General features: G+C 39.4%; 1 protein-coding gene and 1 long non-coding RNA gene across 2 annotated transcripts; both read left to right on the top strand.

The window, feature by feature from the left end:
- The first annotated feature begins 7,385 nt into the window (after positions 1 to 7,385).
- LOC134640579 (galaxin-like) lies at positions 7,386 to 21,158 on the top strand. Its single transcript, XM_063492489.1, has 7 exons — positions 7,386 to 7,423; positions 7,523 to 7,555; positions 8,249 to 8,294; positions 11,933 to 12,087; positions 20,081 to 20,215; positions 20,430 to 20,488; positions 21,153 to 21,158. The coding sequence occupies exons 1-7, from the start codon at positions 7,396 to 7,398 to the stop codon at positions 21,156 to 21,158; spliced, it is 462 nt and encodes a 153-aa protein (XP_063348559.1). The 5' UTR covers positions 7,386 to 7,395.
- Positions 21,159 to 25,005: 3,847 nt separating this feature from the next.
- On the top strand, positions 25,006 to 27,815 carry LOC134641100 (uncharacterized). The gene is made up of 3 exons (XR_010095503.1): positions 25,006 to 25,092; positions 26,551 to 26,710; positions 27,695 to 27,815. It is a non-coding gene; the product is annotated as an uncharacterized LOC134641100 (long non-coding RNA).
- The last annotated feature ends 25,706 nt before the right edge of the window (positions 27,816 to 53,521 follow it).

Below are 53,521 nucleotides of genomic sequence, written 5' to 3'. Positions count from 1 at the left end.
GCGAGGCTGCCGGACACTGGCACCACCGGGCCCTCTGACCACCACCAGTAGGCAACAGGTGAAGTGTCTTGCCCAAGGACACAACGACTGAAACTGTCGGAGCCAGGGCTCGAACCGGCAACCTTCCAATTATAAGACGAACTGTCAACTCTTGAGTCACGATTCAGTCATCCACCCATGTGTGTGAATGACTGAATGTGTAAAGCACTTTGGAGTCCTTAGGGGACTAGTAAAGCACTATACAAATACAGGCCATTTACCATTTAAATTGAAAATTTTGTTTGAATTCTGCAATTGAAGACATGCTCAGTTATTTATGAACATGGTCTTTGTTTAAAGCAAGAAATGGATTTGTAACATGGGGGTGCATATCTCATTCTGAAAAAACTTTAACAACTAATAAGTGTTACCCAAAGCCAATCACCATCATCCAAAGCATCAGTATGGCTCTTCTTTGGAAAGACATGAATTGTTAAGCACACGGGATATTGTGTAATTGTAATTGTGTAATTTTTTTTTTTTTTTGTCTTTGAACCCTTTTATAGCCGACAGGTATTGAAGACACGTTTTCTAAGAGGATGAAAGTTGGCATTGCGATGGTGAAAGAAGAAGACATCGATGTGTTGGTTGTCCTTGAGGCAGCAGTAATCCTGTCTAATCTGAGGGATGTCTCAAGTGCCATTTCCATGCTGATGGGCCTTCTTTTTGCCCTCAACATACACTATCCAAAGGAACTTAAGGACATCTTTGAAGTCATTCAGAACATCCTAATGAACATTGGTGGAAGGCAGTGCATCTCACTAGTGCATGGTCTAAGAAACAGACTCTTGCAGAAAGCCATGCAGAACTGTAATTGTATGATCCTTAGTGTTAAGGACAGTTTTTATTTTACTGTTTGTTTTTTTATTCTTGCAAGTTCTCATTCTCACTTTTGTATGTCACTAAATGACTACACTTTACATTCCAGATTAGACAATTACTCATTTGTTCATGGTTTAAGAAACTTATGTGAACAACAATATAATGCTGGACTTTGCAGATGCTTATCTCATGCAAGTCAGTAGTTTTTCCTTTGTTTTGCAATTGAGCAGACTCAAACTAATGTTTCTGAAATATCCATATTATCAAATGTTTCAGAAGCATGCAGTCATTTTCAGAGATATTGGTTCTGTGGAATTTGTTGCAATTGTAAACGAAGACAAATACAAGAGTTTGATGTCTTAGTTGTTATAAACTGATCTTTACTGTCACTTATCAAAGGTTTTGTACTATTTTAATATTTCAAGTTTTATGCTAACAGGTGTGACTGAGCACAATGAAGTTTAAAAATTTTGTAAATGTAAAGAATAACTTTTCTAAAATAGCAAGTGTCCCGTTGATACATTACATTAATGCAGACTTTATGTTGTTACTTCACAAGAATCACTACTGCTCCTAGAGTATTGGTCAGAATTTCATCTTCACCCAAACTGGGCTCAAGACCAAGTTCAAATTTATTGTTTCACAGGGAGCAGCCTTTGAGTTTTGATGGATTGTGAGCCTGATGAGCTACGTCACTGATTTTTCTGTTTCTCAGATGACTAAGATGGCACAATAAATGGTGAATGTTGGGTGCTCATGAGTAATTGTCTTGTCATGTTCTTAAAACAAACTTTCTGTATGAAATGATCAGATAGACTTTAATGGAATCTGTGGGGTTTTATTTTTTTTCTGTAAACAACAGAAAATTAATTTAAAGGAATGTAGATATTTAAACCTGAGATCTAAGATAAACCTAACAGGTAGTTTTGCTGAAATGGATGTTAGAAAGCCAAAAAAAAACAAAACAAAACTTAAGATGTTTAATACACATTTTTCTTTACATCCAGTCAATCAACTCTGATAATTAAAATGAAACTGATTTACAAGTTCACTCAGCTACCTTAAGGAGCTCAGTTAATTAATAAACTTAAATCAACTTAGCTAACAGATTATGTTAGTTAAGCTAAAATAGATTCCTAAGTTAAAAGAACTACTAAAGTATTTGAATTAACTAAAAAACCCAAGTCAACTGAACTAGGACAAGAGTTTAAACAATAGATTATTTTAATTTAGCTGAAAGGGTTTTCCCAAGTAAAGATGACAATTAAAGGAGTTGAACTGACTAATAAATCTCAGTCAACTAAACTAAGATGAAAGTTTAGACAACGTGATTTTTCATTAAGATAACAATTGGTTGTGTTATAAGAACAAACTCTATTTCTTGACTTAACTTAAAATTTTAAGGCAGCCCTTTACCTCATATTTTTAAGTTGAAACAACAAGTTATATTTTACAGTGTATGGAGGAGTTGTCACCGCTATAGGATACTTTGCTGGAACGCAGTAAAGCTGTGGGTTGTGGGAATGACCCATAATGTTTTATCTAGGGGTCTAGATTTATGTCTGAAGTGCACTGCCATGTAAATAATTTGCATTTACTGAATATGTACTGACTGAGTACCACTGTTTAAAAGTTGAATAAAGAAACAAACCAATTTTTGCCTTTTTTTTTTTAAATTAAAACCACTTTATAGAACATCACATCAGTTACCATGTCATTTATAGTTTACAAATGACAAAATGTTTACACAAAATCATGACAGCGTTTACATGATATCACCCACTACTAACACTACTTAATTTACTGTATCTTTTGAAAAATTACCGCTATTTATACAGCAGAAGACTTAAGAATATATAACAAGAGCAAGTTTCATTTTTCCCTGGTTTTACTACCACACTGTTCACCAAAACGCAGCAAACCTTCACCATCTTATCCAGAAGGGTCACCTCTTCACCCTCACACAGAATAAGTAATCTGATTGGCATGATGGTATGTTTGAAGTAGGGATTTCGGAGTGCCCCTTGTGTAGCGCTGGAACCCAGTCACGATGTGTTTCATCCATTTCATAGGCTGGTTTGCCTGCAATAATGCCAAATAATTAGCAACTCCATAAATAGAACGTAGTTCTGCCAAATCACTCATTAGGATGTTTGTTCTAATTTGCTATGACCTCAGAGTGCATCGCAAATAAAACTAATAGGCTATAAAGAGTGATATGAACATAGAGGGCCAAAACTTTCACCGGCTTTCAGCTGGTAAAAATAGAGCTCGCTCTCTCTGAGGTTGAAGGCGTAGCCCCAAAATCCGCCGGAGCTGAGACGGAATCTCTCTTCCAAGGGGTTAACGGATGCTGGCTGAACCCTACAAAGATGCATTTGTGTGACTTGCGCTGGAGTCGCAGAACCCCTGTAGCTGGTTCAGGGGCGATTTTAGCCTGTTTTTGGGGGTGATTCAGCACCCCCAAAATGAATGAAAGCACCCCCAAACATTTTACTTTTTTTTTGACAATATTTGCTGTTTTTGTGACACACTACTAAAAATATAAAAAGCATACAGTACTTGGTTGAGACGTAACATTTCAACAACAAAAGTATAGATACCCCCCCCCCCTCCAAAATGCTTTGTTCCAGCTCGCCTCTGCCCTACTCTGGCTCTAGCACCATTGCTGCCAGAGCGATGGTGGCTGAGACGCAGCGGAGTGGAGGTGTAAGTGCCTGGCTTAAAACAGGACATATTAGCTGCATTTAACCTTCAGTTACTCTGTATATAGTTAGGTAGGAGTCAGGCCATGTTTCTTTTTAGCTGAAAAACATTACACCCAGGTAACCTGCAGTGTTGAAAACGTGTTTTCCGATCATGTTTGCTACCCTACAGTTTGTCCTGCTCTGTAGTAAAATCAGCGACATTTGACCACACTGTTGTTCCCATTGAAATGTATACAGCCTATTTAAAATCTAAAACTTAAAATTGTCCGTAGCCTACTGTTGTTACCACTGTCCTGTTTGTAATGGATACTAACTATCTAACTGACTGGATGCCCATTATCCTTATAACTCCTGTTGTGTGTGTGTGTGTGTGTGTGTGTGTGTGTGTGTGTGTGTGTACAAAGAGACAGTTCATAATGGATATAAGGAAATATTTTCAAAAAAAGGAGCCACATTCAGGTAAAAGTGTAAAATCAAATGATCAGTCAATAAAGGATAAAGTTGGATCAGTGTTTCAATATTTATATCTTTTATTAGATGTTCATGTTGTTTGGTTATTTGCCTTTTAGTTGAAAGTACACTGAGAGAGGACTTTTTGTTAGTGATCTTAATAGTATTTTTTTCATATTAAAGTAATTTTTTCATCTAATTGAATACAATCTATTTGTGTATGATTGTCAGTCCGAAGAGGGAAAGTGGAAAAGAGGGGAACGTGAGGAGAAAGGTCAGGAAGAACCAGGTAAGAAAACAGACAGGGAATAGTGACAGGCAAAACAGAAACTGTTAAACTGACAAAGAGAAAAACCTGATTTTACTCATACAATCAGGAAGTTACGTCCTCCCTATATTAAAGCTGCTATACAGAATCTGCAAAACAAACTGGGTTGAAACATTTTTGACCCTCTTTAACAACATTCCAACATAACATTATAATTGATTGGGGAGATTAAAATTAATGATATATTTTTATGTGGTTCAGCCACAACTTTACTAAAACCTCAGCCAGTAATACGGAGGCCAACTTTTGGACCGTCCAGTTGTCTGTATGACTACCGCAGTACGTGCACCACATTTGCGCACTATCAGAAAGTGCCAAACAGAGCCCTGGTGGAGTGAGGAGCTGTAAAGAGAAGCAGAGTGCTCTGTTTATATTCTAAAAATGTTTTAAGCTGGCTTGTTTCAAAATTTCTGTACAGCAGCTTTAAATGTTTTCCAAAAGCACACATACACTTATCGGTATTTCTCAAACTTTTTACAGTGTGTACCATTGGGAAAATGTCAAGCTCTCCCAAGTACCACTATGAAAGCAAGAAACTCATAAGTCTTACAACACAAAATTAGTATCTGCAGTAAAGATTTTTTCATACATTGTATGCATTCTACCAAAGGCAAAGTTGCCTCCATTTTTATATATTTTTTTATTAATATTTTGTAATAATTTATTCGTAATAACTTATTCTGTTTTGGGAGTATTTTTTTATGTATCTGTATTATATTACACATACACATTAAAAGTGAATCTCTGTCCAAAAAATGCACTCAGTTTACTTTTTACTCACTATGAGCATCATTCATTATTCTCCCCCAGTAATTAAGGTTAGGATATGAATTTTTTTATTCCAATCCATTCTTCTTTTGAAGCATTTAAATAACCTTTAACAGATTTGATGGTTTTGTTACAAGCTTTTAAAAAAGTGTTTTGCTTTTCTTTCACAAATGTGGGGATTAAATTGTTTTAAAATGTACAAAACAGTGATGTCATGTTTTGTGACGAGGACCCAGGCACAGAGAGACTTGATGAATTTAAGAATCTTATGATTTAATAAAGACATTTACAGACTTGCACAGAGATGGTAAAATTATGATGACTGATAACGGAGACGAAGACAACAGGCGATGAGGACAGGGAGGAACAGGGGTTTAAATGCACCAAGGAGACAGTCATAGACAACTCGGGACAACTGGAGACATTTTAGGATGCAGGGACTGACAGAGACAGGGAAGAAGTCTCATCGTGATGTGTAAAGTTTATCTTGCCTGGCTGGGCAGCTCTCTGGGTGCTCAGCACTCCCAAAGCTCTGATCCTAGAATCGCCCCTGAGCTGGTTACAGGGGTCTGGGCGGGCAGGATCAGGTGGGCAGGTCTGGGATCCATGTTCTTAAAGAAAAGAGAGAAAGTCTTTTTTTTTCTTTTTCTGGAAAAAGAAGAGCTAGGGTTAATAACTAATTTATCAGTTAAATTTAAGCCAAAATGTTATTTATCCTGAGTGTGAGACAGCCAGCGAGCCTATGACAGAGAAGGTAGATCGGATCAGTAGCCGATTGGCTATCTGGGGTGCCGCGGGACCCGCCCATTTGATATGTGATTGGCAGCCGGCGAAGTTAGGCACGCCTCGGAGGGGGAGTTGGTCTCGGGCGCAAAGTTTCGAAAGACGTAAGAATCATTCCGGAGCTGAAACGGGGCTAGTAAGACGGACAATTTAGGCTGTGCGCTGGATGTGAGAAGAGGGGTCCTGTGTAGAAAAGACTAAGGTTTTTTCACGGGATTTCCCTGTTATCACGTATAAGGTTTTGGGGATACAGGGGAGCCCCTATCAAGTTATCCTATCGGGGTTAGGAGTGGTGCGAGTTGGGACCAAGAGGGAGGGTTTTTTCAGGAGTTTTTTTTTTTCCTGTTAACTTATCTAACGTTTTGGGGATAGAGGGGAGACGCGGGTTTTTTTGGGGGAAGAGTTTGTGACTCGGACTTTGATTCTCAATTTCCTAGTTCGGATTAAACAAATGCAAATAAATTGAAATAAAGTTTTCCACGGGGGCATGCAGCCTGTATGTCTCGCCATACTTAACGTTACAAAAGCACAAGTTTAACTAAGTACATTAGTAAGGTTTAACAGATTTTTCACACACACATACACACAGACACATAGGCGCGTGCACGGGCGCTGGCGCGCACACGCCGTGGGCCAGAACAGATGACATGTTTTGGCCATAAAAACAAGTAAAAACTTTTTTCTTTTGCTTAAAATGAGAAAAATGCTATTGATGATAAAAATTATATATTTATAACAATCAGATAATTTTTGAAAATTAAAGAGTTATGAAATAATTTTTATTAATATGATATTGTTTATTAATATAATATTTTTATGGCTACCATATGTTTTATTACTTCCTTTATTACTTCCTTGGTCATAAATAATTTTATTGGGGTCATAAATCACTTGTTTGACATAAGGGGTTTGATATCCCTCCTTCTGTGCAGCAAGCAACAGGCGCACCTCGGAAACGGAGGGTGCCCTTACTCCCAGCAAATGAGCGATAGAAAACCATCGGTGCCTATGCCAACCCCAAAATGCGCTGGCATGATGTCAGGGCAGCATGAGTACGATCAACTTTTTTTTTTCTTTGTCGATGCCCGTGATGCTGGCCCCAGGGCGCCCATATCAAACACCGCTACTGTTAACCAGTTTTGACATTTTGTGATCCCGTTTGAAATTCTTTTGCAATTTTACCTGAGTGAAGTAGAAACATTTCATGGTTCACATTGAAAATTGTCAGCTAGAAAAAAAATGCATATTTTCCCCAATCATGCAGCACTTTCAGAAGTTTTACAAATGAATATTGCAGTGGAGGTTCTTTTTTTCCCCCTTTTCTTTTCTTTTCTTTTCATCAACCCTGACATCATGCCAGCGCATGATGACATCATGCCAGCGCATGATGTCAGGGTTATTTTTAGTCACAAGGGAGGCGTGGTCTTAAAAGTATTTAAGCAGCTATGTTTGCCTCTTCTTCTGCATCTCAGTGTCAGATAACCAAAAGGCTCCCAGATGATTCCATTTTGGACTCTCGGATTTGGTAGGCGAATTTCCCACCTTTACTGAAATAGATTTTGAATAATTTGAATAATTTATTTTTCTTAACTTTACAGTAATTCTTATCTGCCTGTTCTTTCAGTTTGTTTAATTATTGGCTTGAGCACTGCTCATGGTAAGTAGGTTTTATTTTTATTTATTTATTTAATGAGCTCAGAATAAAGGGCCACTTGTTCCAAAAAACTGATGTTTTGTTGTGAGCTTGCCTGTGTTAAAGAAAGTGGAGATAAAACAAATTATATACAGTACCATGTGTAATTTAAAAATGTAAATCATATCCTACTCATTAAATTAAAGCATTATTATTTTAAAAATAAATGCTCTTTGTTTATGTGTAAAGCCTATTTAATCTATTTGAAATATTAATTTAACTAAATCTGAGTAAGCGGTGAGTGGATGCTTAGAGGGGGCTTTTTTTCTTTTTTTATGAAAGAATTTCATGAAAGTACACAGAAAAGGTTTCCATAGCCAGGTACCAAACTATCATTATTGTTAGGTTTTTGTTTTATGTTTTTCACTTTCAGCTGTGTTTGCAAACCTTTGTCGGGAATGTGCACTGCGTGTGTTTCGTCATAAGATAATAATTTACACGAGCGGAAAAGTGAGAGGTAATTGATTTGGCAGCGAGACTTACACTGATACTGTACTCGTCTCTAAAGAAGAACTGGAGGGCGTTTTTGTTTTTCACCTTTTAAAGTTTGAACAATGCTGTATGTATTATATTCATTTAGAACACCTGCCGACATATTAACACGTTTTAGCTTGTTAATGCCATGACTCACAGCTTTGACTTTGCGCTGGTTGGCAGAGCCTGCAGTTGGAGCAAATGCAGCCTCCAAAAACCACTGTTCCCGGTAAGTCGACACTTTCTCGATTGTTTCTCAAAAATTGTGTTAAAACAAACCCCCCAAAAATGATTTATTTCGACCATTATTAGGTCAAGCACTGACCTGGAGGCTCAGGGAACCCATGATGATTATGATGGTCCTCAGAAGAACAGGATAAACAAATAAGGGGGGAGTCCAGCATCAATAAATATATAGTATTCAAGTTAAAAGTTTAACTACTAAATAGACAAACAAGTAAATTATACATTTCACATCACATTGGTGTAAAGTGACTGTTGGACCAGGACTGGTTCATAAAGTATTTCTGAAAATTTCTCTGGAGCACATTTCAGTAAACTAAAGTCATCTAAACACAAGACACTGGAAATAGGAAACTATCAGAATAATACGCTAAGTAAGAACCACAGAGAAATGGGGACCTGCAGACACAATAAAAATTATAAAATACACCATGAGAGCACTTCTAACACAGAAATTTAAATGTTTGGCAAGATATAATGTTCAATAAATATTAGCACTAAATGAGTAAGTAGCCATTGTGAAATTGTGTTTTGCTTGTGGCTCCAAGGGTTAGGGGTGCGTCTGTAGTTTGAATGCTAACTTGCATATGACAAATAAAACTGAAACTGAGTTGAAAATATGTGACTGAAGACAATATGTAAAGTGAAACAAGCTTCAGGTAAACTTTTCACTTTAAGTAGAAACTTGAGGAAGAATCTATCTAATTCTGAATAAGCATCATCAGCATATCATCATGAGTAAGAGGAGGAGGACCCAACCATCCAGTGTGTAGATACATGTATCTATATCTAATACTTTGCATTCAAAGATTATGGACACCCATGTTACTGTTCCAAATGTTTAGTGATAGTCCATCAGAGGGCGGTATAAGAATATAAGGGGGAAGTGGGAAAAGTCTTATACACATTATCCTCCCTTATTATTATTATCTTTAATACGTATAACATGCTATAATTGCTGGGGAAAAAAATCAATTATATGATCAACAGTATAGAACGCTGCTGAACACTGAGGTCTAGCAGGACAAGCACTGAGATGAGTCCATTGTCAGAAGCCATCAAACGATCATTTGTAACCTTCAATGATTGACTAAATCATCCAGGTAAGGAGTCTCAGACTCAAGTCTCAGGCTCAGACTGAAGAAGTCATTTGGATGAGTAGCGAAACGTTTCTCCCACTGAAAAATGTCACGTCCAGATGAACTGAATCAACTTTCTGGGACTTCACTAATGTGTTTCGGCACTGTGATGATTTCTGAAAGTGCCTTGATGCCGCCGTTGTTGTGATTAGGCACAGACACGGAGCCATGGTGCCGTGCTGCAAACAGGCAGAGATGTGTGTTATGAAACCCACAGGCATCACTCTCACCTGACTGAACAGAGAGCAACCTTAGTTTATTGGCCAATCTTTTACACACACACAGCAACTTCCAACATGGCAACCTATCCACCTCTCATCCAGCAGTCCACCTTTATATACTCTCAGACCACGCCTTCTCAATTCAAACTGGCCTATGACAGAATCCCTCCAGAGAGGAGGAAAGAAAAACAAAGAAGATTCGTTTTCACAAATAATCCTAAAATGATCATTTACTTGTCAAAATGAAGCAGACATGTCATATATACATACAGAAGTTAAAGGTCATTTCACATTTCAAATTATTTTAAATTTCTGCAAATGGTTGAGCAACCAAGCACCTACTCTTGCTGTCTCGCATCCTATAAAAAAGCTGACTTTTTTATAGGATTTTCGGGCTTCTTTATCGGAAAGACAAGGTAGCGGCCACAGAGGTTTGACCTGGTAACTTACACCAAACATTTGGCTTCCATCTTGGTGAATAGCGAAAGATTTAGTGCTGCCTAGCATATTGAATACTGAAATGTAAATTTTCTTTTTCAAGAAAGCAATTTTTTATTCAGTGTTTTCACAACAGCCTTATTTTTTATGCATTTACTACTAGTAGTTAGACCACACATGAGGTTTCAGGCCTGGACAAGTGTGAAACCTTTTGTCCTCCACAATGGAAAATAGCTGAAAATAAAAACAGGTATCACTTTAGTCAGCTCCTAATTTTATAAAGTCTGCACTCAGCTTTGCAGTTTCCGATATCATTGAAATGCAGCCAGACACTGCTTATTTGATCTTTTCCTCATTTTTTCAACTTTTCCTGACATGCTTGCATTTAAATCAGGCTACCCTGTCTTTCTGTGTACCTGGCCTTTTCCACTATGCTTGCTGTCCTGGAACGTCCAGGACGTTCCTTTTTTTGTGCCCATCAAATTAAAGTTCCACCCCTGCCTGCATGGATTCTTAGCTGGCCACATATACTTGTATCTGGCCCACCACTGGCTTAGAGGAAATAATTACTGAAGTTAACTCAGAAAGACCTCCATGCAGCTCTACAATCTTATCACCAATCGCCTTTGACAGATCTTTTGTCTCCATTGTGCTGAAGGTGCTGGAATAGAATTGGATGATTCTGTGGACATGTGGACTTTATAAACATAACAAGTTGACATCAGGAGTTGTAATCTGTGTATCACATGGACACATATCCAGTATATGGGAGCTAGAATTATGGGCGGGTTGTGGGGCATCAAATATTCATTTCACTTAATGTTATGTAAATCAATTTATGACATTTATGTAAAGTTTGTTTTCTGGATTTTTGGCTGATATTGACTTAATCCTTTATAGTATACATTCTGCTGGAAACATTCTTCAGAGATTTTGGTGAATAATAATAATAACGTCAAACATTTGCTGCAGATTGAAAGATATCTCTTTCAATCACATCCCAAAGGTGCTTTGTTGGAGCAACTAGTTTGATATGGTTTGAGACTCATCAGAATATTTTATCAGTCTTCTGTTTTCCAATTTTAGTGAGTCCTGAATTCTAGTTTCAGTTTCCTGTTCCTAGCTGACAGGAGGAGCAGGCGTGCTCTGCTTAAAGGTTTGACATGTTGTGTTCAGAGATGGTTTTCTGCATATCTTGGTTGTAACAAGTTGTGATTTCAGTTTCTGAAATAGTCAGAACAGACTCTCCAGCATCAACAACCATTCCATGTTCAAAGTCACTTCAGTTTCATCTGTCGGCAGGTTTTCTTGAGCATGTCTACATGTCTAAATGCTCTGAGTCGCTCCCTTTTAATTAGGTGATTGGATATTAGCATTAAAAAGGAGCTGAACAAGTATACTGAATGAAATGGATAGTGAGTGTATATGTACTGCTGTTGACATACAGTTATGGATTCTTTTTCTTTTTTTGGCAGTTCCCTTTAGGAGTTGCAAAAACTGATCATCTTCCTCCATCTCACCCTATCTCTTGCATCCTCTTCTATCACATCAGCCCTCTGCATGTCCTCCTTCAATATATTCACAAATCTAATCTGGGATCTTTTCCTCTTGCCTGACAGCTTCATATTTAACATTACATTCTTTATCCTTTGTCCAATATATCTTGCCTGCATTCTCTTCTTCACCTCCTTTATTCACTGTCTATTGCTTTTGATTAAAACTCGTTTACTTTCACCAACTCTACTCTTATGTTATGATGTTATGTATGTGGAATAGAAATGAGTGACAGGGATAATATCCTGGGTTTTGTTATCTGTGCTTTTCAGAAAAGACTGCAATGGAACACAGTATGACATCCAAGAGGCTGCTTGCTGTGAAAACAAACTTCATCCAGGTTCAAATCTGTTTTGTTGTGGAAAGGAGCCTTACAATCCTGGTACAGCCACTTGTTGTAAAGTTCAACATGGAAAGATCCTCACAGGTAATGAATTTGTGAATTAACTAACTAAAATCCAATGTTAAATTGACTTTGTAAATGTGAAAGAAACAGAGTGCCTGAATGTAAAGAAGCAGCTTCAGTGTTTTACTGTTTTGTTGTCTTCATTTACATGTCGGGAATCAGAACAGTCTCTTTAAACTCCTGTTTTGGTAGCTGCAGTTTGCAGAGAAGTTAAATTGCACTACTTGAGATTAAAAAGGTTCATATTAATACTTTACAAATTAAAGTTGCAGATGATTGTATAAACTTCTGTGAGGAGTTTTCCTGTAAATTCAACTCAGATTGGAATAAATGACACTCAGACAGGTTTTATAAATTAACGTGCACGGGAGAGAACTGGACAGGCGCTGTTCCTTCGCTTGACCTCAGTTGCTCTCTCCGCTCCCCCGTAACACTGCTCTTTTATTGTGGTTACATGAATATGCATAGGTTCATTAACATATAACATAGGTATGCATGTGAACAAAGAATACCTTGTGTGTGTGTGTGTGTGTGCTCATAAAATGACTTCCTAACCCTGCTGGCCTGGAAGTCCAGCAGTTCATCTAAACAAAATGCACTTAGAGTAAGACAGACATAGATACGTTTATCCTACCATAAAACAATAAGACAAGGTACGACCTCTCCCATGCTCCCAGGATGTGGGTGTGAAAGCCAGAGAGCTCTGGAATGCACACAAGCTTCCTAGGATGAGACATCCTTTCAGGATACTATCAACTACATACTTCTAAACACAAATGATTACATGCAGCATTCTACCATAAGTAAACCTATATAATTAAAAGGTAATACTGACATTATATTTAACATTCTATTAACATTCCCTCCTGTTGTCAGTTTAACTTTTAAATGAGATATCATTATGTAACATCTTGTTGTACATTTCTGTCACATCCTCATTAATCACACAAAATCTTCACGTTCCAACAGGTCAGAGTCATTATCATCATTTGTCACAACTATGTATGCAGTAACATTGGAAAATATTATACGGTTAATCATGAGTTTTAGACATGGCAGGATACTTGTTACAAAGTCACAAAATAAAAGTAAAAAATAGTCCAACTCCAATAAGTAGTCTTTCTAGCACCTGGCTTCAACCTTAAGTATTGTGTTTTTGGCAGGTCATAGATGTTCTCACATATTCTTTTGCTGAAGTTTCAAAATTAAAATTAAAAAATAAAAAATAAAATTAAAAAATAAAGTGTAAAATTGTTGATTTATTATAGAGATCATCTTCCCTCCTGTCGAGACATGATTTAAAGCATGGCTCACTAGAGTGGCTGTTTTGTGTAATGATTTGGGAAGAATGGGAATTCCTGCTATTTCATATGTCATCAGTGTCTAATAATGCTCCGTGTTTTAGCCATTGCGTTTGTTCTTTTAATCGTGCTGCTTCTTGTTCATCCTGCAGTATAGACAGTGGGATAGTGTGATTTTCATAAGTAGTTAGTAAGACTGTGGTTGCTATGGCTGCTGCTTTTGCAGCTTTATCAGCAAAATTGTTTCCCTTTGTAACTCCAGAGTCATCCTTCTAATGTGTGGTCCGCCACATATTTCTGCAGAACAGTTAAGTTCTGCAGTGCCGCATATATGTCTCTTCCAGTTGTTCCCATCACTGTCCATAGGATCAGAGTCCGAATGTATGTAGAATAAACATTCAAACATACCAGTTGACTTTGTTGTTTGTCAACATGGGTCTCAGCTATCTTGAAAGCTGCAGACCTCGCTCGAGTTTTACGGCCTCTGCCAACCCCCATCACCTTACTTCAGGCCTCCTTGTCCTGTGGGGGATATTTATGACTCCTCCATTGTCCATTCTCTGCAGGAGAATCCTGTGGAAAGGATGCTGGATCCAGTTATCTTACTGCTGTTATGATCCCAGCAGTCTTCAGTGTGCCATCGTGTGCACAGTATAGTGACACAGCATTAGGTGATGTTCATAGGAAACTGCTGTCATCACCACCATAGCTTCTGGTTCCGTGCTGTTCACAGAATCATGATGCCATCCTCGAAATCCGCCTGCGCTGTCGATTGGAGCTTGGCACGCTCCCCTCATCCTTCAGGTGCCCGTCTGTCGTCCACAATCTCCTCTGTTGGCCTCTGGAAAGCCCCCTTGGCACAGCTCTCATTCCAATGCAGCTTCGTGGTTCTTGCTGTGGCTCCAAAGTCTGATCTCATGACGGGCCCCAAACAGCTCGACCTTTGACCTCAACCACTGCCTGGGCTGTCAGCTCTGCCTGGAATGGGTTCTTGCCTCTCACTGGGCCTCTGAAGATTTCTCAGGAGATTCCTTTCAGCAATACTCTGACTGCTGCACCTGTATTTCCTTGCTAGGAGGAGAAACCTTCTATCTGGAAAGCATGTCAATCATCATCAAACCACATTCTTTAGTTCAGTGAGCTTCATTTATGGACCATCAAAGCCTCATCTGAACATGGATGCACCACTTTGCATAGGTTTAATACCCGTTGACTAACTGTTAATCACACAAAAATCATAGAAACATTGTTTAGAAAACATAGAAAACATAGTTTCATGTAATTCTGGACCCCTCCTCTTGACGCATGGACACTCCCATGAGTCAACTCATCAAAACCAGATTCCTGTCTGAAAGAAAAAGGTTAGCTAGATCATGTCCCAGGCAACATCAGGGCATCTCCCCCGGAGCAGCTCCGTAACCCTGCAGTAAAAGATGTTAGTGTGTTTTGCATATTAGGTTTGCTTAAAACCCCGCTCCGCCAGGAGCCTGCATACACACCATCATGGCCTGGAAAACAAGATCTAGAAGTAAAATCAACCTTCACACTTATAAACAATTGTATCATTAGAGTAATAAAGCATTCAGCATCAAGAGGACAAGTATCATGTGCAGGTTTTCCCAATCAGTAAACTGCAATTATTGGCATAATTTGCCTCAGACATGGATCATCCCATGTACTCAGTTAACATTAATCTAATCGGTGACTTCCCTTAAACAAAGTCACTCCACTTAGCTATCACTAGGAGCTCAGTAGTGGCCAGCTAATGAGCCCCATATTAAACTATTCCATAAACACTGCATCTCTCATTTGCTTTCTCATGTTACTTGTCCGTCTCTGCTGAATCTTCTACATGCAAACTTAAAAAAACAAACATTTAGCAACACACATGGACAATCCTGGAGGTCAGGCACAAATTGACAGGGTCCAGAGGTGCTGTAAAAAGACCATAAAGTTAGCCAACCATAACTGTGGACACAAGTGACACTAGTTTCAACACAGGAAATGTTTCACATGTTATTCACATCGTCAAAATAACCTTCACATTTTCCGAACAATACAGTGTAACAGCATCACCGACTCATAACCTGTAAACACAGTTTTCTTCACACATAAACCCAGAAATCCTGTAGTAGGAAAACATCAACCAGCTTTCCTGGTATATACCACATGATCAAATCACATGAAGAACTGTAATGCTGTAGAAATGTTAGCGCTGCGCAGGTGTATACACACTTTCTCACAGTTACCTCTGTGAGCAACACAAGGTAGTGAATAACACCCTTGGTAGATGCAAACACAGAAAGTGGCATTTAAAAGGCTAAATCGTCATGCAACCTCGGATGGTGCTATCATCTTCCTGCTCCTTGTAAGAACAAAACACACTCATAGATTTATCTGCACCTTTGTCAGGTGAGGGTTAACTTTGCCCAGTCGTGTTACATCAATAAAATCGTGTCAGCTTTTGTCAGCTGTTGTCAATCAGTCAGTTTTATTTCTCTTACTCATTTGTCATTCACTCATTCATGCATTAATTCATTCTTTGCTAAAAGTGGAACCCATCGACGCATTCAGTTTCCACACATAGCAAAATGACGTCATTTTAAAAGGAAAAAAAAAGAAGAAAATTTCAAAAGAAGAATTTAGACTGGATTATCTCGCTGAATCCTTTTTGACAGGGACTTTCATTTTAATTATCCCAGATAAGTGACTTTCTCCTGAGCCCATTTCAATATTTTGGAGAAAGTCAACGGTTTGCAACGGTTTTCTCGACATGTCGTTTAGCGCTTTTGTTCCAATCGTGCAGATCTGCTCAAACAGAGATTATCAAACAAAACTTTCAGTGCACTGTGAAAGTATCAAAATAAAAAGGCCTCGTTCAGTCATAACACACGCTCCTCATCTCAGGAGGGCAAATCATACCATTAGCATGATTTATCAAACCATCATACTAATTGGCAGGCTCAACTTCACAACAAAAGAAAAATCATCAGCTAGATAAACACCAAACCAACCATCAGCCGCACGACACACAACATAAGCCTAATGTCTTATTAGCTATGAATTTAATCTGTACTTTTTACTCATTTAGGCCAAAGATCTCATTTAGTTTTCCTTTTTTGTTTTTTTTGTTTTTCTTCGTCATCTTAAAACATGTGACATGTCATCAGATATTTCACAAAAGAAGTGTGTTCTTATGTGTTCAGAGTTGTGTATCTGGGTGCAGGATTCACTCACACATCACAACAGGAAACTCAGTGTTTTAGAGTCTCCACACTAACAAACTCCAACACATCTCATTCACTCGTGCTAGAATTCAGTCACCTTTCATTAATCTAAGAACCATCAACTAATTTGAATATCAGCTATTAACCCACTAAGATGACAGGACAACAGAAATGCATGTTCAAAATATTATCACAACAATAGAATTTCCCTCATACAGTAAAATATTTTGTGCTGCATCAATCAGGCAGAAAGCATCTCCCAATTTACTATATTAACGACTAAATTTATTGTCCGATCACTGGTTGTTCAAACCAGAATCTTTTTTCCCACAAAAATTAAACTGTTGTCCTGCAACCTAGAGAGTTAACTGTCAGCATTGGATAAATTCAGCATTTAATAACAAGTCTCTGTTAAATTTACACTATTTTAGCACTGATGAGAGATTACAAACTGATTTTTATCGCATGTGTGTTATTAGGCAGGTTTAATCAATGTGTCTGTGGAGCTGCATCTCCAGCAGGGCATGTTCTTAAAGCTGCCTTTCCTACACACTTCTCTGCTATTAATTGATCATTTTTAACTAACGTGCTATGAGTCCACTGGTCTTTGCATCACACGAGGTGACTTGGACAAGATGATAAACAGACTCACATGCTCAAGATGCTGTGTAATCTTCATGAGCTCTCTTGTGTTTGTGTTAGTAGGGTTAATGCATGTTCTGCTTGTGTGTGTGATTTTGTATATGTTTCTTTTTGCAGTGGTTCAGATTCCTTCACAATTTTCCTACTTAAGCAGTCAGTATTATTTTGCCCAGATTTGCTAACCCAAAATTTTGATTTCCCACATTAAACAACAGCATTCCTCTGTGTTCTCACCTACTGCTCTCACTCTGTTGTCCTCTCCCACTTCAACAGTCCAACAGCCGGCAGTTCTTCTTCAGCTTTGTCCTGTGTTCTTCACTGTCTCTTCTTGCCATTTTCTCCAAAGGTGGCAAATGTCAACTTCCAACAGTCTCCTCAGTTCTCCTCAAACGTTCTTTTCACAAGCACAGTGAAGTTGCAGCTTGTTGGAAACACAGTACCATTCATCCAATCAGTCAGGATGATGGGTTTGCTTTTCTTCTCCGATGCTGTTTGTCCACACTGCTGCTGCTTGCTGGGACTCTTTGCTCAGGACTTTGCTGCTGTCTCTTTATCTGCCATGTTATTGCTCTTTGGAACTGCATTCCTTGTCTTCAGGGAGGAGTGAGAGCTCGCTTGTGAGGATGAGGGACACATGGAGCTGTAAATAAATTAGCCAAAAATTGGCCTGAACATTTCCAATGATCTTAAACTATAACTTTCTTCCGACTGCTGCATGTGAAAAACTGATTCAGGTCTGCTTTACATCTGAAAGTGACAAAACTAAGACATTTCCATTATTATTATCACTGCTTAACCAACACACAGAACTCTGTTTTTTGAACTCTCCTTTCTTAAAAGCAGAAAATGAGATTGTAGTTGTTCTTGGCTGATAAACACAAAACCTTTTTCCTATTATTGTTTTCATCTACAATGTAGATTTTGTCTCTTTTTTTTTTCTTTTTTTTTTATCTACATGCACTAATTTGTCCGGCGCCTGGACATTTTTTCTCTAACCACTGCTCGTCAGCAGTGAGTTTTGAAGCTTTGTTACCCATTTTAATCTTTTACAACTACACAACTGCGGCACCTTCTCTGGCACGAGAATCGAGAGAGGTAGTTGACACGGCCTTCTACTTTCAAGCTATTCTTGAAAACGGTGTCATCTTTACGTGATAAAACGACCTTTTCTCTCTTCACCAGTACTTGGGTAGCCAACAGTAAACAAATTAATGGAATAGTTCAGCCTCCTTATTGTGCTGTAAAATCAACTTATTCCATTAACACAAAAAAATAAAACAAAAAATACCTTTATGCACGCGCTAACTTTACCCACTACGGGGGAGCTACCAGTCCCAGACGAGCTCTATCTTTATTTTATTTATTTTTTTACCCACTACGGGGGAGCTACCAGTCCCAGACGAGCTCTATTTTATTTTTAAAATGCTTTACGCAACGTGTCTCAGAGTGTCAATATTCACCTGGTTGCTGATTCACTGCCGGTCTCTCAGGTCCGCCTCATCGACCCCCAACGCCGTGTACCACTTGTAATAACGCCAGCCAGAACCCGAATTCACGTCTCTGGTCTTTTATACTGTACCTAGACAGTAGCTGTCGACAGACTTCAGCGCGGGCTTCTCACGACGTCAGGACTCGATGAGGTTTTCCCGTAGGAGCACACAAAACGTTATGTCCTAACTCCGGCTCGGAGGACCAAATAAATGTGAGGAGTTTTCCTGTAAATTCAACTCAGATTGGAATAAATGACACTCAGACAGGTTTTATAAATTAACGTGCACGGGAGAGAACTGGACAGGCGCTGTTCCTTCGCTTGACCTCAGTTGCTCTCTCCGCTCCCCCGTAACACTGCTCTTTTATTGTAGTTACATGAATATGCATAGGTTCATTAACATATAACATAGGTATGCATGTGAACAAAGAATACCTTGTGTGTGTGTGTGTGTGTGTGTGTGCTCATAAAATGACTTCCTAACCCTGCTGGCCTGGAAGTCCAGCAGTTCATCTAAACAAAATGCACTTAGAGTAAGACAGACAGATACGTTTATCCTACCATAAAACAATAAGACAAGGTACGACCTCTCCCATGCTCCCAGGATGTGGGTGTGAAAGCCAGAGAGCTCTGGAATGCACACAAGCTTCCTAGGATGAGACATCCTTTCAGGATACTATCAACTACATACTTCTAAACACAAATGATTACATGCAGCATTCTACCATAAGTAAACCTATATAATTAAAAGGTAATACTGACATTATATTTAACATTCTATTAACAACTTCCTACTTTGGTTTGAAAAGCTACATTATTTTTTACACCCTTACCCAATCAGCAATGACTTTGATTCAACTTGAAGCATTTATATTGTGCTTTATAAGACTAGAAATATCCAAATATAGAAGATTACAACCACATCTAAATTTAAAGAGTCTGCCAAAAAGATATTCATCATTGGTCGATCCATCTGCTCGCACTTAGTGTTAGATGTTTCAATTTATTCACTGGGTTAGGGTTAGGCAGAAGAAGTTTGTTTTGGTTTTTTTGTTAAGTCAATCTTGCATTCTTCCATTTTGTTCTTATAATGGTTGCAGCACATGAAGAAATACAACAAAAGATTAAAGATTTATTGGTTTTCCCCCTAAATCATCACAGTTTTCATCCAGCCCATAATTTATTCCAAACAAGAGATTTTCTGCTCAAATATAAGAAAAACCTACCGGGATACTTTTAGACTCAACTGTTTGCTTCTTTAAACTTCTGAACCTCCTTGCAGTGATTTCATTACCATAAACCACTCGCCATAACAGATTTTCTGTTGTTTACACTAAGCTATCTTGTTTTTACAGCCAGTATTACTCAGGGTCTGAGTGAAAAGGTGTCCAAGTGCTGTGACCTGAAGGCCTACAACCCAGTCAATGAAATATGTTGTCAATCAACCATCATATCAAAACCTGGACCAATGGCTGAATGTTGTGGTGAAGGTGAGCAGACACACTGATGGAAAAGAAGACTAAATTACATCTTCATTAGAAATTATTAATTAAACCCAGAAACATTATTGGTTTTTCAGTAGAACAATTTTACAATTCTGTGAAATGTACTCCATGCAAACATTTTGAGGATATTGGAGCAGCTTCTCAGTTGAGTTATAGTTGAAGTAAAAAATTTTAAAAATGACAATGATCTTTTCCACAGATGTTTTTGATAAGGACAAGCAGTTGTGTTGTGGTCCAGCTGATAATAAGACAATTCTGGTGAGGAATTCCCGTCACCATGAGTGTTGTGGTCACAGCCAGTATGACACTGAGACTCAATGCTGCTGTTCAAATGAGGAGAAGTTGGAGCTACAACCAAAGAATTCACCCTGCTGTGTCAAGAATTTCACTCCAGGTCAGCTCAGTACATAATAGCATGTCATACTGTGCTGAATGGATTAAATGACATTTTTTTGTAGTTTGAGTCCAACTTTACATATCGGTCTTTAGGTATGTCAAACTGAGGTGTGTCTGAGAGTCAAAATCTAACCTGAATTGAATTTAAAATAAATACGTTAACAATTCTGTTTTGCAGTATTAGTCAGTAAGTGACTGGCTGCTCCAGTATGGGATTAGAATGATGCCACCTTATCCCATAGTCCAGCCAATGATGAGATTCACATTCATATATACGAATCAAATTTGATGCAGAACACCTGATTGTTCTGTAAATATTTTGAAATGTTTATTTTATAAAAATGCCTTGGCTGCATTTTTAGGTAAACAGCTGCAAGAAACTTTGTTGTTTGCAAAAATTTCTCAAATTAAGTACAGTACTTTTAATATTACATTCAGTTTTGTTGTTGTTTGTTTGTTTCTTTTTTGTGGTTTGTTTGTTTGCTTGTTTTGGTTAATGAAAACTCTTTGTGCTTTATATCCACAGGTATGAAACAGCAGGTGAGTGTTGTGTTTCTTGGGAAGTCCAGGGGACCTCGGGAAGTAACAATAAAAATGTCAAGTTTGAAAAAAGGCACAAGGAGGCAAATCAGGAATAAAATTATAATTTTAAATTAATTTTTAAACAAAAAATGTATGTGTGTGTGTGTGTGGGGGGGGGCTCAGTGCCCCCCAAAATGTGGTTTTAGTGTCAGGGTTACAATTAGGTTATGGTTAGGTTTAGACTAAGGGTTATGATTATGTGTTCATTTTTGATGATTAGGGTAAACGGCTAGGGAAAGCATTATGTCAATGAGATACCCCACGAAGATATGAAAACAAGACTGTGTGTGTGTGTGTGTGTGTGTGTGCGTGTGTTAAATCTTTTATTTTATTTTTCAGATATTCAAGCTCCAACCCAAATGGTAAGTTAATGGAAACGTTTTGCTATCATTTCACGCCTCGACCAGCACGGTTTTTTATTATCCATCTAATCATCAATGCCATTCATTCATACTTTGCAGTAAAAATTACTATAGTTCCACTCTATATACCATCAGTGCACTTTACATAGTTAAGGACCTTATATAGTGAGAAACTCAGCAATCCCTTTTTGAGCAATTGTTAGTGTGAAGGAAACACTCCACTGGAAGATGTACAATCATGCAGGTAATGGTTGATTAACTTACAGACACAACACTTTCACAAAGTACGACTATTTTACAAAGTAGCAAAGGATTGTTTTGACTATTCACTTAATTTTCTTTATATTCTGTTTGGTGTCTGCTGAATGTATGTCATGGCTGCTATGGCCAAAAATTTAAGTTCAGGTTTTTTGGAGATAAGAAAGTTAAGGAGTTTTCTGTTTTCTACATTGTTTCGCTTTGTTTTTGCTCACTGATTACTTTCACTTATACATGATGGTTAAGTTTAGACACTAAAACTATTTGGTTAGGTTTGGGAATACATTTTTTTGGTTGTTTGTTTCGGTCAGAATGTATGTCTTTACAATAATCTGAAAGATTAAAAATGATGTTTAGGACACTTACGAGATCCTTTCCATATATCCTTCGCATATGTGAAGAATAAACATGCTGCATCATGGCACAGATGCCTAATGACATTAAGTGTGTATCTATGAGAGGCCAATCGCTTTGACAAAAACTCACAATGGAAATCTTATTTTAGCTTGGTCAAATAATCCAACAGTTCAAATAACACATTGGTTTATAACTGCCATTCTGCCTTATCTGACACATGGCTGCATTTTGCACACCAGTGGAATTGTGTGCAATTACACGTGACAACTGAGTCCCAGAAAAATATAACTATAGCATGATTGGAGGTCAAGGATTAGAAACCAACCAAACTTCCAGAAAATCATTAAACCCATTACTGCACTGATATTTGCATAAAATTTAAATATAAGTTGTACGACCTACATTGTAAAACAAATTGTTTCCATACTTCTTTTTTTTAAATTTAATGTGATATGGACTATTTTGTGCTGATTGTTGCCTGTTTTTACACGCATCCACAGCACTGAACCAAACACACATCTCTGTGGGTCGTCGTGTTACAATCCAAAGCAAAATCGCTGCTGTGAGAGTAACCACAAGCCTCACTCACTCGACAACTCAGGTGTCACTATCTATTTGTTTGTTTGCCTTAGTTTTGTAGTTGTTTTGGTTGCTACTATTGTATTACTTCACTTTGTGGTGTATGTAGTATGTAGCTATGTAGTAGAGTAAGTTGAACAAGGTAACCTCACCCCAACAAGGCAGTTAGAGCTGAGTGAGCAATTGTTTCTTTGTCATGTTTGTCTTATGTGTATCATTGTAAAAACAAAGAATTACTTGAACGCGTCATTTGATTCTGTGGTATTTATAATTTTGGAAAATACCTCTAGGGGTAAACAGTTAAAACAAAAGAAAGAAGATCGTTTTAAAGAACCTTTAGTGGATTTAGTGGAATGTAGTATTGAGAATGCAAACCGACATGATACCCAAAGAAGCAGTAGCAGCATAACATAAAAAGGATTTTACCTTCCTACCTGTGTTTGACATATTCATCCACCCCCCTTCTACAACCTGCTGAGCCATGCTCTAGGATTTCTAGTCTTTTTTTTCTCCAAGTTGAGAAACTATGTCATCACAAAAATATGATTGTCTCATGATCATTCTTGTAGGAACTTGCATTGATAGTCATGAAACATTAATATGTTATTGTAGCAACAACAGAAACGAGAAATTGCTCATATAATTATCAGTTATTATACACATTCTTCAGCTTATTCCAGCTCTTGACAGGTCACGGGTCTAATGGTAAATTAAGAGATGATGAAATTATGATTATGAGAGAAATAAGAGGGGGGAAATCAGATAGAAGAAGTCTGGGTGTCTGTCTGAACTCGTTCATTTTTAGTGGAAAATCAAAAAGTGTAACAATGTTTTTGCATCATTTGAAATTCAGGACAGTTCAAAGGATGTGAAAACACATAAGCTCTGACTTCAAAGAGTGAATTTTATTTCAGAAAATGTGAGTCTGCAGTTAAAACTCTCCTCTTTCTACTCTCTAAACCCCCATGTTTAGGTCAAAGGAAGGCCACAGCCACCGTCTATAACCCACATACTCAGGTCTGCTGTGATGGACGTGTATCTCCGTGGAGGCCTTGGCTCGATCAGGTAATGTACTAATTGCTCCCCACCCCATACTGGGAAAAATGATCAAACCACCATTTCCAGTGACAGTTGAAAGTCTAAAGCACTGTTTTACCGAAGCAGAAAAATGTTTTAAAGCATACAAAGTGGAAAACAATGCACATCCTTTTATTATTAAATTCAATCATATAGCATTACAATGTAGAAAGTTGGCAAGAGTGCTACTCTTTGACAACAGAAGTCAGAGGTCCAGGCCACTGCTTTCACACAGTGCCAGAGGCTGGATTCTATCTCTGTTTTCTATGTGTAAAATTCCCTTAACACTGTCCGTGTCACAAGCGATGGCGGGGACTCAAGCGCAGAGCAGAGTTCAGTTCCAAAAACAGAGTTTTATTTACACAATCACCAGTTGCAGAATATTTACAGTGGGGGAAATACGGGGTTCCTAGGGTCCAGGGGGAAAATCCGGGAAGGGGAAGCTCTCTCACAGTGGGTAGGTTATGGGTCCGGGAAAACTATTCACAAGAGAGATTGGTTAAGCAAAATCACAGATTTACACACAAAACTTCACTGAGGCTAGAGTCTCATTAACGTGTCTTGCACAATCATCCAGTGATGAGACTGTCTGCGTCCCGGTGTTAAATGGCAAACACATTATGGCAGCCTGATGGGCAATAGGTGTGTGGACCAAGGGCGGGAGCCCGCAGCGAGCTCCGCCCATGCAGCAGGGTGAGAGAAAGGGAGAGTAAACAAAAACACATGTAGCCTTTTGGGCCGGCCGGGCAGACACGGGGACCATGATAGTCCGTATTCATTATTGCCAATGCAAAAGGATCAAAAGTCTGGTATGGCTAAAAGACTGTAGAAACATAATGCATAGAATGTTACATGTATGTAATGCAGAATTTTCTCAAGTGTTTTATGTTCTTAATTTTGCATTTTTCATGTGTTTTTTTTCCCCCTAACTCATGCATTTCTGTGTTTGGCTTTGAATGTGTAAACTACACAATCTGGTTGTGTCTGCTTGCACAATTTACTGTATTATGTCTGATTCTTCAAGTGCTGTGGAGAGACGCCGTATGGCTCGGCACAACGTGGAGTTCTCTGTTGTAATAAGACCTTGTACGAGGACAGAGATGATGGAGAGGAATGTTCAGAGATGGGTATTCCTTACAACCCGGCTAAAGGGACTATATGTTGCTCTCAGTTTCACGGCAGCCCAGGACAACACTGCTGTGGGACAGAAATTTACTGGCCTCGTACTGAGATCTGCTGCAATGGACACAGGTGATTGTGTGCATGTGTTCTGTTTACCTGCTTTACATTGCTGGTAAAATCCACTGAAAATGGATTTCTTCTTTTGTTTTATCTGATTAGTATCTAATGGCTCCCGTTTTGGATTTAGTCAGTCGGTGCAGCTGGGAGCATGGAAACTAGTTTAATCTATTGTCTTCTGAGTGAGGGTTAAGGATAACCTAGAAAGAAGTAGAATGAAACATTTTTCATAGCTGATGATTTCATATGGTTTCTAAGACACACACAATTGCGTACCAAACCTTGCCCTGCCTTCGTTTGGTTCCCAGAACTCTTAAAATACATTTCTTTCAGCCTGTGTGGTGTCTCATTGGGTTTCGTGTCTTGTTTCTGTGAGGTCATGACTCATCTTAGAGCTAAAGTATTTAGCTATTGCATCATTAAGTATTTTGCAATTTCATTTGATTTGTGTTTAATACATTAATTATTGCCCAACTCACCAGGTATTTATACTCAGGATTCACTTTTATGGTTATGTCTGTAGGAGTTGAACTGGTTGACTTTTTGGCTGCTCTTGAGTCTGTTTCCAGTTGCAGTAGCTGTCAAAGTGCATTTGGTATAAATGCATTCTATGTAGACAATGACTGAGAGCTTAAAGTGCAGCTCTGATGTTCTGCTTTCAGTGCACAGCTTGTGTAAAGACTGTGAAATGAAGAAGTTATCTTCCAGAATGACATCCAACACTATACATAAAGACTCACAGGATAACCCATGCCTCTGGAGGACTAAGACTGCGTATGGCCCACAAAACGCGAAGATGGCAATTTCTATTGTTTTATATCTAGCCGAAAGAATAGAGTTGTCTCAGTTGTGACATTAATGCTGCTGTGAACCACTTCTTTATTAGTTTGTTTCAAGTGGTAAGTAGGTTAGATAAAATACATATTTCTGTTAATGTTAGCATTTCCCAAGTCATCATCTTCATACTATAAAATAATTATGCAGGGGGCCTATGCATTCAAAACCATTTATTGCAAAGTTAAATTGTCAGTATTGATAATTCACCTTATCTTATCTGGGATGTTTGAGGTTTACTCTGTTCCGTAATGCAATCACTTTGGAGATCCAGACTGCCAAACAGGCAATGGTAAGTACCAAGTCCCCTATAGTAGGGAGGATTGGGATCTTAACAGGTAAGCCTTTTAGAGTTTCATGTAGTTGATTTATAATTTTCCATAGTTTTAAAAAAAAAAAACAATCTTAAGTTTGTTTGCACAAGTTTTTTCATTGGTTGTTCATTCCACCATCCTGGTTATTGCAATTTTTGTAAATAAATTGCATGTTGGGAGGGAAAGAATTCCTGCCTCAAAGTGTGTTTCCTCCATTGCATCTGTTGCCCCCTTACAGACTCATCTAACTCAGCCTCTTACAAACATAATTATTTATTTTTGTCCTTATATGATATTAATGTGTCCCTCTGTTTCCAACCAGACATCTGAAATCAGAAAACATTCACTGCTGTGGGGTCAAAGCCTACAACATTAAAGACCCACAGATGAAGTGCTGTGCAGGAACACTGTACAATCTGACATCATTAGACAAGCATGGAGGGAATGCGCAGTGCTGCGGATCCATTCTGCAAAAGCCAGAGGTAGAATTAGTAATGATGATGAAAATCTGTTGTTTGTTCATCTTATTCGTGTATTCCACTGTATTATGTCATTAGATTTAACACAGCTACTCCTGCCTTGATGCAAAGAGAGAGTAGGTATGTTGGCCACCCTGTCCCATAACTTTTCACACTCTGTGTTTCGTTTATAGTGGCTTATCATTGTTAAAGCGCCTCTTTCTGACTGGTGTCTTCTGCCTCTTGGTGTCATATCAAAATGATGGATAAACCACGATTTGACCAATATGAAAATGGAAAAAAGAAATAACTGTTAAAAAGTTACATTTTTTGAGCTTTTTAACTATCTCAGAGTCCTGTCTGTAATTTTGAAGCAACATGAATAACACCGGTAAAGGAGAGAAACTGATATGGGCCTGAGGGGTAAACAGGAAACCGCAACTCTCTCTCTAACTGCATAACTGAACTACAAATCCAAAATATATTTAACTTAAGCACAGTCAGCATAAAGTGAATGAAAACAGCATGCTGTAACAAGTGACTCATCACTGGAGCTACTTGGCCAACTATTAAAAACTTTTCATAAACATTTAGAGGCTTTTTTAAAGCAGAATAATCATCTTCTGTGTACATTTTATGATTCTTTCTGCAAAAGCTAGACTCACAACAATTCAGTAGAGATTATTAGCAAAAGAAGCTATTCTAATCTGAACCAGCAATAATTATCAGGGTTGATGAACCATTCTAATCACGTCCTTTCAAATGCTTCATCTCTCTATCTTGAAACTGTTTGCTGGAGGTGTTTACTGTATATCTGACAGTTAGACTGACTTAAGTCAAAGTAATCTATTCTATTAATCTTCAAAAATTTACCTGATATCAGCTCTGTATCAACATTACTTGCTGAAGTTGACTTTATGGCTTGCCTGAACTAACACAGTGTTCAATGAGTCCAGTCAATCATGCTTTTATTTAACATAAAATGCTGTATATCTTTTCAAAAACCAGGACATTTGCTGCTCAAGTGAGGACAAAGAGATGCTCTACTCTGCCAAGACAGGGTTCAGATGCTGTGGTCACCTTTACTATAACACCACCCTGTGGTCATGCTGTGCTGGGGGGCTGAGAAGAATCCATGAACCAGGACAGGATCAGAGAAAGATGATTAATGGTCTGTTGTGTCTGATGAGATGTTCTCTCACAAAGTTTATCTTCAGTGTATGTCATATTATCTCAATGCCACAGCCCAGATTCTGTATTTAACCAATAATACAGCTATAATGTTCTTTTTTTTTAGGATCCAGACTTCTATCTGTGAATAATCTGAATAAAATCGATCTTTGCAAAGAAAGTAAGATATCATCTGTTATTTAGATTTTTTTTTTTTTAATATCAGAACAAATGCTGTTTACAAGTATATGTAAAGTACTTGTATGTCTCATTGTTTAGTGCACATTGGGACTGTGGAAAGTTAATGTTTTCATTGATTTCAATCATGACTCTGTTTTTCAGTCACTCCATTTCATTATTTCCAAATGTTCATCTCAGATCACCACTGGCTGATGTATACATGGTCAGTGTGGATCTGTTACTCCCTTCTTTGAACAAGTTCTCTTTTTTCACATATTTACTCACAGCGTTGGCTTTAACACTCAAAAAAGTAATTAATTACAAATTATATTACACTAGTTAACATTATTTGACAAAGTAATTTGTTACCATATTTATTATGGTTGCATTGCAACCTAATATACTAACCCCAAATCGCTCTCTGATGCACCCATCACAGTGTGAATGTTAGCTTGAACTTAAACACAGAAAGAAGTCGTTGTATAAATGTGTGAATGAGGGACATTGTATACAGCGCTTTGAGTGCTCAGGTAGGGTAGAAAAGTTTTATATAGAAGAACCTGTCCATTTATCAGTAGTATACAATACTTCACATGATATGTTGTTTATACATTACTCTGCCTATGTCCAGCCAAACCATGTTGCTCTGTTGTTTAACACATCCCAAGATGTCTTATCACAGACAGAATTGATGTACTTTAAGTAAAGAAAACAAAAAACAATGTAGCTTTTCACTTCAGTTTTACGGGGATTCACATTGTAGTGATTCACACAACTTGACAATAATCAATACTGTAACACAGCAAGCTGGTGCACAATGTTGTTGCTCAAATCTAAATTTAACAAAATCTAAATGTAACTTTAATTCTTGCACTGAACTAAAATATAATTGACAACTTTCTGCACGTCCTTGAACCATACAATTGAATACTTGCGGTAAAGTCCATGATTTACTGTGATTGTTAATTCTAATGAATGATAAACACTTAGTGCCAATATCATGAATACAAATATGTTAGAAGGACCCACTAAAAATTCCATGAATTTCTGTTTCTTTGAATGTGATTCATGTAAAATAGTTAATGGTAAGGATAGGTATGGGAATTTAAGAATGGTAAGGAATTTAGTAAGGATTCGAGGGACATTTAAGCTATAAGCAAACATAAACACTGCCTGTTTGATTTAGTGACTTTGTTGTTAATATAATATATATATATATTGTAAATGTTTAATATTTGAATGGATCGATTATCCTTTAAGGATTCAAATAAATAAATACAAACATTAATTACACCTGCTGTGTTTTCTCTTGTTTTGAAATAGCTTCCCGATACTAAAAAGCAACGTAAGCAAGCAATCTAAAAGGTCCAAAATGATCTACCCAACCAATATACCTCTGTTTGGCCTCTTAATGTAGCTTTCATTGTTAATAATAATTATGTCCGCTCAAAACTCAACCGACTTATAGTTTCTTTGAGCATTACACTTTTTTTGTGTGTCTTTGCACAACATAAATTATAGTCAACAATATAGTTTTGTATCAAAGCTGCCAGAGAAAATAGGCTAAAAGAAAAAAAAAACACAAAATACTATGCACAAGTTTTGCAAACAACAAAGTTATTTGCATCCATTTACCTTTTACCCTTTTTTAAAATAACCATTTCAAACTATTTACAGAACAATCAGCTGTTCTTCAATAAGATGCCACAAATTATTTGTGCTACTCCAAAAAAATAATTTCTGTCCACTATAAAGGAGAACATCACAGCCTGATACCTGCAGGTCTGACAGCAGCAGGTGTATCACTCCTTTTTCTACCTGGAGACAGCAGTCGCCTCATTGTTCTGACACACAACACAAAACTATCCACAACACTACACACTAACTACACAAGACAACACATGAACTACACACTCCAAACACGCTAAACGTCACAAATCTCTCACATCTCAAAACTCGCTCTCTCTCTTTTTCTGCTCTCTCTCTCTCTCTCTCTCTCGTCGTCACTCCTAAAACTTCCCCCTTTGCTCCAGGTGTTGTGCTAGACAGTGATCGTGATTGTCGTCCGCGGGAGCGCGCAGCTGCTTAAAGCTGTAGCGTCCAGATTACTTATGTATTCAGCTACTTCCGTGCAACTGATATAAGATGCGGTAAGCTGAACACAGCTTCAACCATCTGTTTGTTGAAAAATAGTAACGGACCGCATTTTCTTGTTAGTAACTGTAACGGCGTTGTAACGATAGGAATAGTAATTAGTTAGATTACTTGTTACTGAAAAAAGTAACGCCGTTAGTAACGCCGTTACTTGTAACGCCGTTATTCCCATCACTGATAAACATATATAAATAAAACCACTTTTTTTACATTAGTAATTCCTTTTGTGCATGATTTTATCTTGTTGTTAATAATAAATTAATTAAAGCAACAAAACAACCTGAAGAGCCAGTTGGGAGCCGAAAGAGCCGGCTCTTTTTAGTGAGCCGAGCCGAAAGAGCCGGTTCTCTAAAAAGAGCCGGAAATCCCATCACTACTAACTTGATTAATGACAGTTTTTCGAAGAAACATCAGGTGAAATTCGTGATTGCATAACTGTCACAGCGGTTTTGCAGATGTATGTCACGCTCTCTCAACCGTTGAACAAACAGTAATTAAGTTTTGGCTTGAATGGAAACAAAAATTTCACAATGAAAAATTCCTAAATGCATCTTCTAAAGATTATTTTTATTTTTACCTTTTGTACTGGATGCCAAAGTAGGGACGATTTATAAAAAAATAAATGCATAATCCCACTGACACGTCTTCCGAGGAGGAAGCAGAGTCTGGGGATGAGGGGAATGACCCGCCAATTTCCGGAGGCGAGGTCACTGAGGCAGTTAAACAACTCCTTGGTGGCAGAGCCCCTGGTGTTGATGAGGTCCGCCCCGAGTTCCTAAAGGCTCTGGACGTTGTAGGGCTGTCCTGGTTGACACGCCTCTACAATGTTGCGTGGAGATCAGGGGCAGTACCCCTGGACTGGCAGACCGGGGTGGTGGTCCCCATCTTTAAGAAGGGGGACCGGAGGGTGTGTTCCAACTACAGGGGGATCACACTCCTCAGCCTCCCTGGGAAAGTCTATGCCAGGGTGCTGGAAAGGAGAGTTCGTCCGCTAGTCGAACCTCAGGAGGAACAATGCAGTTTTCATCCTGGTCGCGGAACACTGGACCAGCTCTTTATCCTCTCAAGGATACTTGAGGGTGCATGGGAGTTTGCCCAACCAGTCTACATGTGTTTTGTGGACGTGGAGAAGGCATTCGACCGTGTCCCTCGGGGTGTCCTGTGGGAGGTACTGCGGGAGTATGGGGTGTCTGGCCCATTGCTACGGGCCATTCGATCCCTATACAACCGTTGCAAGAGCTTGGTTCGCATTGCCGGTAATAAGTCGGACTCGTTCCCGGTGGGTGATGGGCTCCGCCAAGGCTGCCCTTTGTCACCGGTTCTGTTCATAATTTTTATGGACAGGATTTCTAGGCGCAGCCAAGTGGCGGAGGGCTTTCACTTCGGTGGCCTCAGAATCTCTTCTCTGCTTTTCGCGGATGATGTGGTTCTGTTGGCTTCATCAAGTGAAGGCCTCCAGCTCGCACTGGAACGGTTCGCAGCCGAGTGTGAAGCAGCGGGAATGAGGATCAGCACCTCCAAATCTGAGGCCATGGTTCTCAGCCGGAAAAGGGTGAAGTGCCCACTCCGGGTCGGGGATGAGTTCCTGCCCCAAGTGGAGGAATTCAAGTATCTCGGGTTCTTGTTCGCGAGTGATGGGAGAAGGTAGCCGGAGATCGACAGACGGATTGGTGCTGCGGCTGCAGTGATGCGGACGCTGCACCGGTCCGTCGTGGTGAAGAGGGAGCTGAGTGTAAAAGCGAAGCTCTCAATTTACCGGTCGATCTACGTCCCTACCCTCACCTATGGCCATGAGCTGTGGGTAGTGACCGAAAGAACGAGATCGCGGATACAAGCGGCGGAAATGAGCTTCCTCCAAAGGGTGGCTGGCCTCTCCCTTACAGATAGGGTGAGAATTTCAGCCTTCCGGGAGGGGCTCAGAGTAGAGCCGCTGCTGCTCCACATCGAAAGGACCCAGCTGAGGTGGTTCGGGCATCTGATAAGGATGCCTCCTGGACGCCTCCTGGGTGAGGTGTTCCGGGCATGGCCCACCGGGAGGAGGCCCCGGGGCAGACCCAGGACACGCTGGAGAGATTATATCTCTCGGCTGGCCTGGGAACGCCTTGGTGTTCCCCCGGATAAGCTGGAGGAGGTGGCTGGGGAGAGGGAGGTCTGGGCATCTCTGCTTAGGCTGCTGCCCCCGCGACCCGGCCCCAGATAAAGCGGATGAGGATGGATGGATGGATGCATATTTTGTGTGCAACTTTTAGAAAGACAAATATCTTCACCTTCAGAGAGTCTCTATAATAAAATTTCATTTATTTTTGTCCGGGACGACGTTAAATTCATGTGTTAAATTGCCCCCCCCCTTTTTTTTTCTTTTTACATATAAGATTACATTTATTTTCCAGTCAAGAACACAGCAGTAGGAAACATATCTCTCGCTGTAAATTTCTTCCCGCTTTTGTTCTGCATTTAAAAATTTCAAATCACAATAACGTTGCAGCATTGGTATTTAAGGATTAAGTGAAAATAAATAGGTGTCATTTGTCTGAGCAGCCCCCAGTTCTCAGGACCACAGACTGTCCCCAGCAATTTCTAACAAAGTGTTTCGTCTTTATATCAGAAACACGATTCTCCTTCAGCTGCCTCTCATTGATATGAATTGCGAGGCTTTTCAGATCAATGGGAGGCAGAAAGAAACTCGCTTCTTTGTTGATATAGAAAGACTTAGCCAGTTTATTTTAATAATGATCAATGTAATCTACCAAAACTGACTTTGATTAATGAGTCACAAACGAGCACACCCCACGATAGCGCAGTTAGTGTAAGAGCAGGTTTTACGTGTTCAAGAGGCAGATCTAGGATCATGCTGACGCTCTGTTGTACCAAAACAAACTTCTTTTTTCTTCAAGCCAAATGATTTTTATTTTATTATCATTGATTCTTTTCTTTTTTTTTTTATCTTTGACATTATTTAGCTCAATAATTTTCAAGAGAAATTGCATTTAAGTTTGATTTTTTTATTTCCAGGAGTACTGCATTTTTCACTCTATGGAACTGGAAAATAAAACAGGATTTTGTTTTTAGTAAATGACGTTTGAGTTTTTTTTGTGGATGTAGTGAAAACATGTTTGTGTGTTTTACTGAGTGTTGGTTTGAAGATACAGGTGTTTGTTAGTTTTTCTGTGGTTCAATTATAAAGGTCATTGGTTAATTCTGTTTTATTTACACAGCACCAAATCACAACAACAGTTGCCCAAAGACACTTTATATTGTAAGGTAGATCCTACAGTAACACATACAGAGAAAAACCTAACTTGGATGACCTCCTATGAGCAAGCGCTTTGGCAACAGTGGGAAGGAAAACTCAACCATCTGCTGCGACCGGTTGGGGTGAGGGGAGGAAGACAGGACAAAAGACATGCTGTGGAAGAGAGCCAGAGATTAATAACAAGAAAAAACAGTTGGTTAGAAATGCCAACTGTTGCTTCACTCTGTGTAGGTTAGCAATGTAGAAAGACAAGTTGTAAGCGATATAACTTATTATATTTGCTCTGATAGTATTTGCACATCAGAACCAGTTTGTGTACTGTATGCTTTTTATATTTTTTAGTAGTGTGTCACAAAAACAGCAAATATTGTCAAAAAAAAGTAAGAAATGTTTGTGGGTGCTTTCATTCATTTTGGGGGTGTTGAAGCACCCCCAAAACAGGCTAAAATCGTCCGTGCACAAAATACTTTCCATTTTACTATTATCAGTTGCGTGGGTCATCAGCGACAATCTCTGATAGTCATTTTGCTCATAAAAACGTTTTTGTGTTTATATTCACAGATTTTTCTTTCAGCTGATTTTAAAATTTCATGTGCGATTAAATCCTGTTCTTCCCATGTGCAGGTACATTTACGTTAATTCGCCATCTCCCCTCTGAAATCCACATAAAAAACAAAATAAAACACAATCACAAATCCCAAACCTCAAATCTCAGTAAGTCATGTTTGTATTATTTTATTTAAATATTCTTCTGCCAAAGTTGTGTGCTGGTGAAAAGGAAACTCTTACAAATTCATATGCAAAACACCCGTGTGACATCTTTGAGTAGCCAAGCTGCCTTTTGTTGAAATCAGTCCACAATACACACAATTTGTTTTTTTCTATATATATATGTAATATTAAAAATCTGCCTAAATGCTGCAAATGAGGGGAGACACCTCATGAATATCTTAGATTAATGTCTGAATCGTAACGATGACGTTAATAAATACTTAGCATCACATGGCACTCACGATAAGAACAAAAAAAGAAAAGAAAGAAAAGAAAAAGAAAGAAAGGAAAATCAATAGTGATGTGCCCATTTACGCACGTGTTAACGCTATTGTATAACTTCAGCACACGGACAGGTCATGATTTGACAGCTTAAGATGCTTTGTGTTCTGCACACTTTATAGATCAGCTGTAGCGCAGACTTCAGTTTTACACGGCGGAATAGTTTGTCAGCAGTCTTCAGCGAATCCTGCGCTCCACCTTAGTTATTAGGCTATATCTATAACTCCGAAAACATTTTCAGGTTTTATGAACTTTTTATCTGTGCTGTTTGTTACATAAAAGTTTTCAGTTCGATTCCGCAAAAATTCCATGAATGTGAACTTATTTTCACTAACACTAACTTGTAGTGGTGTGTCGGTCGCTAACGAAACGGCTCTTAGAGCTGGATCTTGGAAGTCAACGACGCGAGCCGACTCCTTATTGGAAGCCGTGGGGTTTTTTTTCTTTCTCTCACCCTCTCTCTCTCTGGCACTTTTTTTCCACTTCACTCCCCACACAAGCCTTGTGCTTTGCACTGGGAAGAGGGGCGGAAGTTACGCTCTCAGTAGCACAGGTACAGAGCTGGAGGGAAAGAGAGAGAAAGAGAGCCAGGGACAACAACATCACATTAGAAAGGTATAGTGATCATCCACAACTATTTTCAGTTGTGGATGATAAAGGACTCAGAAAGTTTATTCATGCAGGCCCATATGACAGAGAATGTGCATCTTCTTTTTGTTTTCATATTTTAATTTATATTTAATTGTGTTGTGCTTAGCAGTGTTTTGTGTTGTTTCATTTTAAATTTGTTTAAAAGGAAAAAGCTGAAAATTTAAATAGTTAAAAGTTGAAATGTAAATAGTTGGTTTTTGTATTATATGATTTATTTATTACATTTTATGTGGAGTGAATAAATAAAAGTATATTTACGGTGGCCCCTAGAGACAAAGCATGTACAAACTCCAAAGCACGTACAAAACACAACAGAAGTGCTCCAGGATGCTAGGGGCAGTGTTGAGCTTTTGTTACCTAGTGGCTACACAAGCCAGGAAATACCAACGACCAGATTTGGTGTGTGGTAGTAACAGGTAAATGAACATTTTTTAAAATTATTTGAACATATATGAGTGCTTGTGTATAAATACACAAACAATACACATATGCTTTCAATTGTGTAATTTAAGTGATCTAGGTAGCTCTGTTTTGGAAGTTCAGTTAACGCTAGAAATGTGTTTTGGAATTTGTACTTGCTTTGTCTCTAGGGGCCACTGTATATATTTATATATAAACATCAGTGTTGGGCAAGTTACTTTGAAAAAGTAATTCAATTATAGTTACTAGTTACTTCTTAAAAAAAGTAACTGAGTTAGTAACTGAGTTACAATATTCTAAAAGTAATTAATTACTTGAAAAGTAACTATTGCGTTACTTAAAAAAAAAACGTTTAACCCTCTGGGGTCCAGGGTATAATTGGCCATTTTTTACTACTTTTGATTTTCCCTCCACATTTTACCTTTAAAAACTATTTACTTTACCTTGTTTGGTATCATCCTTTTCAGCACAACCTCACGTGCCTGAATTTACAGTCATGTTTTCATTTTGACATACTGTATTAACACAATTGATCTAAAATCAGACAAAAACCATAAAATCAGAGTAGAAAAAGTTATATTTTTTACTGTAACAACCACAAACATCTTTAATGAATCATATTTCATAACTTTAAATGCAAATATTAATTGTCAATTTTAAAATCCTATGCACAAGTTTTGCAAACAACAAAGTTATTTGCATCCATTTACCTTTTACCCTTTTTTAAAATAACCATTTCAAACTATTTACAGAACAATCAGCTGTTCTTCAATAAGATGCCACAAATTATTTGTGCTACTCCAAAAAAATAATTTCTGTCCACTATAAAGGAGAACATCACAGCCTGATACCTGCAGGTCTGACAGCAGCAGGTGTATCACTCCTTTTTCTACCTGGAGACAGCAGTCGCCTCATTGTTCTGACACACAACACAAAACTATCCACAACACTACACACTAACTACACAAGACAACACATGAACTACACACTCCAAACACGCTAAACGTCACAAATCTCTCACATCTCAAAACTCGCTCTCTCTCTTTTTCTGCTCTCTCTCTCTCTCTCTCTCTCTCTCTCTCGTCGTCACTCCTAAAACTTCCCCTGTTCTTTTTTTTTTTTGCTCATAAGCAGAGAGTGCTTGCTAGCGCTAACGTGACGAAACTATTGAGGAAAGAACGCCGCGTATATATCATTTATCATGACTCTGGTTTTACGTGGCCTATCAACACAATTTAAAACTGGTATATATCACCTTGTTGCTTTGTCTTTAAGTGGTCACGTGATTGGCTTACCACGACTACTTTATTCTTCCTCAGTCAAACAGCAGCACTCATGCGATTGTTTTGCCCCCTTTGCTCCAGGTGTTGTGCTAGACAGTGATCGTGATTGTCGTCCGCGGGAGCGCGCAGCTGCTTAAAGCTGTAGCGTCCAGATTACTTACGTAGTCAGCTACTTCCGTGCAACTGATATAAGATGCGGTAAGCTGAACACAGCTTCAACCGTCTGTTTGTTGAAAAATAGTAACGGACCGCATTTTCTTGTTAGTAACTGTAACGGCGTTGTAACGATAGGAATAGTAATTAGTTAGATTACTTGTTACTGAAAAAAGTAACGCCGTTAGTAACGCCGTTACTTGTAACGCCGTTATTCCCATCACTGATAAACATATATAAATAAAACCACTTTTTTTACATTAGTAATTCCTTTTGTGCATGATTTTATCTTGTTGTTAATAATAAATTAATTAAAGCAACAAAACAACCTGAAGAGCCAGTTGGGAGCCGAAAGAGCCGGCTCTTTTTAGTGAGCCGAGCCGAAAGAGCCGGTTCTCTAAAAAGAGCCGGAAATCCCATCACTACTAACTTGATTAATGACAGTTTTTCGAAGAAACATCAGGTGAAATTCGTGATTGCATAACTGTCACAGCGGTTTTGCAGATGTATGTCACGCTCTCTCAACCGTTGAACAAACAGTAATTAAGTTTTGGCTTGAATGGAAACAAAAATTTCACAATGAAAAATTCCTAAATGCATCTTCTAAAGATTATTTTTATTTTTACCTTTTGTACTGGATGCCAAAGTAGGGACGATTTATAAAAAAATAAATGCATAATCCCACTGACACGTCTTCCGAGGAGGAAGCAGAGTCTGGGGATGAGGGGAATGACCCGCCAATTTCCGGAGGCGAGGTCACTGAGGCAATTAAACAACTCCTTGGTGGCAGAGCCCCTGGTGTTGATGAGGTCCGCCCCGAGTTCCTAAAGGCTCTGGACGTTGTAGGGCTGTCCTGGTTGACACGCCTCTACAATGTTGCGTGGAGATCAGGGGCAGTACCCCTGGACTGGCAGACCGGGGTGGTGGTCCCCATCTTTAAGAAGGGGGACCGGAGGGTGTGTTCCAACTACAGGGGGATCACACTCCTCAGCCTCCCTGGGAAAGTCTATGCCAGGGTGCTGGAAAGGAGAGTTCGTCCGCTAGTCGAACCTCAGGAGGAACAATGCAGTTTTCATCCTGGTCGCGGAACACTGGTCCAGCTCTTTATCCTCTCAAGGATACTTGAGGGTGCATGGGAGTTTGCCCAACCAGTCTACATGTGTTTTGTGGACGGAGAAGGCATTCGACCGTGTCCCTCGGGGTGTCCTGTGGGAGGTACTGCGGGAGTATGGGGTGTCTGGCCCATTGCTATGGGCCATTCGATCCCTATACAACCGTTGCAAGAGCTTGGTTCGCATTGCCGGTAATAAGTCGGACTCCTTCCCGGTGGGTGATGGGCTCCGCCAAGGCTGCCCTTTGTCACCGGTTCTGTTCATAATTTTTATGGACAGGATTTCTAGGCGCAGCCAAGTGGCGGAGGGCTTTCACTTCGGTGGCCTCAGAATCTCATCTCTGCTTTTCGCGGATGATGTGGTTCTGTTGGCTTCATCAAGTGAAGGCCTCCAGCTCGCACTGGAACGGTTCGCAGCCGAGTGTGAAGCAGCGGGAATGAGGATCAGCACCTCCAAATCTGAGGCCATGGTTCTCAGCCGGAAGTGCCCACTCCGGGTCGGGGATGAGTTCCTGCCCTAAGTGGAGGAATTCAAGTATCTCGGGTTCTTGTTCGCGAGTGATGGGAGAAGGTAGCCGGAGATCGACAGACGGATTGGTGCTGCGGCTGCAGTGATGCGGACGCTGCACCGGTCCGTCATGGTGAAGAGGGAGCTGAGTGTAAAAGCGAAGCTCTCAATTTACCGGTCGATCTACGTCCCTACCCTCACCTATGGCCATGAGCTGTGGGTAGTGACCGAAAGAACGAGATCGCGGATACAAGCGGCGGAAATGAGCTTCCTCCAAAGGGTGGCTGGCCTCTCCCTTACAGATAGGGTGAGAATTTCAGCCTTCCGGGAGGGGCTCAGAGTAGAGCCGCTGCTGCTCCACATCGAAAGGACCCAGCTGAGGTGGTTCGGGCATCTGATAAGGATGCCTCCTGGACGCCTCCTGGGTGAGGTGTTCCGGGCATGGCCCACCGGGAGGAGGCCCCGGGGCAGACCCAGGACACGCTGGAGAGATTATATCTCTCGGCTGGCCTGGGAACGCCTTGGTGTTCCCCCGGATAAGCTGGAGGAGGTGGCTGGGGAGAGGGAGGTCTGGGCATCTCTGCTTAGGCTGCTGCCCCCGCGACCCGGCCCCAGATAAAGTGGATGAGGATGGATGGATGGATGCATATTTCGTGTGCAACTTTTAGAAAGACAAATATCTTCACCTTCAGAGAGTCTCTATAATAAAATTTCATTTATTTTTGTCCGGGACGACGTTAAATTCATGTGTTAAATTGCCCCCCCCCCCCTTTTTTTTCTTTTTACATATAAGATTACATTTATTTTCCAGTCAAGAACAACAGCAGTAGGAAACATATCTCTTGCTGTAAATTTCTTCCCGCTTTTGTTCTGCATTTAAAAATTTCAAATCACAATAACGTTGCAGCATTGGTATTTAAGGATTAAGTGAAAATAAATAGGTGTCATTTGTCTGAGCAGCCCCCAGTTCTCAGGACCACAGACTGTCCCCAGCAATTTCTAACAAAGTGTTTCGTCTTTATATCAGAAACACGATTCTCCTTCAGCTGCCTCTCATTGATATGAATTGCGAGGTTTTTCAGATCAATGGGAGGCAGAAAGAAACTCGCTTCTTTGTTGATATAGAAAGACTTAGCCAGTTTATTTTAATAATGATCAATGTAATCTACCAAAACTGACTTTGATTAATGAGTCACAAACGAGCACACCCCACGATAGCGCAGTTAGTGTAAGAGCAGGTTTTACGTGTTCAAGAGGCAGATCTAGGATCATGCTGACGCTCTGTTGTACCAAAACAAACTTCTTTTTTCTTCAAGCCAAATGATTTTTATTTTATTATCATTGATTCTTTTTTTTTTTTATCTTTGACATTATTTAGCTCAATAATTTTCAAGAGAAATTGCATTTAAGTTTGATTTTTTTATTTCCAGGAGTACTGCATTTTTCACTCTATGGAACTGGAAAATAAAACAGGATTTTGTTTTTAGTAAATGATGTTTGAGTTTTTTTTGTGGATGTAGTGAAAACATGTTTGTGTGTTTTACTGAGTGTTGGTTTGAAGATACAGGTGTTTGTTAGTTTTTCTGTGGTTCAATTATAAAGGTCATTGGTTAATTCTGTTTTATTTACACAGCACCAAATCACAACAACAGTTGCCCAAAGACACTTTATATTGTAAGGTAGATCCTACAGTAACACATACAGAGAAAAACCTAACTTGGATGACCTCCTATGAGCAAGCGCTTTGGCAACAGTGGGAAGGAAAAACTCAACCATCTGCTGCGACCGGTTGGGGTGAGGGGAGGAAGACAGGACAAAAGACATGCTGTGGAAGAGAGCCAGAGATTAATAACAAGAAAAAACAGTTGGTTAGAAATGCCAACTGTTGCTTCACTCTGTGTAGGTTAGCAATGTAGAAAGACAAGTTGTAAGCGATATAACTTATTATATTTGCTCTGATAGTATTTGCACATCAGAACCAGTTTGTGTTACTTGTTAATTTTCCCCTTTTAGTACTTTGCTAGTACTCTAATATGACTAAATGAACCATATTTACATTGTACTTTATTTCAAGCAGCCACATGAATAATAAAATATTAAATTGTAGTTAAAGATCTGAAAATTTATCTAACTTTGACTGAGAAAATGAAGAAGCTTTTTCTCTCAGAGAAGAGTTGTTCCTCTAAGGCAAGGGTACCCAATCCCAGTCCTCGAGAGCAACTATCCTGCAGCTTTTAGATGCTTCCCTACTCCAACACAGCTGAATCAACTGGTTTGATTACCTCTTTAGCATGCCATCAAGTTTGGCAAAGGCCTGATAACAAGCTATTCATTTGATTCAGGTGTGTCGGAACATGGATGCATCTAAAAGCTGCAGGACGGTAGCTCTCGAGGACTGGGATTGGGCACCCCTGCTCTAAGGTTATTATAGGGTTTTTTATTTTGTTTGTTTACAAGATGGAGCCAAAGTGCTTCAAAATTGCAAAGTCATCGTTAAGTGAAAAGAGATAGTGGAAAGCTGTGGGTTGGCAACCACAGGAGTGAATCCAAAGGTATAACATTAAGTAAATCATTTCCCACACCCAAGCATTTGTAGCCTAAGTTCATTTGCAAATCCTGACACTTTGTCCTTCAAAAGTTGTCTTTGTTCACAATTAACATATTCACACACAGATCCTGTCACTGACTCTCTGTCTAACCTGGGTGAAAAAGACCCCTCAATGGGGGTCAGCAGTGGGTCAGAGGATGAAACGAGCATCAACGCATATGCAATTTGGGAAGCACAGGCACCTTCTCAAGCTTCTTTTCTGAGAGCCTGTTTTCTTTTGACAGTTCTTGTCCTACGTGCAGTGTATCTAGTTTTGCTTCCCCTCGTCTCGTTATGTTTGATTACTCCCAGCTGTGCTCTCCCGCTGTGTCTCATTCCCTCGCTACTCCCATGTGTATTTAAGCCCTGTGTTTCCTCTGCCCTTTGTTGCATCATACCCTCAGTATCCTGTGTTTCTTCCCCCCGTGTTAAAGGAATTCCTAGTTCCTGGTTCAGTTTCTAGTGTTTTAGTTTTCTTCTCTCTAGTTTTGAGTTTTGTTTTGTATTTGTCGTAGTGATTTCCAGTAATAAAGCTGCCACTTTTAGTTAAATTTTCCATGTGTGAGTCCTGCGTTTGGGTTCCTGCCTGCCACACAACAAACCATGACAGTTACTTCCCACTTCTGAATATGAAGTACTGCCAAATATCAGATGACACAAACTTTTATGAAGTTGTTCAAATGTGCTTGTCTCAAGCAGCCACATTAACAATAGAATGTTTAATGTTAGACATTCTGTATGTTTTACCCTAAATGTATCTCTGAGGGAAAGAGTGAACTGGTGTGTTCACACTAAACGCGATAGAGGTGGTCAGAGCATCAGGTTTACATGTAAAGTCAATGGGAAAAGCGCGATGACACAGGATTGCGGGTCCCGCGAAAATTCGGAAGCAGATTTGCCTCGTGAAAACGCGAAAACACATGAAACCGGCGTCAGTGTACCGCATCTGGCGCGTTTGGCTCGCGAATAAAACCACGCACGTCAGTTTTTGTGTTGCATTTTGTGCATACGCGTTTCGCCTCTACCGCTCGAGTTGGAAAAATCTGAACTCAAGCGTCAAATCACGCAGCGACAACCAATCAGGAGCCTGGTGACGTGGCTGTGACCTAGGTCAAAGGGGCAGATCCAGCCAAAGCCTTTCATTCTTCAATGGAGGGAAGGCTAATCAACGCTGTAGCAAACAACCCGGAGCTGTACACCAGCTGCTTTCTGTACCGAGACAGGAATAAAAAGGACCGAGCTTGGAGGAAGATATGTGAAGAGATCGGGCAACCTGGTAAGTTCATTCATTTCTCTTTTGAAATTTTTCACTGACCCGAGGAAGCCGCACAAAAGCTAGCAAGCCACCGTTATTTTCCCACTGATGTACAAATACCGTTCTGCTTTTATGCATGTTGTCATATAGGAATATATTTTGTTTATTAATAAACACCACACAGTGGTCCCGCTCATCCGTCACTGCCTCGCTTTTTCGCTGATTTTTTTTTTATTTTTTATTTTTGCACAGTACAGCACTGCATTCTGCAGCCTGATTGACAAATCTCCTCCGTGCTGTGTCTCCTGCGCTTGCCAAATTTATCATGTTTGGTTTTGATAACCATCACGCCCAATAGAAAAAACAGCACAAAAACACCCATAACTATGACCCTCATTCGGAAATACACACCTGCACCGCGAGGGAAAAAGGCGCACGAAAGTGGCAGGCAGATGAAGACAAAACACGGCATAATAATACTTTTACGTTTTGTAATCTACAAAGATTTGCACTTTGAGAATCAACCTGTGAGAACTGTGACTAATGTTCATGTGTGTGGGGAAAAAAGTGTATAAAGTGCGTGGTGAGGGGCTAGTTATTCTGACAACCCCTGCTGCAATAAATGAGGGACCACTGTATATACTTTCTCTATGACTATTGTTTTCAACCTGTTAACATTTAATATTGATCTTGATAGAACCAACTGATTCTGCGGCAGAGCATCCCCTGTTGCTTCTCCTTGCTCCCCAGTCCCTGAGCTCCTGCTGCTGCACCCACAGGTATGCAATTGTAGCATCAGATGTACAGCATGCACTGATAGCTTTTTACTCGGTGGGATTCCCTTGTGATCACCTTTACTAAATATCTACAACTAATCTGATTATATCCTGTTGTTGTTGTTGTTGTTTCTTTTGTTTTTTTTTCAATGTTGAAATTAAAATCTAGTAGCAGCCTTCTCATTTCTTTGTATTTTGTGCTGTTTTACAGGCCCAGAGAGGAGGACAGCTCCGAGGCAGATGAGGGACTGGTCCCAGGACGGTCCATCGGTGGTGGAGCTGGCCATCCTGGTGTCCCTGAAGAGGCCACGCCAGTCTCCAATGGAGCATTTCCTCCTCAGCCTTGTTCCTGCTCTGGAGAGCAGCTGGGTCCTTTTTATTCCTGTCTCTCTGTAAGTACTTATATTTTATATATTTATGTTTAATGTTTTTCTGTTTGAGAATTTTAATATTATTTCAAATAAATTTTTATAATGACTAATGTCTCAGTTCTACTACACAGCAAATGTTGGCACACGACTTGACACATGTAGAATTTATTTCATATTATACTAATGACAAAATATACTAATACAGTGGGATGCAAAAATTTGGGCAACCTTGTTAATAGCCATTATTTTCCTGTATAAATCGTTGGTTGTTACAATAAAAAATGTCAGTTAAATATATCATACAGGAGACACACACAGTGATATTTGAGAAGTGAAAAGAAGTTTACTGGATTTACAAAAAGTGTGCAATAATTGTTTAAACAAAATCAAGCAGGTGCATAAATTTGGGCACCACAAAAAAAAGAAATGGAATAAATATTTAGTGTATATCAATGTGTGTGTCTCCTATATGATATATGGGGTGCCTTTGTCTGGACGTGCTTCCCATCCAGAGCTCCACAGCAGAGAGGGAAGTTCCAGCGCTCCTGGAATCCCTCTGTGATGGACCGCCAGTCTCCAGGTGAAGGCACAGCCATGAAGTCGTCCACTAGACAGTCCCAGATGGCCGTCGCTACCTGGGGGGTGATCTGGCACACCGTGGACACACCGACTCTGAAACTGAACGCGATGGTCCTGAAGGAGTCCCCGGTGGCAAGGGACCTGGACAAAATTGTTCAAAATTAGTATTATGTGTACTGCAGTTATGCTATCATTGCAAACACTGATAACAGCATAAATCGAATTAAATCGGGACTTGATGAGACCTTTCGAGTATCACTAGAAATATTATAAACAGTCGTCTCCATACCACAGTTTGCTATCAGTAAACACCGACGGCATTCACTGTTAGCATACCACATCCATGTTAGCAATGTGAGTGAAGTTGGCCCCCCCCACCTTCTTCAAATCCAACAAAAGTGGTATCAAACGTTTGTGCTATGTTTGTACTGGTTTGTGCTGCGAACATTTTCGTTTGTGCTACTATCATTTTAAAGATATTAATAAAAATTTCTAGAGGTCATCAGAGGTCAACCAGCCCCCCCACATTAATTAAATCAAACAAAATGGGTGTCAATCAACTGTGCTACGTTTGTGCTGGTTTGTGCTGCTAAAATTGTTGTTTGTGCTGTTTCTGTTTTAAAGATATTAATGAAAATGTAAAGGTCAAAAGGTCAACCAGCCCCCCCACATTACCCAAATCCAACAAAAGTGGTATCAAACGTTTGTGCTGGTTTGTGTTGCTAAAATTTTTGTTTGTGCCGCTATCATTTTAAAGATATTAACAAAAATTTCTAGAGGTCAACAGAGGTCAACCAGCCCCCCCACATTAATGGAATCAAACAAAATTGATGTCAAACGTTTGTGCTGGTTTGTGCTGCAAAAATTTTCGTTTGTGCTACTATCATTTTAAAGATATTAATAAAAATTTCTAGAGGTCATCAGAGGCCAACCAGCCCCCCCACATTAATGGAATCAAACAAAATTGATGTCAAACGTTTGTGCTGGTTTGTCCTGCAAAAATTTTTGTTTGTGCTGCTATCATTTTAAAAATTTTAACAAAATAACGTCTTGATGCGTGCTTAATCATCCAGGTAAGTAAATCCCAAAAGGTTGATTCTGTTCATCTGGACATTTTCAGTTGGAGACATGTTTCGTCACTCATCCAAGTGACTTCTTCAGTCTCAGCTGACTGCAGGTTTCCCAATTATAACATAATATAAACAGAAAGTGATACCTAAATTTCTATTGTCAACTCCTTTAAATGCAAGTCCGTAAATGTTAGAAACTCATTCATTGGAGGGGACTTTAACTGTCATTTGAATCCAATTTTGGATAAATCTCCTCAGGGTAAATTATCTCTTTCACCTCAAGCCAAGACCCTCGTTACCTTATGTAGGGAACTGGATTATGTCGACGTGTGGAGGGCACAGCATCCTGCAAATAAGGAATTTACCTTTTTCTCTAAAGTACATACTTGTTATACAAGAATTGACTATTTCTTCGTTCCAAACCTTATTTTGCCATCAGTTACGTTTAGCGCGATTGGTAATATAGTTATATCAGACCATGCAGCAGTTTTTCTTCATTGTAATGTCAGGAATCTGGCTCCCCAGAATAGACATTGGCACTTTGACCCCTTTATTCTGCACGATTTTGGATTGATAGGCTACCTCACAGAGGAACTTGGACAGTTCTTGTTAATTAATATACCTTCCACGGATAACTCGTCGCTACTCTGGGAGACATTAAAGGCCTATTCAAGAGGTCTCATCATTTCATATACTAAAGGGAAAAAGCATAGACTAACAGAGCAAAGGAAGGTTTTGGAATCCAAGCTAAAACATACAGAAGGCGATTATCTTAAAAAACCTTCTAAGGGCAAACTCAAAGAAATCTATGCTCTACGTTCGGCATTAGAATGTCTACTGACGAAAGATGCAGAGACTAAAATTAGATTTGCTAGGCAAAAGTTATATGAACATGGTGACAAACCTGGGAAATACTTAGCCTACTTGACTAAGAAGAAATCAGACTCTCAGAATATCATTTCAATCCAAGATGTAAATGGTAAACAGTTTTTTGACAATATCAGTATTAATAATATATTTAGAAATTTCTATGAAGACCTTTATGAAACACAAATTCAGACGAATACAGCAGACCTATTGGATGTATTTTTTGGGCCTCTTAATCTTCCCAGGGTGTCTGGAGAACAGAACCTCAAATTGGATTCTCCCATATCGAAACAGGAAGTATTAGACGCCATTAAAGAGCTGAAGGCTGGCAAAGTAGCGGGACCAGACGGATTATGTGCTGAGTTTTATAAAGAATTCAGAGAAATCTTAGCTGGCCCGCTGTTGAATATGTACAATGACTCCTTTAAAAAGGGTCTCTTGCCCAATTCTTTAAGGGAAGCCAATATATCCCTTATACTTAAAAAGGGAAAGCTACCGGAAGAATGTGCCTCCTATAGGCCAATCTCTTTGTTGAATGTGGATTTGAAAATCCTCTCCAAGATATTAGCGAAACGTCTGGAACTTTTACTCCCCTCGCTCATTAATGAGGACCAAACGGGTTTCATTAAAGGGCGCAATTCATATAATAATATGCGTAGGTTGTTGAATATGATTCAGCTTTTCCAACAAAAATCTTTACCTGGTGTGGTAATTTCCCTTGATGCCGAGAAGGCATTTGACCGTGTTGAATGGTCTTATCTGTTTTTTACATTACACCAATTCGGCTTCAGTGAAAACTTTATAAAATGGATTAAGCTACTTTATAACAACCCCTGCTCTGCAGTCTTGACAAACGGGGTGCGGTCCTCCAACTTTCGGATACAGAAGGGAACCAGACAAGGCTGCCCTCTCTCCCCTTTGCTCTTTGCCTTAGCCATAGAGCCATTGGCAGAAGCAGTACGAGTTCAGGCGGATATACATGGTCTATCTGTAGGACAAAGACAGCACAAGATTACTCTGTATGCTGATGATGTACTTGTTGTGTTGACTCAGCCCGAAACATCAATCCCCTCTCTGATTGAAACTATTAATAAGTTTAGCGGAATCTCAGGCTATAAAATTAATTTTAATAAATCAGAAGCGATGCCATTGGGCAGCCTGAAGCAAAAACCACGGGTCCCTTTTCCATTTCCCTTTACTTGGTCCCCACAGGGCTTTACATACCTAGGGATTAGGGTCACGCCCGCCTTCGAACAGATGTATAAAAGTAACTTTATCCCCCTATTCGAGCAGGTCAAATTAGACTTGGAGAGATGGAAGTCCCTACCGTTATCCTGGCTCGGTCGTATTGCTCTTCTGAAAATGAATATTCTACCCAGGCTACTTTACCCAATACAGATGGTTCCGACTCTTTTTCCACATAAAACTATCCAAACTCTAAATGGCTGGTTTAGCTCCTTTGTTTGGGCAGGGAGGAAACCTCGTCTTAAAATATCCACGTTATGTCTTCCATCCTCAAAAGGGGGCCTTGATTTCCCAGATATAAGGAAATATCAGCTGAGCACCCATATGCGTATAGCTGCTGACTGGGTACAAAAGCCCTCTCCTGTCTGGCTGGATATTGAGAGCTCTATGTCTAACTTCCCTCTGAAAAGTTTGCTTTTTGTGGGGAAACTTAAGACCTTAACGACGCTCTGCAGTAACCCACTTACATTAGCTACTGTTAAAGCTTGGCGAATGGTTCAAAAACTAGAAGGAAGGTCTCACTTAACATCTCTTTTCACTCCCTTATCCGATTATCCTCTTTTTGTGCCTGGGACCACTGATCCTGGCTTTCGGAAATGGGCTGTGAATGGTATTTCTACCTTTTCTGACTTAATGGACGGGTCTAACTTCATGTCCTTTAACCAGCTAATCGATAAATACAACATTCATAGGCATGACTTTTTTAGATATTTACAAGTGAGGGACCACATACAAAGGGCTACAACGATACTTACTAACCAGACGGTCTCTAAATGTGAAAAGCAGATATTCCAGCCAAATCTTAGAACTTCTATAAAAATTTGCTATGACCTGTTAACAAAATTTGGGGCCACTGATACAACCTATCTGAAGAGGACTTGGGAAAAAGAATTACATATAGAGATCAGTGACGGGGTATGGGACGAAGTATGGGAGAATACTAAATCTCTGAGCGTCTGTAATAAAGTAAAGGCAATTCAAATTAAAATCTTACACAGAGTTCACATATCACCTTCTCAACGCCATAAATACAATTCAGACCTTTCTCCGCTGTGCCCTAAATGTAAAATAGAGGTGGGCAACCTAACGCACTGTCTATGGTCCTGCCGGAAAATACAACAATTCTGGTTTCTCATAAAGAGCGAACTGGATAAGATTTTCACCACTGACACTGAATGTAATCCACTGTGCATGCTACTTGGAGCGGCAAATGATAAAATCAGGGGGAAGTTTGGAAAGCAGCTCTACGCGCTGTTAACATTTTGCGCAAGGAAATGTATCCTTTTGAATTGGATCACGGACACGGCGCCATCTAAAACTCAATGGCACCGGACGGTATTGGAATATGTGTCACTAGATTTCTTAACATGTAGGCTACATAGTAAGGACAAAAAGTTTCAAAAAATATGGGACCCATTTATGACGTATGTTGGTTTGGATATCTCTGCTATTTTCTCACGGGTCCTGGTGTAATGCAAGCAGATCACTGCTACTTTACATATATGTATTGTTAATCGTATCTCATAACTAAAATGTCTGGATACTTCATTTATTTTATTTTATTTTTTTTTTTTTGAGCCGGGTTGTTTGTTTGTTTGTTTTGTTTTGTTTTGTTCTACTATGTTGGTTTTGTCCTGTCTAATTTTGGTGTAAGTATAAAGCTTAAAATTCAATAAATATACAGTTAAAAAAAAAAAAAAAAATGCAAGTCCGAAAAATAAATGAATAAATAAATAAGTTATTATAATTATTATTTATTCATTTGGCTTGAAAAAAAGTTTGTCTTGGTACAACAGAGCATCATCTTGATCCATCTTGACTTTAAAAGGACACCAGCATATCATTTTCAAACTCTTTTCAAACTAACCCTAATATTATAGTAAGATACCTTTCTAGTTTATTTTAACCAATATACTGAACTATCATCTTTAGAAACCTACATAGACCAAATAGTCTATAACAGGGGTCGGCAAAATGCGGCTCTTTAGTCTCTACACTGCGGCTCTGTGGCTTGGGATAATAAATTGTAAAAGTATTTAGCTGAAGTGTATTTCATTTGTGTTAGTTCTTTTTTAACTTGTAGTTCTAAATTGGAAGATTATCATGATCTTGAAATTTAAAAATAAAATGATATTTTATTATTTTTCGTCGCTCAAAATAAGGATACACTACCCACCGAAACGCCGTGCATTTATCCAGACTTTCAACCCCAGGTAGGCCAAGTATGGAGAAATGTAAGAAAAGAAAAATATCTGAAGAAAATAGAACATTTAATGATGCCTGGGCAGATTTATTTGCGTTTACTTCTGACGAGAGCAGCCTACCAGTATGCCTAATTTGTGGATTGTCGATCTTCGGATCCACATACATATTTGAGCAGCTATTCTCCACCATGAACTATGATAAAAACAAAAACCGCTCACATCTCGCAGACGACAGCTTACAGTCCTGCGTAAAGACGAAAGTGACTTCGTACAGCCCCGGTCTGCAGACGCTGTGTGCAGAGGTTCAGGAGCAAAAGTCCCATGGTAAACATGTCAAGGCAGACCCAATGATGTTTGCGTGAACATGCTTTTCGACTTCTCTTTATTGACCACTTTTCACACACAGTTGCTGTACACATGCAGCTGGCTTTAGCTTTCCAGCACACAGCCCGACACACAACACAACAGCAGAGAGAGCACAGACTTTAAGGTGGCGAGGCGTGATTGCGGACACTCAGGTGCGTCCACCTCTTCTGCAGAGGCACTGTAGGCCAATAAGGATGACGGCTCAGTTTTTGTTTGCTACATAGATAATTTAAGTTCAGCTTTTTAATTCATTTAAAAGAGACCTTCAACTGGATGCCTTTCTTTTTTGTAATTTTTTAAGATTTCAAAATGTGTTCATTACAATAAAATTTCATTTTCTTTGTAGCACTTCATTGATTTCATAAGCAACACTTTATAGTTGTTTATACAAAGCATAAAGGTAAAAAACAATGTATGCAGTGTTATGTTCATTTTAGATGTCAAAAAGTATTTGCGGCTTCCAGTGTTTTCTTTTCCGTGGAAACCGGGTCCAAATGGCTCTTTGGGCCTTTCTTGGTCTGTGGAGGACCCGGCTCACGTATACCGCAAAGCCCAGGTCCACCGAAGGATGCAGCCGACTAGTGATGCGCGAATCATGAACGAATCGTTCAATACTCGAGAATCACTTTACTGACTCATGAATCATGATTCACAAGCCCAACTGACTCACTGACTCATCCCTGTTGCTGTTAGCAGCAATATATCTAGCTTATAATTAAAATTGTGGAGAAAAACACAACATCCAGTATCTTAACAAAAACATTTCTGCTCTGAACTGGAAGAAAAAACCCTGAGTAGAAGCTCACATCAAGACAATAGCTCCTCGGTTCACAGTAGCATCGCTCTGCTAACATGCTAACAGCACATTTGAGCTACTCACCCCCTCCTTTCCTGTGCTGAATCGTAGAGCCAGCGAGTCACTCAGGACTCGCTAACCCCCTCCCTCCTGTGCTGAATCATAGAGCCAGCGAGTCACTCAGGACTCGCTAACCCCTCCCTCCTGTGCTGAATCATAGAGCCAGCGAGTCACTCAGGACTCGCTAACCCCCTCCCTCCTGTGCTGAATCGTAGAGCCAGCGAGTCACTCAGGACTCGCTAACCCCCTCGCTCCTGTGCTGAATCGTAGAGCCAGCGAGTCACTCAGGACTCGCTCACCCCCTCCCTCCTGTGCTGAATCGTAGAGCCAGCGAGTCACTCAGGACTCGCTAACCCCCTCCCTCCTGTGCTGAATCATAGAGCGAACGAATCACTCACTCGCTCACCCCCTCCCTCCGGGCTCACAGCTTCTTCTTCTTGGTTGGCAACCAATGTTAAGGCGCATTACCGCCCCCTGGCTCACGGCTCAGTGGACATTTAGATGAGAAAATATATACTTGACACATTTAAGGAAAATACTAATAAAATAAAAATAAACAAGATAAATGTTCCCTTTAGACATTTTTTTGCTCTTTTTTGCTTTATAAAATTGTTGTTTTCTTTTAGAATCACTCATCTTAGCAGTAGGATTTACATGAAAAGAGAAAAGAAATTAAGTTTGAGTGAAAATGTACATTTTTTGCACTCTCTGGTCAACTGACTCAGTGAATCAAATGACTCAAAAAACCCGATTCACTTTGGTGAGTGACTCATTAAAACTCGATTCAGTAAAAAGAATCAAATTTACCATCACTACAGCCGACGTTTTGGGACACAGCTATTTACATGCTAATGGCCTCATTGGCCTCTGGCCCTTTAAATTCTGAGGGGCTGTAACTTCGGTTTCTTTTGGTCAATTTGCATGATTGACACCTCTTTTTAATCGATTTAGCCAATAGATTCAAAGTAACGATGCCACGTTCACGTCACTTCAACCAATCAGAAGTTGTAATGCCAAAACCCACGTGTGTCCAAATTTATTGCATGTGGCGTCTGTCCAGTCACGTGTCTGTAGGTGGGTCTAAAATGGAGGTTGTTGATGGAAAACGGCTCTGATGCGGCTAGGTTGGCATGGTAACTACGGGCTATCACGTGGCTACCGGCTACCAGCGAAAATAACGGAGGAAATCGGGAAGGTAAGCCAATTTCTGTCTTAGCGCATTTGCGCCGCTGTGTGTTTTTGTGGTCTTCTTTTGCGGCTAATTCAGTGAATTTTGGTCTGATCGTGGTGAAACTTGGTGTGTGGAGTCAGTGATAGCCCTGGAAGCTAACCAGCCTATTTTTAACCGGTTATATGAAATAATTTCTGGTTCGGTTTTGTGTGTTTAGCGGACTTCTGCGCATTTACGTAACTGCTCGTTTAATCGCGGCTTGTTTTCGGTGTGTTTGGTGGTTGTAGAAATGGTTTATATGACATTTTAGCTGAGATTCTGAGGTTTCTGTGGATACCACACATGTCTGGATTTATATTTCTCAACCGGCGATATAACCGATTAAACGTGATCTCCTCCTTTTTGCCCCCAATGCCGGGGGCGTGGGGCTTAAGAGGTTATGTAACAAACAGCACAGATAAAAAGTTCATAAAACCTGAAAATGTTTTTGGAGTTATAGATATAGCCTAATAACTCAGGTGGAGCGCAGGATTCGCTGAAGAGTGCTGACAAACTATTCTGATGTAAACCTGAAGTCTGCACTACAGCTGATCTATAAAGTGTGCAGAACACAAAGCATCTCAAGCTGACCGTGCGTTGAAGTTACACAATAGCTATAACACCTGCGTAAATGGTCCAAAGACGTACAGTTAGTATGTCTTTGTACTAAATTGTCCATAGGTGTGAATGTAAGTGCGAATGGTTGTCTGTGTCTGAGTGTTAGCCCTGCAACAGACTGGCGACCTGTCCAGGGTGTACCCTGCCTGTCACCCTAAGACAGCTGGGATAGCCCCCCCCACCCCCGAGACCCTGAAAAAGGATAAGCGGAAGCGAATGGATGAATGATTTCTTACTGTAAGCAAAATGACAATGAAAGATTGTCACTGATGACCCATGCAACTGATAATAGCAGAATGGGAAGTATTTATTTTCTTCTTTTAGCTTATTTTGTATGGCAGCTTTGATACAAAACTATATTGTTGACTATAATTTATGTTGTGCAAAGACAGAAAAAAGTGTAATGCTCAGATATAACTATGTTAGAAAATGCTCAAAGAAACTATAAGTCAGTTGAGTTTTAAGCGGACATAATTATTATTAACAATGAAAGCTACATTAAGAGGCCAAACAGAGGTATATTGGTTGTGTAGATCATTTTAGACCTTTTAGATTGCTTGCTCACATTGCTTTTTAGTAACAGGAAGCTATTTGAATACAAGAGAAAACACAGCAGGTTAAATAAATGTTTGTATTTATTTATTCTTGTATTCTTTGTATTCTTTCTTTGTATTCTTTGTATTTATTTATCCTTAAAGGATAATAGGTCTGGTCAAATATTAAACATTTACAATATAAATATGCAATATATTATATTAACAACAAAGTCACTAAATCAAACAGGCAGTGTTTATGTTTGCTTATAGCTTAAATGTCCCTCAAATCCTTACTAAATTCCTTACCATTCTTAAATTCCCATACCTATCCTTACCATTAACTATTTTACATGAATCAC

The sequence above is a fragment of the Pelmatolapia mariae genome, linkage group LG14, assembly GCF_036321145.2.
Source record: "Pelmatolapia mariae isolate MD_Pm_ZW linkage group LG14, Pm_UMD_F_2, whole genome shotgun sequence".
Classification (NCBI taxonomy): domain Eukaryota; kingdom Metazoa; phylum Chordata; class Actinopteri; order Cichliformes; family Cichlidae; genus Pelmatolapia; species Pelmatolapia mariae.
Note: the sequence above shows the minus strand (reverse complement) of the source record. Positions and strands in the feature narration are given on the sequence as shown.

Bases quoted from the DNA above. Each gene is read 5' to 3' on its own strand.
- LOC134640579 (XM_063492489.1), top strand. From the start codon at position 7,396: ATGATTCCATTTTGGACTCTCGGATTTG. The intron at 12,088-20,080 runs GTAATGAATTTG...TTGTTTTTACAG, and splicing joins ACATGGAAAGATCCTCACAG to CCAGTATTACTCAGGGTCTG. The intron at 20,216-20,429 runs GTGAGCAGACAC...TCTTTTCCACAG, and splicing joins GGCTGAATGTTGTGGTGAAG to ATGTTTTTGATAAGGACAAG.